The sequence below is a fragment of the Patiria miniata genome, unplaced genomic scaffold, assembly GCF_015706575.1.
Source record: "Patiria miniata isolate m_02_andy unplaced genomic scaffold, ASM1570657v1 HiC_scaffold_7, whole genome shotgun sequence".
Classification (NCBI taxonomy): domain Eukaryota; kingdom Metazoa; phylum Echinodermata; class Asteroidea; order Valvatida; family Asterinidae; genus Patiria; species Patiria miniata.
Window position 1 is genome coordinate 25,895,797 of NW_024037074.1, and position 62,950 is coordinate 25,958,746.

Below are 62,950 nucleotides of genomic sequence, written 5' to 3' on the forward strand. Positions count from 1 at the left end.
TCTGGTTCCCTGAATCTACTTCAGACGAAACTGAGCAATTTATAGACATCGGGGAATTGCCAGGTCAGGGGACCAGACTAGCTATCTTGCACCTGTTCACGGATGTGTTACCCGATTGCAAACAAAATGCGGACCAACTAAATTTGGTAAATTGGGGGCAGTATATGAAAACAATTCAGTTTTTTCAAATGGTGATTGGCCAACCATTGTTTGAAAATTGATACAAAAATTCAACTTTTCTTGAAAATGACAGCACACCAGGCGCCAAGGATATTACATGTATTCACTTACAGTCAAGTAAGGTATTTCACAATAATTTGGTAGTTTTATTTTTTGATGTTTGCAAATGTTGTATGTCACCTTTAAATGTTCTGAGTCTGAAACTATTACTTTCAGAAAAGCAACTTAAATTTGGTGAAGCAGTTACGATTTAGCACGAGTATCATCTTTGGTTGGATAAACGGCTGGATTTGATTTTCATGGATGCATGTTTAAATTTACTTTTCAAAAGATGAAAGTACAAAATGAAAATTCACGGTTTCTTGCACATCAAATGCATGGATTCTGTGGCTATTTCAGTAATGGAAATCACTTCAAAGTTGGCGGTTTCTAGCATCTTTTTACCCACCTCCCTCCCCATGAATGCTCCTAGCCCCGCCCCATCTTTATCTACCAGAGATGTGGGGAGACAGTTGAAGAGACTGTAGGTGAAATCCACGCAGATCCTGTCCTGATCCTCGAATGCCAGGTTGTCTTGGAGTTTGGAGTGGCTGTTGACCTCGATGATGGATAGGGTGCCTCCGGACTTGAGCACCCTGTGCATCTCACGGAGTGCCTTGTCAGGGTAGGTCAAGTCGTGGAGGACGAAACTTATGAATACGTAGTCAAACTTGGCGGTCCAGTCGCTTGGCAGTTGGGTTATGTCGCTTGCAAGGAATTCCACGTTGCTGAGGCCCTTCTTGGTCGCCATTTCCCTCGCCTCGAGAATCCCAGGCTTGGAGAGGTCAATGCCAGAAAACCGACTCTTGGGAAAGTGACCGGCTATGATTCGCGTGGAAAGCCCTGTACCGCAGCCAGCATCCAGAACTTCGATTCCATCGTCTGGAAAATAGAAAGATCAAGTTAAGATGTTAACCAGTTCACGTGTATAAACACAAAGGCTTTGCGGTATTCGGAACGGATGACGCTGGTAAGTTCAGGTACCGAAAAGTGGACACAGTTGCCCAAGCCAGATATTCAGGGGTTTTCGGGTCGGGTCGGTTCGGTTTCGTGTTAGTTCGGGTCGGTTTTTCTTGAATATTTGTTGGGTCAGGTCGGGTTGGTTCGGTTTGCAGGGGTGTGATTGGACAAAAATGAAAAATCCACGAACTTCGGTTGACATGTAATATACATGTACATGTACATGTATTATTGTACATGTACTTGTATAGATGTACATGTATACATATGCATGCACGTATGTCCATATATAGGCCTAGGGCATGTACATTTTATGTACTGTAATTTCTGTAATGTTAGTAAATTTTGTCGCTTCAGTAAAGAAAACAAATGGGGGAAAAATTAAGAAAAAACGTCTGGTCATTAAATAATATAATCCATATGTGATTGATTCATAAAGGCTTTTTCTGTGTGTGATGTTATTACTTTTGCATGTTGCAGAGAGAAACGATTCACACAAAACAATATGAACGGTGCTGAAAAAAGTTTAATCTTACTTTAAACTCCAGTCCCAGCCCCAGGCTTCCAAAACATTTTTGAAATTTTGTGTTGGTGGTGGCTATTTTTCAAAGCACTACTGCAGCTCAAACTGATTTCCATCCACAGTGACACTTTATTACCAGTTCTTCCAACCATACTCTTGAATTCCTTGACAAAATCGCGGCAACACCAATGTGTTTGCGAATTGCTAGCACACGATCGTCACTGCACACTACATGCACAATACACACACACATCCACACGCGAAAAGAAACACGAGGTGCTGCAAACCCATTGAAAATTATTTTTAGTCTGGTCCTCAAGTACTCCACTGCGCATACTGCAATAATGTCTATTAGGTTCTTGACCGCACTGCATTAGACTTGTCACCAGTCCATCCATTATCGTAAATTAGAGCCTATATTTCGCCAGAAGTTTTTAGGCGATATTATTACGGAAACAGAAAACGTTAAAAATCCGGAATCCTCAAAACAATTCCGCAGACGTTAGATAAAAATCCGGAAATCCGGAAAAATCCGGAAAAATCACACCCCTGGGTTTGGGTCAGTTTTTCCTGCATGTTTTGTTGGGTCAGGTCAGGTCGATTCGGGTCGGTTCGGGTCGGTTTTTCTTGAATTTTTGTTGGGCGGGTCAGTTTTAGGGATTCAGATCAGTGTCGGTTCGGTTTCGTGTTAGTGCGGGTCGGTTATTCTTGAATATTTGTTGGGTCAGGTTGGGTTGGTTCGGTTTGGGGTTGGTTTGGTTCGGTTTTCCTTGCATCTTTTGTTGGGTCAGGTCAGGTCAGGTCGATTCAGTTTCGAGTCGGTTCGGGTCGGTTTTCCTTGAATTTTTCTTGGGTCGGGTCAGTTTTAGGGATTCAGATCAGTTTCTGTTCGAATTTGGTTTATACATGAATCTATTATGTTTCGGGTCGGTTTGGCCTGGTCAGCCCGACCCGATGCACAACACTAGTGTACATGTACTTACTGAGTTGTTTCTGTATCTGAGGCATAGAGGGAATGAACTCCTGAAGGAACTTGTTGTGGAACCATGGCCCTTGAGTCAACTCCATCAACTCATCAAATTTGGGATATTGACTGTTTGAAACTCCTATAAAAAAAAATAACAATGGTGAATATTATCACATTAGCCACTGTACTACATTGTTTGGCAATGTGTTTATTCACAGATAAATCTATCAAAGTATTGAGTGCTCAGTCAGTTTGGGGCACTACAGTGACAGTTTAATAAATGATCCTTTCTATTAGGCCATCAGCCTCGGTCCAAAATTTTTGCCACCGGTATCAAATGAGGGGAATAATCGTTATCGCGATTTTTGGCAAGGTATACACCTCCAGAGTTGGAAAATATGTGATAGCATTGCAGCGGTGGCAGCTTTTTGGGTGCCATCACCCTTTTTTTCAAAATGTCTTTCAAAATGCTTGTTACCACTCTAGGGGCGGTATACCTTGCGCTAGTCCGAAAATGTGGGACTCTCAATACTGTGTATGAGAGTCCCAAAACTTAAGGTATTGAAAACATGCAAAAACAAGAAAATAGACTGGCACCTAAAACAACCAGTCCAACACAATCAACCATGCCAAAAGAATTTAAGAAACATGTGGCATGAAGCGGGAACTAGTCTCAATTTACTACACATTTCTCCATAGTCAAGCCACCAGACTATTGACACTGAATGAAGAGGTCAGTCTTTTCAAATAGTTGGACCATGGTTGGACTTGTACCAGTCTAGTATTTAGCCCCACTTTGAAATCACTTGACTTCCCTCTCATGTGCAAAATATTGAAGAAAAGTCTCAAATTGAATTGAGTCTGCAAACTTGGTTGGTGAAATATGGAGGACATTTTCTTTGCCCCAGTGGAATTTTGGAGAAATTTGCTGGCTAAACTGTGAGTAAAGTGGGCCTGATTTAGTTTTGCACGTTTCAGAGCACTCCAGAGCCCTGTCTGACCTTGCGCATGCGCACTATAATCATTTATGCCCTGATTTGATACTGACCAAACCCCAGGCTGATGGCCTGTATGGCAGACATCTTAGAGGTTCACTGTTTTTCTTCCACATGCGTCATTCTAAAAATTGAGGGTGCAAAGGTTGACGTTTTCACGTCCCTGTTACTTGGTGCTTTGTAATTTGCCATTCAATTATTATAAGCCAGTTGGGTATTTCAATGACTCGAGGTCATTCGGGATAACATCACCGACATGATGTTACGCGATGTTACGCCCATTCTGCTGGTAATTTACACGCAAGCGTTGTGCCCCCACATTTATGTGCCTTCTAAACGTTCCGTTATCCCAAATGACTCGTGATCCATATCATCGTGCACATGCGCAGTTGAAATACATTCAAAAATCATGAATGATTTCAAATGATTTTGTATTTGTTGGGTATACTATAAGTAGTCTGCTTTCTCATAACCATTCTTGGAGCGCAATTGCATTAAGGAGTGCATCAGAGTCATAACATCCTAGATGTGAGATGTAATCAGGGGCTGCAGAAAAAAAGCGGACCCCAAATTTAGCCTATAGAATGATCCACAGCATGACTAACAACAGTGTATTCATTTCCTTTTATTTACAAATCTCCAAAAACAGCTGCTGTGTGCAAAGCTGAATGTTTGATATGGCAATCAGTAATTACAAAATATGATTTACAGCTGATGCACCCACAAAAAGTTATACACAGTAGTTGGAGATCAAAATGTTTGATTTTTTCGGATACCTGGGGGGCCATTTCTTTTGAAACATTCTGCCACCTGAAGGAAGCCCCCACAAAGAATAGGTGCGCTCATAGCAAGGCCCTTCAGCTCCGTGATGTTTGATCGATGTGCAGGCAGCCAGTACTTCTCCTCCTTGGGGTCAAAGTTGACGACTCGGGCAGAGGTCATGCATCCTAACCACTCCCTGACATATCTGCATGCGGGAAAAGACTAGGTTAGGGCTAATAATAGACCCTTTAAAGGGAATATACATCATTTGCTTTTGCTGTAATTTTCAGAAATGTATGGAATTGGGGGGTTGGAAATACATGTATACATATATATAGCAAATATAGTTACACTGACTTTTTTGAGGTTTTGGGTTCGAAAATGCTATAAAAACCAAGAAAAACAATCATTTTCCTGTAGTCTGGTTCCCTGACTCCATATAAGAAGAAACAGAGCAGTTTACATACATTGGGGAATTGTAAGGACAGGGAACCAGTCTAGCTGGCTCGTACCCGTTCATAGGTTTGTAATCGATTGCAAACAAGTGCGATGGTCAATTGGGGCCAGTATTTGAAAAAAAGCCAGTTTTTTCCAACGCTGATCGGCCAATCAGCGTTGGAAATTGATACAAAAATACCACTTTTCTTGAAAATGACAGTATACCAGGTGCCATGATTTTACAGGATGCTTTACACTGTCATTCACTAACAGTCCAGCAAGGTATTTCAAAATGATTTGGTAGTTTTATTTTTTGATGTTTGCAAATGTTGTATTTTCCCTTTAATGGATAGCCACAGACCGGGATTGTGCAGTGAAGGTATATGTTATGCTGCATGCTGGAACAGTTAGTACTGCATAAAATTCACGTTCGTCGCGCAAACTATATCCCAAGATGCAACGCGCAGCATACCTTCACTGCACACTTCCGATCTGTCTATAAAAAGGTCCATGGTGCTTTCTCAACTTTAAAACCAAGTAAAAATAACAAAAACAAGTTTCTTGTCCCCGCCTGCTTCCTATATCATACATTTGCAATATATTTGGTCTTTGTAATTTTTTCGAGCAAAATTGTAACTCTTGCCTTTGTATTTACAGCTTGCAAGTTCAAAATCTGGTAGAAAAGGGTATCAGCTCCTTTGGTAACATAACAAAAAAGTCAAGAAAATCCATCCACCATCTTGGAAATTTTGCAATCTTGGGATGGAAAAGGACGCCTCCTAAGTCTTTTTTTTCTCTTTTGCTTGGCCTTAAAATTGTACACTTTGCAACCTCAACTTACATTGTGGTTTTTATGCAATAAAATAGGCCTACCCAGTACCGGGCATGCACTAGAACACAACAAATTTCAGCATTCTCCAAAAGGTTGACGATTATTTTATAGCCACAGTAATCAGTATTAAAACAAAATCAGCTGCTATTGTGCCAATCATCTGCTCATTCATTAATTCAAATCCATTGTTTCTTTACCTTTCTTTGAAGTTGCCAGCATCTGCAATCTCCTGGCTGGTCTTAGGTTCTCCTCCCAGCGAGATCATGACATCAAAGAGCCCTGTCTCCATCCCCATGGCAACCCCAAGGCCTACCATTCCACCCACAAGATTCTTCTCCATGCTTGCCAAAAACTCCTCGGCAGTTTCGCTGGATAGCTGCTCACAGTTAGCCATTTCAAGGAACAGGGCTGCTTGGCCTAAACTAAATCTAGTTGTGCAAAGTCAGACTCAGACTTAGTCAGAGCAACTGATGAAACTTCGGCCAATCTTTCGACCCCAATTTTCCTTCCTAAAAATGGGCTTTAAGTACCTCTAGATATACATATAGGCAACAATTGCTACATCCCAATTTTCCTAGGCTTGGTGCTGGGGCTGCCCGCTGGGAGAAGCTGAAACGAAGCTGAAATTTCTCACGTTCGCGGTCCATCTGTCATGTCATGCATGTCTAACATGTCTAGTCTAACGTTTCGTTAGTCTAGTCCGCTTCGGTTAAAAAGAGGGCGCTCAGCGCAGCAGAGAGCATGTTTGCTCGTACCACTGATCTAATACACCATCCACACAGTAGACTTTGCATATTGACCAATTCGCCCCCGGTCTCACGAAGATGGCCAGCGCGCGTTGTATCAGCAGTTGACGCGCATTTTGGTCACGTACACATATTATGATGTTCTAAAAAGGACACATTTCCGTAGTGATTATTATTTCCAAAATGCAGAAAAAGTGAACTGCGGCATTACAAAAGTAAACCACGACGTTAGAAATATTGTAAACCTCGGTCAGTTGTGGTGATCAAAATATAAGTTAAGTGAACCGCGATGTAACAAAAGAAATCATGCCGTCTATAAAGACGGTATACAACGCCACGTTCACGGGTCTATAAAGACGGCAGCTTGTCCTTTGTAGATCACCAGCCGGTCTCACCGGTCTCACCAATATGGCGTCAAATTCATTCATTGTGCGGCTCTTTATCGCTATCCAGTCTTTATAATAGAGATCAGTGGCTCGTGTCCCCCCCCCCCCCCTGCAAATTTGCAGGGCGCAAACAGAGGACGCTGGGAGGGGCTGACGAATTAACGCTCTGATTGGATAGATTTTGCGTGACCTGTGACCTGCAAGTCATCTCGACCACGACCCTGCCAAGGTTTCAAACGGCCGTACGGTATGGTTGAGTCATTCATCACTCTTTTATTCCCATTAATAAATGATGTGGCACCCTTTTTGGTTGAAAAGCACAATAATGTAGGAAAATCTGTTGTGTAAATTGTCAACTCCCGACAGTTGCTCAGGCTCCGTTTCGAATTCACGAAGGGTCGAAATGCATATCATTCGACGCTCAAAATTTGTCCACATGGTCCGCAATGAAAAAGAAATCACATCCGGTATGGTGTGTATGCAGTTCTATAGCAAACTTTTCGGATAGTATTTGCGCGCATTGGCTAACCGCGGTCTACAGCTGCAGCCAGATGCTTTATACATAGGTCATGATATATGACCCAGAATGCCGTCCCTACTTCCTTCACAAGATTATGTGAAGCTCATCTGCCCTTCCCAGCGCCCTGTTTGCAGGGCGGGGGGGGGGGGGGGGGGTACGAGCGAAGCCTGCAGCTAGCTGGTCGGTCAGGCGCGACGGCCGTACCGTACCGCGGTGGGCACCAAAGAAAAAGCGCCGCATATAATAGCGGCGCTATAGGATCTTTGGTCGGCACTCGGATCGGTCGGTCGGTCTGTCGGTATTTTTTTAGGTCTCACGACATCATCGTAAATAGAATGTCTGGTTGATTCGGCCCGTTTTAGTAATTATTAGCAAAGTTCTGGTTTCTTGAACTTAACACATTAAACATGTCTGGATCCTATACTCTTTATTTTTCGCTTATTTGCTAGCTTAGGCCTAGGCCAAGTAAAACTTATAGTTATACACCCGAGTTGATCGTCCGGGATTTTTCATCACTATATAATAGCATTTACCTTTCTTTGAAATTGCCAGCATCTGCAATCTCCCGATTGGTCTTGGGTTCTCCTCCCAGCGAGATCATGACGTCATGACGTTGATGCCGCCTCAAAAAAGGGAAGCGGGCGGGGACAATCAACTGGTTTTTTTTTACTTGGCCTTATAGGTTTGTAGCACTGTGCCGGGAAATCTGTTGTTCGTCCGTCACCCTCATATCTTTTCAAGATCTGAGAAGCACACGAAACACGCTCTTCACCAGAAACTCAAGACATCTTTTTATACAAGCCTGATCCCATCAACAGCTCAAACTTTAATATAGGCCACTGTTTAAAGATCTCTCCAACTATCATAACTATATATTATTTCGTAAGAAACGCATTTTAGAACCCAAGATTTTTTTAAAGGTTTGTGGCATAGGTAAAGTTCAACAAGATTTCCCAATTATTTCTTTTTTGCACAGTGAAACAAAAATAGTGCCAAAAAATAAGAAGAAAAAAGAAAAAACACGAATATGGCTATAAACCTCGAGCCCCCAAAAGGGACCTATAGGATACACAAGAAAAAGCAATGTGACCTGCAGTGATAGCAGCAAGAAGCCCCAGATATTATTTGGAACAGAAACCCATTTAGGTCATATCATCTAGTGAAGTCACGTACCCATGACATTTTCGACAGGACAGTAAGTTCGACGGTGGTCATTGGTGTAATAAACAAGAATCTTCTCAGGACGCAGAGTGTGAAGCAGTGTGGATTAAGATATCCTCTTCAGTGGAAACATCGTTTTATAGACGGACTAATGATGATCCTTCATTCCTCATAAAACTGGACGAAACCTTGAACAAGTGTGAGTGCAATAAGCTCTGGCCGTGTTGCAAGAAGTCTTGCATGAAATGATTGCATAAAAACGATCAAAATGATCCCTGCCAGAGCTGAAAATTGCGACGCCGGATGGCACATAATGGACACCATACTCATTTTGGTGAATTTTTGGGACAGACAGTATACAGACCGACCGACCACCAATAATTAAGTGTCACGGTATATATAGAAGCTCCTGCTAGAGCTTAAAAAAACTGGCTGGAAAGGCATCGTTGCTAAAATGTCATCTTAGCAGGTGAGTTTAATGTACCACATAATATTGGGACCGGAGTTAGGAGAGTGTGGCCTATATAGGGTTCGTGACTCATGATCAGAGGGTCATCGGGGGTTCGAATCCAGCTGCTGGTTATGTTCTTTGGGCAAGCCAGTTCACCCCACTTGCCTCTCTCCATCACCCAGGAGTATAAATGGGTACCAACATTAGCCGGGGAGTAACCTGTGATGGACTAGCATCCCATGGGGAGTAGAAATATTCTCAGACTGAAACCAGAGATAAACGTAACGCCGGCCTGATGGGCCACACACATGCATGGGCGTCGGGGGGGGGGGGGGGGCACTTGTAATCACTTGAAAATAGTAATCCGCCCGGGCGAAATAGAGGGCCGGAAATTCTTTTTTGGTCATGTCCTAAATACACTTCCGTAACTTTGGGCAACACCACCATATTGTACATAGACATCACTGCAGTATGCCAGACGGCTGAAATGCAGCATACTCCCTCACGGGGTGAAAACATTATCTTCACAATCATACCAGTCAGTATCAGAAAGGTGGAGACACTCTTCAGATCACGATGCGGTTGCAGTGCAGCTAGATAACACTGTGAAGTACTCCGAAAGGAGATGGAGATGTATATAAAAGGACTAATTTGAGTAATTTCTTCAGTTTAATGATTAATCCCATGGGTCTGGAAACATTAGGAAAGCTTTTAACATTATTGTGTCCACCACTTACGCGCAGGGAAATTTGCCGCCCTTGCTCGGCCGGCCCCCCGCCCGCATAGAATAACAACATCGACTTTGATATGAAAAGGCAGATTTTTTCAAAAAGTATTTTGGAGTAAACCATGTGCAGTCACAATGATACGTAGGCTACCATTATCATATGGCGTAGTTGTTACCAGCATCTGCATGTACATCGACGCAGGTTCACTCATCAATGTCCACTTCGGGATGTTGACGCTGAGCTGTTCTTCTGGATGTTGCTTAAAGCTATCCGGTTCGTAAGTGACTTCGTCATACACGCGCACGCACCACTGATTACGAGCGCCCATTGGATAAACACTCAAGTTGCGTTAACTTCCGGTTCCATTGGTGCCATGCTACACCATGTACAGTAAGTTGAGATGACGTCACACTTACGAACCGGATAGTCCATCATTTGCAGCCATCCGAAAAAGTAACTGGCGTATTATTATTGAAAAACATACCTGGTTGAAAGATAGTAAGTGGACTAAACTCCCTGTGAAATTAATCTTTCTGGCAAGCTATCATTTTGAAGTAGTCAACGAAAGAAGGCCTTTCCAACGGTGCGTCTTAAGACGCACTGTAGGAAAATTTAAATTAGTAGTTAGGGTTTTGTTATTGGGCGAAGCGCGCGCAAAGATTGGCACGACGCACGGCGCTAGGCGCGCGCGGTTGCTATAATTCGTCGGATCAGTGCGCGACATCGCGTATCATCTTGCAATTCAAAACAATTCAAAACATGATTCAGCAACTTTTGATTTGAAATTGAGATCCTAGAATGCTGTTTTTCTCGGAATATACAGCTGAAGCTGAGCTGAATCTTCATCAGGTTAGTTGTTTAGTATCCTTCATGAGGTTTTGAACACTTTTGTTGCTTCAAACGAACAAAATGGACAAATTACCAATGATGGACTATATCTTTAAAGCAGCCCAGCCAGCCCTTTTTTTTCTGTGTGTACTGGTACATTGCGTGGATTACATGGTCCATCATAGGACTAGCACGGAGGAATAAGAATAAAATAATGTCCATGATGAAAGCAGTTAAAGTTACATGTCATGGACATGTGTGATCTCCACGTGGCCGAGCTCAGATCCGCCCCGCCCCCTTTAATTAAGCGCGGTCGCCGTTGTATGAAATGTCGCCCTCTATTGACTCATTTTTGTCCTCTTTTTTTTTTTTTAATATGAAACCCAGACGTCCTTATAGGCGAAAGTACAGTGACTGTGTACAGACTGGTGCAGTTTATTTTGGTTTAACTTCAGTTTTGAGTTACGTGTATTTAATTACGCGAAGTTTACTTCCCGAAAGTCCTGCTAAATTAATGTAAGTGCAGTGGAATAAAAAGTGTAGATTAGCATGAATTGTGTTATTTAATCTCGATAAAGAAGACAGCAGGCCTACAGTGCAGCTGTTTGCAAAGACTAAGAAGTAAGATGTTGCATAGAATTTAGAAACAAAATTTGGAAATGAACTGCACGTCACATGATTTTTAATTTTATTGATATGATACTGGATATTTTGCAGAACCATTCTCTTAGTTTGAACATTTGGCAATGACACCTCTTGAATATCAGTAGTCCGAGTAACTTGGACCCAACTTATTGCCTTTTTTAACATTTGGACACTATCGCCAGACCATGTCCAAATGTTAAAAAAGGCGATAAGTTGGGTCCAAGTTAGCCCCACTAGTGTGGCCGTCGGTATGCTGCGCTGAACCTTTGGCCACACACCGTGGTACCGCGCGCTACTGAGGACGAAGTTTTCATAAAAATTCAGGGCAGTTTCTTACATTCTCAGTTTCTTACTTTCTTATGGTTGTATTCTATGATGTCTCACCTGTCACTTCTGGGATGCTTAGGTCTAATGATGTTCCATTTTCCGAGATATTCTTCAATCTTTCTGGAGCCCATATGCACTCGTGAAACGTCTGGTGGTGGCAGCCATTTTGAATGGGACAAGAGATGACCTCAAGCTGTGACGTCGCGTTTATGCAAATTGCTTGTCGAGCGCGCGAGGGCGCGAGTTGCAAATGCGACGGCTGTTTTCTGTGCCGTAGATCCTGAATAGAGATCGGTGCACGTGGCCCCCTGACGATAAATGCATGGTACAGGAAACAGCCGTCGCATTTGCAACTCGTGCCCTCGCGCGCTCGACAAGCAATTTGCATACACGCGACGTCACAGCTTGAGGTCATCTCTTGTCCCATTCAAAATGGCTGCCATCACCAGACGTTTCACGAGTGCATATGGACTCCAGAAAGATTGAAGAATATCTCGGAAAATGGAACATCATTAGACCTAAGCATCCCAGAAGTGACAGGTGAGACATCATAGAATACAACCATAAGAAAGTAAGAAACTGAGAATGTAAGAAACTGCCCTGAATTTTTATGAAAACTTCGTCCTCAGTAGCGCGCGGTACCACGGTGTGTGGCCAAAGGTTCAGCGCAGCATACCGACGGCCACACTAGTGGGGCTAGGTCCAAGTTACTCGGACTAGAATATCAGCAGGTTTGATTTTGTAGAAAGAGGGCAGGGTTTTGATTTATGAGAGGTTAAAGACGACGATGACAAACAGAAAATAAATTTAAAAAGCAAGATGGCGAACTGCAAAAAAAGGTAGGAAAGTCACATTTTCGTTGAAACATGGAGAATTTCTCCATGGTTGAAAGTGCTTTCAAAATTATAACTAACATGAGTTTGTCTGAAGAAAAAAGACTTCTTCAGCCTGCAAAAGTCACTTTGGTACTGGACAGTCATCTGCAAAAGTCAGATTTGAACAGAACTCGTACAAAATTGAGGTGTCCTAAAAGTAAGGATTACCACTAAAGGTTTGCCGGCGGCAATCTCTATCAACAGAGGGCGCTGTACTCTCTAAGATAGGGCTGAATTAGATATATTAACATGATTGTGTTACAACTGTGGTCTAAATAATGAACGCAGTGGCTATTGTTACGGCAGCCGTAACGCATTTCCCATTTTCTATCGTTACGGTAGACTGCAACTTTTATAAAAATATGACAAGAAAATATAAAATTAGAAGGAAAAAAGTGAATTTGAACGTGATGAAATTCGGACTTTATTTCCCTTTAAAAAAAAAATCCTCCAAAGCCTCAATTTAGAAAAGGGAAAAAATTCGAGTGCCAAACCGAGATTCGAACCCGCAACTTCGCGGTGCAAAATCCTACCCTCTATCGACTGAGCTGTCGCACTGCTCGCTAAAATGTGGGGAAACAAATAATTATATACCTGCGTGTGTATCAAAAAAGTATCGTAGAGGGCGCTAAAGAACGACTGCCGTACCGATAGCCACTTCGAATAATGAAAGGTTTGCGGAAACATGTGCGAATAATTTCTCAACTAAAGAACCAGAGGTATACCTCTGGTTCTTTTCAGAACCATTCTCTTAGTTGAGAAATTATTCGCACATGGTGTTTCCGCAAACCTTTCTGCTTTCATTATTTAGTATCTCCTCCATGCAATTGCAAAGCCTCAAATCTTACTTAACTGTGGTCTAGTGGATAAGCAACGGATCTCATGAGCCGGAAGACCCGGGTAAGATCCAGATCCCCGCTGGCGACATTTCTAAGGTTTTTATCCCCCCATCCCCAAAAAATAAGAATATTCTTCTTTTATTATTTTAACATGTCTCATTGCAGAGTAGGCCCTATTAGTATTACATTTTTTTTTTCAGATTTGTGGCTCTGGAGGATTTTTTAAAAGGGAAATCCGAAATTGTAAAATGGTCTGATTCCCATCTTGTGAAAACGAATTTACATCGATAATGTTGGCTTGGAGCCAGACTAAACTTTGTCACCGGAAAATGTTTAAATAGAAAAAAGAAGTAACTGCGCATGTTCAGTGCATATCCGGCAAGCTAACGTTTACTAAAGGTTTGCCGTAAATACGGAGGTACATGTAGTCCAGTCGATTGGCCACATTTATGGGGCTACCCCCTGCCATGCCGTAGGCATTGCGCTTTGTATCTCCCCCCCCCCCCCCAAAAAAAAGGCCATCCAATGTTGGCACCGCTCGAAGCTACCAGTGTGGTTGTTGACAGTGCGCGTTTGCCCTGCTGAACGCTGCGCCCGTGTGCAACGGTACAGCACGCGGAAAGAATGTTGCAACCTGATGCAGCTTTTTTCTTCATATATCATCTCAATGAAGGTCAGTCATTGCAGAAATGATGAAAAGACATGAATCTGGGACTGAGAAACATTTCCAATTTTGTTAGGAAATACTTAGAAAATGTTCTTGACTCTCCATAGACTTTGTACACAACCACTGAAGTAGCGTCAGGTTGCAACATTTTTCTACCCAGCACGCTACGCTCTGTTGACTGGTTGACAACTGAGTTTCTACGCTCTTGATTGTGCGGGAACCAGTGAAATTGGTTAAAATGCCCGGATGGGGACAATATCAACAATAACATTGTTCTCATCCGGGTTCTTTTACCGACATAATATTGCAGTCATCCGGGTACTATTTACGAAAGCATAAAATATGCTGATTTATTTTTACCACTGCAAGCCTGATATAAAGAATAATGGTTAAGTCAATATTGTCAATTAATTTTTCCTATTTGTTTTTCTCCCTTCTATTTTTGTTCTGTTTTATGCAGTTGCTACAATGATCTATGTGTAGCTTGACTCTTTCAAGTGAATGACTACATATGATGATACACCATGACTTCCGTCATAGCTCGCTCACAGGAGTACCTGAGTTTCAGAAGTACTGTATCATTAAAAAAAGTAAGTGTGATTCTCCATTAACCCTAACCCCTTGAGCACTTTTACTAGAAAGTATCCTGAATCTGCCAAAATCCACCAATTTTGTCATGCAAAAAAAATGTTGGTGTCCTGAGTCCATCAGAATCCACCAGTGAGTCCATCAGAATCCACCAGTGAGTCCATCAGAATCCACCAGTGAGTCCATCAGAATCCACCAGTGAGTCCATCAGAATCCACCAGTGAGTCCATCAGAATCCACCAGTGTAGTACATGTACAAGTACCTCGTACACACCTACTGTTGTAGCATATAACCAAGGATTGAACTGTTGAGATCCTGAATCCATCAAAGTCCTCTAACTGAGATGGAGGTCCAGTGTTGTAGTTGAGTACTTTTTTCCGAGTACCAAGTACTGCAGAGAACTTAGGTTGCCGAGTAAGAGTACAAGTACTTGTACCACCGATACAAGAAAGGGTCTCCGAGTACGAGTACTTGTACTTCCGGACGTGCACAGAGGAAAATCAGGAAATCTCGATTTCTCCACAAGCCAATCAACCATTTCAAACTGAAAGTATCGATAAAATAAGGCCATGGTAAGTGAAGCTATAACATTTTCCCCCCGAGTACTGCTATTCGAGTACGAGTACTTTAATGATCGAGTACAATTTCGACATGTCGAGTACGAGTACTTTGCTGCCCGAGTACGAGTACCGTCATTTCGAGTACGAGTACTTTGACATTTGAGTCCGAGTACGAGTACTACAACACTGGGTATCTTGAATCCATCAAAATCCTGCAGTAGCGCTAGGCTTACTGTCCTGAATCCATCTAAATCCCCCAACTTTTTCAATATGGAGGTATCCTGAATCTGCCGAAAATCCTCCAAAAAACAGGGGTGTGGATTTTGATGGATTTAGGTACATTAGAGTTAAGGCCGAGTAAAAAAAAAAGACGTAGTTTCTCATCCAAGTTTTTTTTTTATAAAATGAAGGAGGTAGGTAGTTGTTTCTTTCCTTTTTCTTCCCAAGATGTTAGATTTCCGAAGATGTCAGATTTTCCAAGATGTCAGATTTCCCAAGATGTAAGATTCTCCAAGATGGCAAAGAGATTCTTCCTTTTTCTTGACTCTTTTGTTGGTGCAACATTGTGTCCAAAGAAGCTGTAAAAAATTTTTTTGTATGTAGCCACAATGTTGTTGGAAACAAATAAAAAGAGAATATATGGACTACATGTACATGCAAAATACATGGCAATTGTATGAATAAAAAAAAAAGCGCGAGTGCACAATAAGCTCTGGCCCGGTTCCGGAATGTCTCACTTCATATTCAAAATAGATGCGCATCGATTGAAACAAAGCTGGTCTTCCGAAACCTTTGGGCAAGAGTGCATTTATGTGACCGCGGCATTGGCATCTGGTAAATTTTTGGTCAATTTTCGGGGACAGACAGACAGACAGACCGACCGACCACCAAGTGACATGTAGAAGCTCCTGCCAGAGCTTAGGCCAAAAAAAAAAATAAGTCGGTCTCTGGTCAGCGCGCGCGTCGATTTTAATCATGCGCGTCAATCTTTTTTTTTTTTCCAAAATGTTCCGCGGTAGCTCCAACAGCGCCCTCTATTTCCGCACCTCAAATTTTTTTTACCAAAGAGCACCAAGGAATGGGAAATTGCACCAAGGCAAATGATCGAAAGCACCAAGGCAAATTATGGAGGACACCAATGTACATGAGGACACCAAAAAAGCAAAATAGTACCCCACCTTGTCTGTACAATCCAAGCTTGAAGAAAAAAAGCAAAAAAGCAACAAAAAAAAAAAATCCGCGTGGCCGCGTCAATTCTGGAACTTTGGTCTGACCAGAGACCGAATATTTTTTTTTTTTGGCCTTAGTAAGTGAATGCCTTTTTCCCCCCTCAATCAGGTGGCGGTGGATGATGATGACAGCAAGTACTGGACTGTCTACGATGTTGGACCTCGCTCAGTCAAATGCCCCATCATCTTCTTCCCTCCGGTCAGTGGTAAGGCTGATGTCTTCTTCAGACAGATGCTTGGTCTGTCAGCCAAGGGCTACCGAACTATTTCTGTAAGTGAAAACAAATAAGGAAAACAAAAAAAGAAGGTCATTTCCAAAGATGAGTTAAAAGTCGCGTTTTGTGGAAGTATCCGTAGGTAGTTGGTTTGTAATTGGGCGAATCTGTGAATGGGTGTGCGCAAGCATTGACATGACGCACATACGCGCGCGGTTGCTATTATTTGTCTATTGCTATAATTCATTGATTGAACCTACATGTAGATCACAAATGCTAATGAAGGGGAACTGTGACCTGACTTCAGTTGAGTTTCCCCGCAGTTGAGTTTCCCCGCTTTTTTTATGTTTGAGGTTCACTCTACTTATTCCTTTGTTGCCTGGTCTGATCTCTCGTGACAGCTTGAATACCCCATACATTGGACAATGGAAGATTTTTGCATCAGCTTCAGGAAGCTGTTAGACCACATGCAACTGGACATGGTAATTATATCCAAGTCACTTTAAAAGAAATTTGTGGTACGATTGTTTCTTCATGTTTCTTTTGGGAGAATTGGTTGCATGTTTGCATCACACAAGCCATTTTTACCGCTCAGCCGAGAGGCTCGAGGGGTATTGTCATCGCCTAGGGCGTCCGTCCGTCCGTAAGTGAGTATGCCCGTCCGCACTGACAGACGGACGTCCGTTCCAGCCAGACGGAATTGTGGGGTGATAGCATTGTGTTCCCATTATCCCTTTTTCTAAAGATTCTCTTCTGGGGTGATGTTTTTCTATTGTGAAAATAGTGGGGTGATGTGTCCTGAAAGGAACATCACCCCACAAGGGTGGTATGGTCAGAACGGGCAGCTTAGTTTCCGGATGATAACTTGAGTTAGAAATGTTGTTTGGGGTTGTAACTTCGGTAGGGGGTTGCCCTTAGGAGTAGGCAAGTTGGGATTGGTTTTGAGGTCAACGGTCAAGTTGTTCAAATGAACTGTTTTGTTTGTGATCGTGCTTGCAAGTTGAGTTGTGATGTACTTGTGGTCATACTTGTGATGAACTTATGATGGACCCTTCTCAAGATACACATACGAGTGTGCACCGAAACTTACCCGAGTACCCGACCGCTGATGTCAGGAACCGGTTCCAGATTATGGGATTGGGTACCCGTAACCAACTTTACTTTTTAGTAACTTCTCAGACAATGAAAAAGAAAGGTTTGGAATGCCATTTCTTGGGAATTTTCATAAAGAAAACCAGGCTACACGGAAAACCAAAACAGATGTCACATCTTTGTGCATTTTAACGTGTGACAGATGTGGCTCGTGAAAGTTGCAGTTCTCACCATAAAGCTAGCCATTAAAGCTCTTTAGAACAACTTCCGGGATTTCAATTTTGGGGTTGGGTTTCATTTACGGGTAATCGGGGTACCCGTGTTTTACTTCAGTAGGGTAAGCGGTTTCCATACTACCCGTAAATGTACACCACTAGTTTCACGTGACTCTTCCAAGTTTCACGTTACAGTCTGCCCTGCACCCGATTTCACGAAGCGCTGCGACGCGTCGCAACTCGAGTTACGACGTGTAACACATCGCAACTCGCGACGCGTCGTATCATCCATTTCACGAAAGTTGCAATGTGTTGAACGCGTCGTAAGTTCCTTGACAACGGCTTAAAACACGTCGCAAGTTACGATGTGTCTAGTGGTCATCGCAAAATAAGATGAGTCCCTTTCTTAGCCAGTTTAATGCCATAAACATTACATAAACGAGATTATAATACCGAGGCAATGTGTGTAAAGTTGTAAATAGAAAATTCATTGAATAATTATGAATTAGACTGGAATATTGCAGTTGAAATTTCAAAGTAGCTTTACAGTCCACTGAGAGCTTGTTTTCCTTCAAAATTGCATCGCACGACCGCCATTTTGTTTTACGTTTTAACAAATTTCGAGCTGAGATCCAGCGACTCTTTGTTGAATATCATACGACTATTTACTGTACGCTGACTAAAGACATAAAACAGTCACCGAGTTGTGCTATAAATACACCTACGACGCGTCGCACTTACGACGTGTTTAGTGAAATGGCTCGCAGGATGCGTCGCAGCTGCGACGCATCGTAGAGATACGACTGCGATGCATCGTAAGTGACGAAGAGTTTGATGAAATCGGGTGCTGCTCTGCTATTTCCCCAGGTCCACATATTCGGCTCTTCATTGGGTGGTTTCGTAGCCCAGAAGTTTGCTGAGTACACCTACCGGAGTCCCCGCATCGTCTCCCTCATCCTCTGCAACACGTTCATCGACACAGAAGTCTTCCAGCAAACAGGCGCCGCTCAAACGTGAGTGCTTGGGTTATGTTTATGGTGTCAATTGAGGACACACATGTGCAACATCATCGATGAATGGAGGACAGGAACCAAATTGAGGACCACCTCGATTAGAAAACGTGTACAAAACCAATGAGAGCTGTTGCAAAAAAGTTACAAGCAAAGAAAGAGGGAAGAGGAACAAAAGAAAATCCTCCATTTACATCATAAACAAACGTGTCTGGGTAGCCGTGTGTGGGGTTTCTAGTTTGTCTTAAAAATACTAGAATTTATTTGGTTTCGAAAAGAAGAACCGAAGAAAAGGTTAGTTCTTCCTTTTTGCCTTCCAAATGCTTAAAAAAGTCTTGAAAAATTCAGATCATCACAAAAAATGCCGTATATTTTGCCAACCCTCTTTTCCACATGTTGACCAGCTGGCAGCTTTCATATTATGTGATTAAATAGATGCTTTGACATTTGTTAACCCTCCTGCTGTTTAAAAGGTCTCAAATGGTCAAAATTTCCTTCCACTTCCCCTGGTACCCTTTGTGCAAACCTATGGGCCACTTGACCAATATTGACCCAAGTAATAGCATGGCTCAGAATGCATGTTTTCATACATGTAGGAGGGTCAGAGTCCTTGAAATCAACAATTGTGCATCTTGCGTCTAGCACAGTTCTTAGCCAAAATGCCCCCAAGTTACAGAAAACAGGATTAAAACTGACCCCAAATCTGGGAATGTTGCTTCTAGATTTTGCATATTAATAGTAGCCTTCCGAATTTCATAGTACATTGTACGGTATGTATGATAGCAACAGACAGTGTGGACTTTTTTTGGAGATCCTTTGAAGTTTGTACACATTTATAGTGGAAAATTTCTACAATTCAAACGCTCATTTTTTTCATAATTAAAAAAAATTAGATATAAGGCCAAAAAAAAAAAAAAAGTCGGTCTCTGGTCAGCGCGCGCGTTGATTTTAATCATGCGCGTCGATCTTTTTTTTTTCCAAAATGTTCCGCAGTAGCTCCAACAGCGCCCTCTATTTCCGCACCTCAATTTTTTTTTACCAAAGAGCACCAAGGAATGGGAAATTGCACCAAGGCAAATGATCGAAAGCACCAAGGCAAATTATGGAGGACACCAATGTACATGAGGACACCAAAAAAGCAAAATAGTACCTACCTTGTCTGTACAATCCAAGCTTGAAGAAAAAAAGCAAAAAAAAAAAAAAAAGCTGCGTGGCCGCGTCAATTCAGGAACTTTGGTCTGACCAGAGACCGAATTTTTTTTTTTTTGCCTAACTGCTCTACATTGTTTCAGTTATTTTTGAAAAAAAAAAATACTGAAACATTTCATGAAACATACCTGTCTGTTTGTTATCTCGTGAAGGTTTTGGATGGTTCCGGGATTCCTCCTGAAGAGGATGGTATTAAACAACTTCAGCCGAGAGCAACACGACGCCGACATAACCAACTCAATCGACTTCATTGTAGAAAGGGTGAGATGTTTGCATCAGCATGGAGCTGTTTCATCCTTTGTTACTTTTCGCAAGTGGCAATTGAGTTTGTTTCTTTCAAAGTGTATTGCTTTTTTGGTTTTGTACCAATTGAATTCTTGAGCTACACTGACTGCTTACTTAGAATATACTGACCACTAGGTTTGCTTTAAAGGGAATATACATTATTTGCTTTTGCTGTAATTTTCAGAAATGGATGGAATTGGGGGGGTTGGAAATATATAGCAAATATAGTTACACTGACTTTTTTGAGGTTTTGGGTTCAAAAATGCTATAAAAACCAAGAAAAACAATCATTTTCCTGTAGTCTGGTTCCCTGACTCCATTTAAGAAGAAACAGAGCAGTTTACATACATTGGGGAATTGTAAGGTCAGGGAACCAGTCTAGCTGGCTCGTACCCGTTCATAGGTGTGTAATCGATTGCAAACTTGTAAGTGCGATGGTCAACTGGGGCCAGTATTTGAAAAAAAGCCAGTTTTTTCCAACGCTGATCGGCCGATCAGCGTTGGAAATTGATACAAAAATACCACTTTTCTTGAAAATGACAGTATACCAGGTGCCATGATTTTACAGGATGCTTTACACTGTCATTCACTAACAGTCCAGCAAGGTATTTCAAAATGATTTGGTAGTTTTATTTTTTGATGTTTGCAAATGTTGTATTTTCCCTTTAATGCTCATAAATATGCTTGAAATGTTATGGATTAGTAGCTTTCGTGAAGTCTGATTGCTGTTTTGGGATTTTCATTTTCTTTTCTCTAACCTGTAGCTGGAGTCTTTGAGCCGGACCGATCTTGCCAGTAGACTTACCCTGAACTGCACCAGTGCCTACGTTGAGCCTCAGAAGCTGCACGCTCTAGACATCACCCTCATTGACGTGAGTTTGTGACAAAATGAGATTGTTGATATATCCCCGTACATGTACGTCACACCTGCACATGGTTCACAAGTTATGGCTAATATCATGCTGACAGTTAAAGCTATATCATTTGCAGTTATCCGAAAAGTAGCTGGCGTAATTATTGTTCAAAAACATACTTGGTTGAAAGATAGTAAGGGGACTAAACTCCCTGTGAAATTATTCTTTCTGGCAAGCTGTCATTTTGAAGTAATCAACGAAAGAAGGCCTTTCCAACGGTGCTTCTTAAGACGCACCGTAGGAAAATTTAAATTAGTTGTTCGTTTTGTTATTCGGCGAAGCGCGCGCAAGCATTGGCACGACGCACACGCACCCCCGGTTGCTATAGTTCGTCGGATCAGTGCGCGACATCACGTAGCTGCAATCGGCTCAGCGAGAACGTGTCTCGAACGCTGAATTCAGGCGCAATTCAAAACATGATTCAGCAACTTTTGATTTGAAATTGAGATCCTATAATGCTGTTTTTCTCAGAATATACAGCTGAAGCTGAGCTGAAACTTCATCAGGTTAGTTGTTCAGTACCCTTCTTTAGATTTTGAGCACTTTTGTTGCTTCAAACGAACAAAATGCACAAATTACAAATGATGGACTATATCTTTAATTCTGGTAGAATGGACCATTTGTCATTTGTGTATTTCTTGATTGAAGCCACAATTGTGCGCAATATCTAAAGACGGGTGCTTAACAACTAACCTGATGAAACTTTAGACTAACCCCATGAAGTTTTTGCTCTGTGAATGCTGTGTATTTGGAAAAACACAATATTGAGGATTGTTGACACGTTGATAATACAAACTGTAGACGGCCATAACTTGTCAACAGAATGTCCGATTGAAGTGCAACAAACAGTATTGTAAGGAAAATTGTATTCTCTTTCCTAACACCTGCAAACCTTCATTTCGACCTCTGCCCAATTCTTTCTCATTTTGCCAGAATGACGCAAAGCCTTTTAAAAGATAAGCTTTGTTTTTTTTTACAGAAAAAAAAATTCGACATCAATCCCTCAAATACAAAGAGAATAAAAAATCTCTGATTATTTGTCACTTTGTTCAGCGTTCGGCAATGTAAACAAACAGATGTCAACCTTTTCTGATGATGCATTGCTAAAGCAGCATTTGCACCTAAATGCTAGCTTTTTGTGCCTTTGTATATTTCATTCAATTGCTTAAAGCTACAGTCCATCATTTGCAGCTATCCAAAATGTAACTGACGTAATTATTGTTGAAAAGCATACTTGGTTTAAAGATAGTAATAGGACTGAACTCGCTGTGAAATTATTCTTTCTGGCAAGCTGTCATTTTGGAGAAATCAATGACAGAAGGCCTTTCCAACGTAGGAAATGTGCGCGACATCGCGTAGCTGCAATCGGCTAAGTGAGAACGTGTCTCGGAAGCTGAATTCAGGCCCAATGACTCGGCAACTTTTGATTTGAAATCGAGATCCTAGAATATTGTTTTCTCGGAATATACAGCATTCACTGAGCTGAGTCTTCGTCAGGTTAGCTGTTCAGCACCCTTCTTTAGATTTTGAACACTTTTGTTGCTTCAAACGAACATAATGCACAAATTACAAGTGATAGACGCTACTTTGAATTTCCCCCACCCCAGGTATTTGATGACTGTGCAATCTCTCAGTCAGTCCGAGAGGAGGTCTATAAGTGCTATCCTGATGCCAAGAGAGCCCATCTCAAGAGTGGAGGCAACTTCCCCTACCTCAGCCGTACTGATGAGGTCAATCTTCACATTCAGGTCAGGTCAAACCACCCCCCCCCCCTTCATAAAGTGGTGCTATAATTGCGTTGGACACTGTTATTGTACTGCTTGGCCTAACACTGTGGCCAGCAAATTCAACAAAGCCATCCCATCAGTCAAAATCAGTCGAGTAACTGTTTTTATCCCCCTGGCTTTCAAGCTAGACAGGGGGATATTGCGATCGCGTATTCCTTCTGTGTGTCCGTATGTACGTGTTCATCTTTTCAAACCCTGGACGAAAAATACCAGAGAACAAAAGGGAATAATATCGTCCACGATTCCCACCATACGTCTGCGATTGGGTTTGTGTACAAAACCTATGGAAGTCTTCCTAAAAAGTTAGAGTACAAACAAAAGAGGGACAATAGGACGTCCATGATCGACGGTGAACACACGTTTGGGTGTCAATGTGTGTGTGTTCCAGTTAACGGTAAGGTTCAGTCATCAATCTCAACCAAACTTGAAAGGTGGTCTGTGGGGAGAAGGCCGACATCAGAAAAAGCCTTTCCAATGTGGATATTTACGAGGTCTCTGGAGAGCTCAGCTCAGTATTACTAATGACTCTAACATGTGGGCCTTTCCATGCTAAGGGGTACAAAAGTGTGACATGGGATGGGAAATGAAGCAGGATAATAACATCAAGTTGCTTGTCCTATTTTCCACTTGTACATTCCCACCCCATTGTTGAGGATTGTGCTTTTAAAGAATTAAAGACTTTCTTGACAAGATATTTATGCTCAGGCTCACAGTGCTACGTGCGTAACATGGACAGAAAGTTTGCCAGGCAGATGGCGCAAGCTTTACTTGCAGTATTTTTAACAGTTGAGTGCTCCCTGTGGAGGCAGACCGTGTGTTGACATTGAACAAGGCCGCTGTGCACGACCTAGTATTGTTCTACAATTTACGCTCCGTGAGCACACCCCGGAGTGTTGGAAAATATGAGGTTTTGGCAAGATATATCGTACAAATACTGTTGAAATGACTCTTGCGAATCAGTATTTGTGGCGTTTGGCTGTATATCAGAAGTTGCTGCTATATTTTGCATTTTTCGAAAAATAGAAATTAATAAGCGGTTTAATGGATCGGTCCATTCTTGGATCGTGTACAAGGCCTTCTTTTTAAACTTTCTTTTAATTTTGTGATTTCCAGATTCATTTGAGAAAGTACGCACAGTCCCGTTACGACGCCCGGTCCCCGCAGGACGAGATTACTGTCCCCAGCATCACCAAGGCGATGGGAAACCATGGCGACAGTCGCCAGGAGACTGAGGACAATGGAGACAGTGCAGGGGAGGTAGGAGACCATGGAGATAGTACCGGGGAAGCCACCGACCCGTTAGGCCTAGTGCGAGAAGACTCATTCTCAGAAAAGCACTCGCATGATGACACGGAAGATGATCTCTAAACAGTACGTCTAGCCTTGTTCCCGCTGCAATTTGAAATATGAAACCCTGACTATTCCAGATTCTGAAAATCCAACGTTTTTTTTCTTCAGTTTCTTGCATAACTTTGAAGGATTCAGTTAAGTGGAACCAGACAACAGAGGTGCGTTCCAGTCACGGGAACGTGTTAGCGTTTATTAGCTAGGCACTACAAACATGCCAACCCCAAATGGAATGATACAGTGCAACGCCGCTATGAGGAACATCGCGGGATCCACAGAAATTGTTCGTAATAGCGATCATTCGGTGTGGCGCTTTTAAGGTGGCGATGCGTCGGTACTCACTTTTCAATAAATAGCGCCCTTCATAACTTCACCCTGCAAACCCTGGTAGTTACTGAAAGACGACTTTGAACACGTGCCGACTATTGCATTATGTATATTACACTTTTTTTTTAGCTTACTAACATCGCCATTGTTGGAACTCACCCCAAGACATGTAGTTTGCATGGGCACGGTGTGTCACTATTTTTTTTTTTTTTGAGAATATGGATTTGTGCCAATGGTTTTGGATTTTGACTGAATTTGCAAGACGAGAGTCCAGGTTAACTAACATTCCGTTACATAAATTCAGCTTGGATTTTGTCAAAATATTTTGTGACCAACGTAACAGTGGGTTGAGTGTTTTATAAGTTTATCATACTGCATAGAGGACTATGTACATTGTACCAGTATTATTTTGTTTAATATCTAAATATCGCCATTTCATTCAGCAATGTCATGTAAGCGGATCTTTTTTGAGTACACACCTCGTTGTGGTAGCTTATCAACTCTATTTAAGAATTAAAAGTAATGGACACCATTTGCTAAAAATGTGTTTTAGCTGATTCAAGGAACATCAATACAATCAATCTGAAGGAAGTTATAAAAAAAAAAACTAACCTGTCGAAATTTCAGCTCAGTAGATATACTTTTGACGAAACTGTAAAAAAAGTCTTCATTTTTTTCCGATGCAAAGCATAGGTTTCCAATGAAAGCGCGATGGTTTGGTCCTAACCAGTGCAAGGAAATGATGTTGATTACTATTTTCTTGAAAATGACAGCTATACTAGGCGCAATGATCTCATAGGATGCTTGATCCTATTATTTACTTACAATCAAGTAGGATATTTCATGATTTTCTGACAGTTTCATTTGTTAATGTTTACACATGGCGTCCATTGTCAAAATGGTTTATTTCAATGGTATTTTCGTTGTATCACAGTCGGGTGCCTGGCTCAAAGAGTGGGCTATTACAGTTGTTCGTAACTGGGAACTCTACGGGCTTAGAGCAGCGCGGCCACATTGTGTGGTCAATCGTTATCATCACGTCACGCTGTGTGTATGTATTACATGTATGTACGTACATGTGCGCTGCGGTTTGTACAGTGCATATACTGGGTCCGCTCGCCCGCGATGTGTGCACGCTTCTGTCCGCATGCTTCTGTCCACGAAGGGAATAGGATGTATATCCCAATGAGGGTGGTGTGTTTATGTCGCCCCCCCCCCCCACCCCCTCTCCTCCCCCACCCCTCTCCCCCACCCCCTTCCCTACCCCCTGATACTTCATAAAGCAATCATTTATGATTTGCAAACAAATGTTCCTCCTCTGTTGCTATGTTTGGTGTCGGTGTAGTGTAACGAATTACTGCATGTATAGTTTATGTATAAAGTGTAAATATGAAAATCATAAAATTTGGAAAACATGATTAAATTTTATATGACTCAGTCTGTAAACCTGTATTAATATGAAATATTGGGAAAATGTGTCCATCACATTCCCTCATGCAATTTTTGTAATATTGAAGAAAATATTTAATCCCATTTGTTTTTTTTTTCATTTCTAATTGTTCTGACTGATTCGTCTGCAGAGTACATTCAGATAGGAGTGATTTCTGACTGAAAGAGGGCTGGCTTTACAGTTTTAAGATTTCTTCGCATCTTTCTTTAATTTCGCCAGTTTATATTATGTACATTTAATTTATATGTTGCCAATTTATATTATATGTGTGTAATTAGTTTGAAGAAATTGTGACCATGGCATAGACGACTCAAATTATTTTAAGCATTTGCATGTGTGCGCCAAGTGCCATCGGCAATGCATTTGAATATGACTCCGCTTAAGTAACCGTTAAGGCTGTACTTACGCACAGAATTTTGGAAGTTGGAGTTGCAAATGTTACGCTTGCCAGCTAATTATAGCAGTCTGTTTATTTATGTCGCTTTCTCTGAAAAGATAAATGTAATGGTTGGGGTGAAGAGTATAGTGCTGTCACGATTTTCGCTGCACAAAATCTGTTCCCAGTATGATGAGAAAGTTGTATTGATTTTACAATTTATCAAAAGCTAATTAACGCTTTGCGTAGGTACACATTGGCTTGGACCTCCCTTGTACTCATGGTGTACGTAATGTTAACATGTCCTCCCCCCACACACACTTTGTACGAACATACTTTATGTACAGCCCTTTACACATTAAGACTTCCACCTGTAATTTTTAACCCCAACATATGTACCTGAACCCATCAAAATCCACACCCCTGTTTTGGGAGGATTTCAGCGGATTCAGGATACCTCCATATTGGAAAAAGTTGGGGGATTTTGATGGATTCAGGGCAGTAAGCATAGCAGTACTGTAGGATTTTGATGGATTCAGGATACCTCCATATTGAGCAGTTGGGAGACTTTGATAGATTCAGGATCTCAAGTTTAACTTCTTGGCTATGTTTGGTGTGTACGAGGTATATATACACTGGTGGATTCTGATGGGTTCAGGACGCCAACATTATTTTGCATGACAAAATTGGTGGATTTTGGCGGATTCAGGTTACTTTCTTGTAAAAGTGCTCAAGGGGTTAGGGTCAATGAACTATCGTTGGACCAATTCCACAGAACTTTAGAGCAACAAATATGTTCGAGACTTACCCTTGTTTTCTGTACACCAAATGTTGAGATTGATTAATACTTTAAAGGGAATATACATCATTTGCTTTTGCTGTAATTTTCAGATATGGATGGAATAGGGGGGTTGGAAATATAAAGCAAATATAGTTACACTGACTTTTTGGAGGTTTTGGGTTTGAAAATGCTACTAAAACCAAGAAAAACGATCATTTTCCTGTAGTCTGGTTCCCTGACTCCATATAAGAAGAAACAGAGCAGTTAACATACATTGGGGAATTGTAAGGTCAGGGAACCAGTCTAGCTGGCTCGTACCCGTTCATGGGTTTGTAATCGATTGCAAACAAGTGCAATGGTCAATTGGGGCCAGTATTTGAAAAAAAGCCAGTTGTTTCCAACGCTGATCGGCCGATCAGCGTTGGAAATTGATACAAAAATACCACTTTTCTTGAAAATGACAGTATACCAGGTGCCATAATTTTACAGGATGCTTTAGACTGTCATTTACCAACATCCTATTAAGGTATTTCGCAAAAACTTGGTAGTTTTATTTTTCGATGTTTGCAAATGTTGTATATTCCCTTTAATTAAACGTATAAGTATACCAATGTTTCACATACATGTAGAGGCTGCATATTGTATATCCAAAGCAATGTTAAACTTACAAGATTATTTAAGTTCCTCTTTTTTATATGGATATATAAACCATTTTCCCGATGGCCAAATTTAACAAATGTTCATCATTAAATTACTTACAACTGTTCAAATTGTACTCTTCCTTAACAGTGTTTCTCTTTTCTATTGGGAAAATGTTCTGTGATTGTAATAAAAACAAAACGGATTATTTTGATATATACATTCTTACGGTTTGGGTTGAATTTCTAGAGTATTACAACACAAGAAATTTAAATGAAGCATAGAGGTCGCCACCATGCTGTTCTTTTATTTAGGAGGGGGGAATTTAAAAGTTAAATCTGGAATACCGTAGTGGTGCTCTACCAACCGAGCTATCCAGCCCTATGTTGACAGTTTCCCAATCAGTCCATATCTTTGTCCAGGGCCCTAGTTGGAAGCCAAAAACCCATATTTACCATGGGAAATCGCCATCATACATCTGGAAGCTCAGTTGGTAGAGCACCGGAACGGCAATCCGGAGGTCGCAGGTTCAAACCCTGCTCCTGTCAATTTCTTTGATTATTATAATGCACTGAATGGGTTTCCCTTTGCGGTTTATTTAACCATTTACAATGTACAATTACCAAGCTGAGTAATTTCCAAAACCGATCACGTCCAATGGGAGTGTTGTAATATCAGCCTATGCCCTTCTCCTGTTAGGGGGGTCCTGGTCAAACCAAAGCCATGAACAATATCAGCGGACTTGGATGTTAACTTCGGCCTACAATGACAGCACCTCGGCACACACATTCAGATTGTTGGGTGAATGTGTAAGAAACACATATTCACTTTGGGCAACCCCCAAAAAGCTTTGGACAACCCTCAAACTGGTAGTATGTTTCACCCATAGAGCTATATTAAATTACTAGAGCGCTAACTTCGTGTACAAACTAATGCCTGCTGGGCGCATCCATGTTTGTGCACAAACCTATGGAGACCTAGACATTTTGTACGGCTTTTGTACGGCTATTTGCATACGTTTGTATTCCATACCAGTGCGTTATCGAAGCCAATACGCCCAAAACCGAAACTCACGATCAGCAAATGAGCATGTCATTTTGCTCTACACTAACAGCGCAACGTGTGCGCGTATTCGCTGCAGATGCTTTTTGCCGTCACGTTTTTTTTTAATGTCAATGACGCGCTTAAGTTATTTGCGTATGTTCTACTTGCGCGTTGCATGTAGAGTACACTTTCAAAATTAAATCCTTCTAATTTCATTATGTTCTACAAACGCACATGAATTCAAAATGTCTGCCCCCAGGACGGCTTCAAAACGTCTCCGCACGCAGAATGACGAGTTAGCGCTCTAGTAATTTAATAAAGCTCTATGGTTTCAGCCAAAAACGTCTATCTATCAGCACAGAGCAAGTTCCAGTGAGGACTATGGTGCACCACAATTTGACTAACGTCACTCGAACATAGAAATGGTTGGACTAGTTTCAGCCAAGTTCGCGCAAGGACTATAGTTGACCGATGGTTAACTAACATTTGCCCGAACTCTGTCTAGTCGACGATGGTTGACTACGCTAGTCGACTATTTGGAACCAGCCTACTGGGGTTGGTTGCTTCGCTGGTAACCAATAGCCGCGCGCATTCATAACGCTAGCAGAGAGCCAGGATCCAGAAGTTTTGCGATGACATTTTGACCAGCGTTTGACTAGAGACGTTCGCACATTGCTACCAGTGCGCAGGCGTAAGGTACATCACAAATCAACCACTATTCGACTAATGGTCCTTGCCAAACTTGGCCCTAGTTGACGATTTGGAACTGGAGCTCGGGCATGGTTCCGTCGCTAGTTACTGATAATAGTCGCGTATGTCACAAAGCACAGCTGGAAGTAAGGGCCAAGAAGTTTCATGGTGACGTTTTGACCAGCGTTTAGCCATAACGCACTTTGGTTTGACTAGAGGCGTTCAAACGTTGCTATCACGATGCAGGCATAAGTTACGTCACAAATCAACCACTAGTCGACTAACGGTCCTCGCCCAAAATTGCTGACAGATGAGCACTGGCATATTGATGTCTCTAGAGGGCACTGTTTACATGATTGATAGCACCCTCATCAGTGCGTCAGCAATCGTCTCCCTTTCAGAAGCCGTCGCCAGATCAGCTGGATTCCCGACTTGCTACTCATCCGTTGGTGGAAGCCGTGCTTGCGTTTGCGTTTGACGTTGCTGGGCTGGTAGGTGTTGCCGCGGGCCTTGAAGCAGCACGGCACCAGTGACGGCGTCGGGTGATGCTGTAACAGTTGCTGTCTGGGTGTCTGGTTACCGGCTGCCAGCCACCAGTGAGGTGCTGTAGTGTTGCAGGGTCCCGTGGTCAGTGTTCTGTGCGTTGTCAATGTAGGCAGCTTGGCGGTTCTCAGACACATGAAAGCGCTGTCCAAAACAAGAATTGTAAAGGTGTAAGTACAATGTAACAAATAAAAAACGTATACACTGGAATGACTGGATGTTGATCATTAGCTTTTTGTGCACTTTTTGTTTGTTTGAAGCAACAAAATTGTTCACAATCATAAGTCAGTTTTATAACAAATAACCTGTTGAAATATTAACTATATGTGTCGAGAAAACAGTGGAAACATGGTTTCCAAAACTGAAATAGCCTCAATCCTGCAAAATCCTCCATTATACAAAGCGGATTTTGGAGTATTTGGAAAGGTTATGGTTAATGATGTTACACATACCTATTAAACTTCCTAATACCATTGTCTATTCCACCAGCACCACCAGCAGTGGCTGGCCTAAACAGACGACCAATGGCTATCCTGGTTGCAGCTAGGAATGTAGCCGCCATGTTGAACTTCTTAGAGACTCTCTATGCTCACTGCATGTAAAGAGAGAATGAAAAAAATAATTAAAGGGAATACACATCATTGGCTTTTGCTGTATTTTTCAGAAATGAACTATTTGAGAGGTTAGTATAATAGATCAAATATTGTTACACTGACATTTTTTAAGTTTGGTGTTCGAAATAGTTGGAAGAACCAAGAAAAACAAAAATGTTCAAGCAGTCTGGTTCCCTGACTTCACAAAAGACAAAATGGATCAATTTATAGATGATGGAAAATTGTAAGGCAAGGGAACCAGTCTAGCTGGCCTGCACCCGTTCATGAACATGTAACCAATAGCAAACAAAATTTGGACTGAAAAAAATGGTAAAATTGGAGCAGTAGTTGAAAACTAGTTAGGTTTTTCCAACGCTGGTCTGCCGACCACTGTTGGAAATGTTTACAAAAATACCATTTTCTTGAAAATGACTTCACACCAGGTGCCATAATTTTAAAAGATGCTTGAGACTGTCATTTACCAACATCCTAGTAAGGTATTTCGTAAAAACTTTCGTTTTATTTTTCGATGTTTGCAAATGTTGTATATTCCCTTTAACATCTCATGAATTTTTTGTACATTTATGTCAACTTGACCACTGAGTTCACAGTCTTGAGTGGAACAAATTCCAGTGTCTTGGAAAACAGAATGGGGACAAGGAATAATCATTTGTGATACCTACAATGGACAATAGAGTTTATACCTCTGGTTCTTTTCAGAACCATTCTCTTAGTTGAGAAATTATTCGCATATGGTGTTTCCGCAAACCTTCCATTATTTACAATGGATTATATGGTAATCGTGCAGTTTAGGACCTGTTCCATATCAGAGAACCAAAAAAAAAACACTTTTAAGTTTTGGGACTTAACACCGAAACATTTGCCATGTTGCTATCCGGTTCGTTAGTAAAAACGTCATACACCATGTACACGCACGCTCACCACTGATTACTAGCGCCCATTGGCTACAAACGCTCGAGCTGCGTTAACTTCCAGTTCCAATCGTGCAGAAAGTCCTGGAGGTGACGTCACACTAACGAACCAGATAGAAGCAGGAAACGTCACTCTACGTGTTTGAAATCATCTAAATAGTCACAATCATACAGTAATTTTGGAGTGTGTCTTGGGGTCAACTTTTGGCAATCGTGTTCAGGTGGATGTCTTGACAAATTCTCCCAACTCTAAAATGTATTTAAATGAAAACTAAAGTGCCAATAAAATTATATGTGGTCGACAATGCTCCACTCCGTCCAATGGTACAATTTTTGCTAATTGGGTAATTTCGGTCGCGCCCTCGTACTAGTTGGCTGGCGTACGAGTTGCTGTACGAGTTGGCCCACGTATGAGTTGTCTCGCGTACAAGTTGTCTTGCGTACGAGTTGGTTCACGTATGAGGCTGAATCGATCTCACGTACAAGTTTACCAATCTGCGAACGAGTTGTCCTGTGTACGAGATGGTTCGCCCTACGAGTTGCCCTGTTTCCGTTCAAAATCGCATTGCCATTAGACTGCAGCTGCCGTCATGACCGTCAAACGTCAATAATAGCCACTACGAACATGACGAAAATGGAATGATTGAAAGATATTCTCCGCTCTAGCCTAGGCCTATTTTATTAAATGTAATCTTAAATTCCGTAATTGACCTAGGCCTATCACGTTTCACTCTATTAATTTTTATAACCTAAAACAAAGTTGAAAAAGCGCAGTGGCTATTGTTACGGCAGCCGTAACGCATTTCCCATTTTCTATCGTTACGGTAGACTGCAACCTGGCAACTTTTATAAAAAAACATGACAAGAAAATATAAAATTAGAAGGAAAAAAGTGAATTTGAACTTTATGAAATTCGGACTTTATTTCCCTTTTAAAAAAAATCCTCCAAAGCCTCAGGTTAGAAAAGGAAAAAAATTCGAGTGCAAAACTGAGATTTGAACCCGCAACCTCACGGTGCAAAATCCTACCCTCTATCGGCTGAGTTGACGCACTGCTCGACAAAACGTGTGGAAACAAATAATTATATACCTGCGTGCGTATCAAAAAAATATCGTAGAGGGCGCTAAACAACGAGTGCCGTAACGATAGCCACTTCGTTGAAAAAGACGACGAAAACGGATGAAAAATCCACCTGCCGATAACGAGGTCTTGTTCCCTTTTCACTGTGAATGCTATTTAAACAAGACCATGTGGTACCCAACTAAAACACTTCGAACAAGGTAGCCGCGGATTTGCCCGGATGTCTGGCTGCGTATTCAGCGAGTTATTCAGCCGCGGATTCAGCCGCGCATTCACCAAGTATAGTACATGCGGCAAAAGGTGACCATTTATTCAACGAATTTCCCATAAGGCCAAAAAAAAAAAATCTCCGGTTTTTGGTATGCGCGCGCGTCGCCGTAGCCATGCGCATCGGCAAAATGAAAAAGTTTTTTTTTCAATGAAAGATGATGTCTCAAAACCGCCAAACTCACTGGTTTGACTGGAATCCTGCTGCTGCACAATTTTAACGTGTTTTTAGATTGGGTTATGGTCGAGAATAAGCTTTATTTGGCCTCTCTGGACTCCCACATATTTGCACTAAGTTTAGTCGGGCACCACTTGCAGTCATCAGCCGACATTTGAAGCAAAAAAATCAGGTAAAAAAAAAAGCCGCACCGCACCACTTTTTGGGCAAGCTCCATACCAGAAACCGGAGACTTTTTTTTTGGCCTAATAAACGACAAAATAACAATATTTTTTTCACGCCATATAAAACAACCGGCGACATAAGCAACCGTTTCATCCACTTTTTCCGAAATTTTCGATGCAATAATTACTATTAAATGAGCTGCATAAAGGGAACAATCGGACATTTCGCGTTATTTTTCTACGCTTTTTGAGACGTTTGAAAGTAAGTGCATCATTAGCTGGAGTTACCCAGCCCTAAATTTTATCATTGGGGAAATGACAACCCAATGATAAAATTTAGGGCTGGGTAACTCCAGCTAGTACATCATTTGAAACAAAGTGTACCACACGCAATATTAAAAACTCACAATTTTATTTCATAATCTACGAGATAATGTTACTGGGTACACTTCATTTTTGGTGTTGGCTTCAGCTGAACACCAATTACTACATGTTGTCACAATCTTACAATTGTATTTCGTGATCTTCGAGATCATGTTACTGGACACACTTGATTTTGGTATTGGCTTCAGCCGATTGCAGGTCAACTCGCCCCCTGGCCGACTCGACCCCTACCGACTCGCTCCTTACCGACTCGCCCCCTGACCGACTCGCCCCCTAACTGACTCGCCCCTTACCGACTCCCCCCCCCCCCCCGGCCGACTCGCCCCCTAGCCGACTCGCCAACTCGCCTCCTAGCCGACTTGTCCCCTGACCGAAAGACAGTGTGGAGAACACAGAGGGTCCAGCAAATCAGCTTCGTTATCTGAGTTTTGGGATTGAACTATAATTGCTCAATTCAAAATTTGGTTGTGAAAGTTCCATTACTGAGCCTCTTTTATAACTTTTTCACAACCATTCGGTATGTTTGATAAGAACACCACTAAGGCCCCCCCCAAAAAAAATATTCGGTCTCTGGTCAGACCAAAGTTCCGGAATTGACGCGGCGATGCGGCTTTTTTTTTTTTTTTTTCTTTTTTTCTTCAAGCTTGGATTGTACAGACAAGGTAGGGTACTATTTTGCCCCCCCCCCAAATTTTGTCTAGCCCCCCCAAAATAAATTCCGTAAAAAGAAATTGCATTAGCAAAAAGAAGGATTGTGATGTACATGTACTTGCGAAAGGTTTCCCCCTAAAGAAATAGTCGTGAGAAGGGTGCATTTGTAGTTAATATAGTGTGAATGATTTTAGGATTTTATTGGCGCTCCCCATTGAAAATATGGCATGACCCCCCCCCTCCCCCTCCCCCTCCCCCCCCCCTCCCTCCCCCCCCCCCCCCCCCCACCTATTGATGTTCGGAGGACTAAGTGTCTGGAGAAAATATCCGGTCTACATTTCAGCACGCCTCCCTGAAAAAAAATCTGGATCCACCCTGCTAGCCCCCCCCCCCAAATATTGGTTCTAGAACCGCGCCTGAGTCACCGTGAACGCAACCTCGTCCCCAGTGCTCACTTTCGCGAGCATTCGTCCACGCCTTCTCGAAAATACTAATTTCCTTTCCAGATTGCTCATATCAATATGAAATGTGATACTGCATGTTGTCTTGATATTAGATCGTTACTGTTTAATTAAAAAAATCGTGTTTTCGTATCTTACGCCATGCTCGCGCTGCGACGAATTGACTGTTTTTTTTTACCCCAGACACCGCATACAAAAACAAACGCTAATGTAACGCATATCCAGGCACCAGACTGTTCCTCATTTGCATACGTGTTCAAAAATCTTGCACATGCAAATGATCCAATACCAGGGTGAGAGAGCAGGTAGTGATGGGCGCGTACTGTTCGACACCCTGGGGACGAGGTTGCCGTGAACGCTACGCGCACAGGCCCAAGGGCGGATCCAGAACACAATTTTTTTTTGGGGGGGGCCAAACAAATTTTTGGCCCCCCCCCCCCCAAAAAAAAAAGTGGGTCCAAAAATTACGGCGTGGGGTTCGGGGCCCGCTTAACGGCCCCGAAAAATTTTTGGATTCTAGATGCTCTATGGTGCGATCTGAGGCAATTTCTGACCACTTTAACCAATGTTTTTCGAGGAAAAGATTTTTTCATTGGTATCGGAAATCCTTCAAACTGGCGTTTGAATAATTTGACTCCATTAAGTTTCACGTTGCGACCGGGCATTGTGCTCCACTGTCTTTATTTTTATATCACGATGTCCCCGTACGGTGCTTAATTTTCAAGGGGGCGAGTCGGTCAGGGGGCGAGTCGGTCAGGGGGCAAGTCGGTAAGGGGGCGAGTCGGTCAGTTGATCTGCAGTTGAATGGAACGCATTCTAATTGCAATTGCTCAGTAAAAATTGGGTCACTTTAACGGGCTAATTAGACACTAAGTAGTGTTCGGCTGGAGCCAATACCAAAATCAAGTGTGCCCAGTAACATATTCTCGTAGATTATGAAATAGAATTGTGAGTTTTTGACAACATGTGCGGTACACTTTGTGTTGAAGAGGTCTATGCAGCCTAAATAGAACCAATTAATAATAGTGCATGGAAAATGTGGTCACTTTAACGGGCTAATTAGGCACTAATTAGAGTTCCTGAAGAGTTTATTCTTTAAAATTTCCTAAAAATCAAACGTTCTTGTGTTTTCTTATAAATATACAATGGAAAGAAAGTCACGTTTTAGTTAAACCGACGTCTTGTTAAAGACGTTAAATTTAAATAAAGTTTGTTACATTTCTTCAGTTTTTAAACAATAAATTAATCCTTTGTGAAATCTTTCCAAACTCTTATGACTTAAATTGGTTTTCTTAAAAATGCACTTTCAATATCAAATTAAAATTATAGAGCAAAATTCTCCATTGTCAACTGAACAAAAAGCAAATAGAAAGCCTTAGGCGAGACCTCGTTTATAATTTACCGAGAAGATCCAATTGAATGCATTAAAGGTAAGGAGTATGAAATCATTAACTTATTGATGCAATAATTTTGGATGACCCAGGACAGATCAAAGGAACATCCCTTCTCCCAGACATGTCACTGCTAAAAAGCCAGTGACAAATCATTACCCTTACAATAATTTTTCAGCAAGTTTCCATCAGGCCAAAAAAAAATAAGTCTCCGGTTCCTGGTATGGAGCTTGCCCAAAAAGTGGTGCGGCGACGCGGCTTTTTTTTTTTTTTACCCGATTTTTTGCCTCAAAATGTAGGCTGATGACTGCAAATGGTGCCCGACTAGACTTAGTGCAAATATATGGGAGTCCAGAGAGGCCACATAAAGCTTATTCTCGATCATAACCCCATCTAAAAACACGCTAAAATTGTGCAGCAGCAGGATTCCAGTCAAACCAGTGAGTTCATTTTTTGGCGGTTTTGCGACATCATCTTTCATTGAAAAAAAAACTTTTTTATTTTGCCGACACGCATGGCTATGGCGACGTGCGCGCATACCAGAAACCGGAGACTTTTTTGGCGTTATTGTCCATTGTTAACTGTCTGTTGCAGTATCCGGTTTAAGATTATTTTAGAGGCATAAATAATTTAATGAAATCAAAATTACTTTTCATGTTATTTTAGTGTTGTTGCCTTAGTGTATAACATTAATGACGTTGCATTATGCAGTCGATATATCATTTCATATTGTGCAAGCTAGTTTTTTTAACTCAAGTTTCCGATGAGGGCATCCTTGTCCAGTAGAGCAGCTTCGTCATTGTCCAGTCTCGTCCAAGCTTGGTGGCCCCCCAGTCGCCCCCCCCCCCCCACTGAGATTTTGAGCTCCTAAAAAAATGATCATTGATCAACATGACGACCCCCCCCCCCATGAAATGTTCCAGCCCCCCCCCCCAGCGCCCCCCCCCCCTCCAACTGAACAATTCCTGGCTACGCCACTGTCTGTCGGTCCTCCTTCCTGCTTCCGGTTCCTCGAGTTTCTGTGTGATGAGGCTGTTGGAGCCTTGGAGGGTTCATTTTTGTCATAATGTGCCGACGCTGATAATGGCAGGTTGTTTTGGAAACTGCATATAACTCGCACACTATAAACAACCATTAAAAGAAATTCACGTGAAATTAAGATGACAAAATGCCATCTTAATCCTTGCCGATCCCTTCCAAATCGGACTTACATTGAACATAGTATTATACGGAGGGAGGGTTACACGTAGGCTAAAATCAACAAGGAAATAGTAGTTTTCTATGTTACTCTAAACCTGTCGCATATCTTGAAATGCTTTCTTTTGAAATTTACGTCAAGTACGGTATACTCGTAGCCCACAAAGATTTGATCGTGAAAGACTATATTAGACCGATCTCTTTAACTACTGCAACGTTTTTTTTCCGTTATGGTTTTCGTGTTCTCCCCTTCAATAAAACAGCACTGTCGACCTTATACGTTATCACAGGTCAAAGTAAGACAACCAAATGAGTAACTCAAAGGAGAAATATATACTTGAAAACATGTATCCCTGCCGATCTTTCCAAATCGGACTCACATAAATGATGTAGATTAAGTTTAAACCTTTACAAAAACAGGAAGAAATGTCGCATGCGATAGTAAATATGTCGCATGTCTTTATACAGCCATTTTCCCTATCGCTTTGTTGATTACACTTAAGTTGTACCCTTTCACATGCATAAACCTGGCTATTTCTGGCCTTTTTGAAGGCAAACTTCTTGACAATGTCACAAATTGCAGTTTTTTTCGCTGACGAATAATACTTAAAAGATGTGGTGTAGGCCTAGAACTTGGGGAATGCCTTTAACATGCTGCTTTAATTTAAATTCAGTCATTTTCTTTACATCGATATAATGGGACTTTTCCTTAAATTCCGTCATTTTAAAAACTTTTTTACCCAAATTCGCTTTCCGACTTTTTTAAGCAGTGTAGTACCGTACCGGAAGTGGCTGCCGATTATAATTTGAAATGTTTTTGTTAACATTATTTCGGTCATTTTCATTTCGGGCATAGGGCCTACAAGTTTAGAAAATTACCGATTTTCAAATATTTATTTCTTTCGCTGCCGTTGTTAATCTTTTTACCGCAATTTTCGTCTCTTTAATTTGGTTCTTCCGCAATCGAATTGTTTTTACTTTGTAGGTAATAAAAATAACACTGATATCAAGTATTATTTCTCTCACTAACGCTGTGATTTTTTAGCCGTGTAAACTATGTTTCCTCACTTCACTTATATGCCGCGTTGATTTTCGGTGTAATTTTCGTAATTTTCCCCTAGCTACCTGTGGAAACACAGTGCCGTGCTTCGAGAAGAAACTCCACGTACTATGTGATTTTCGTTGTAATTTAATTTGGACCGATTTGATTTTTGTTTCCACGTTTCGTCACACGCGTTTAGTCAAATATTTCAAGTAGGTATCGCAGTAAAGGTAAAAACAACACTGATTTCAGTTATTTTCGACGTAAATTTCATAATTTCTCAGCCACTTGTTGGAAGCGGAGAAGCATTTCTGTGAGAAGAAAATCCGCTCATGATTTGATTTTCACTGCAATGTATTTTACACACATTTGACCTTTTTTCTTCAATTTTCGTCATATTCGTTGTCACATATATTTCAGGTATAGGTTTCTCAGTACAGTTAACAAGTAACAGTGATTTAAGCTATTAATTCTTCCAATTACAGCGGTAACTTTGGCGTAAGAATTCGTATTTTCGTCGTTTTTATGTTTTATAATATTGCAAAATAATATGCAGTCTGCTTTTTGATCCAATATTCCGCAAATTGGAAAGTGTCTGATGAGGGCATCCTTGTCCAGATAGAGCAGCTTCGTAATTTTCCAGTCTCATCCAAGCTTGGCGGTCCTCATCTTCTAAAACATGACAAAAAGAGTAAACTAGCAAAATTTAGAATTAATATTTAAAGTGGAAATCAAGCATCGTAAGAGGTGACATAGTATTAAAGGAATAACAAATTTAAGAGTAGGCCTACATATCCCTGGTCTCTTTTCAAGTAAACATACCTCAAGAATTGGTAATGGTCAACCAAGCAGGCAGTGTCAGTCAACCGTCGGTCCTCCCAGCTTATGGCAGCTTGAGGCAGGCTCATCCATCATAGGGCAATTCCCTCACCAGTCAGTGGTCCTCATGTCTGTAAAAAGATTAAAATGACAAAGGAAAATATCCGAATTATTATTAAGAAATATCTGAAAGGTAGAGCAAGAGGGGGGGGGGGAGAAATGTTCGAATTAACCCCACAAAGCAGTGCCCCACTACCAGCACTCTTTATTTGTGGGAGAACATAGAAGAGCGCCAAATCACCCATTTTGATTACTTGTTTCTGCTTATTCTTTAGGTATATATAACTAAAAACTAACCTCACGAATCAGTAATGGGAAGCCCAGCAAGCAGGTCATCAGTTCATCCGACGGTCCTCCTCCCTGCTTCCGGTTCCTCGGGTTTCTGTTTGATGAGGCTGTCGGAGCCCTGACGATGTCTTGAGGCAGGCTCATCCTCATCTCAGTAGGGTAATTCCCTCATCAGTCAGTGGTCCTAACTTTGCTGAAAGGATTCAAATAACGAAAGGAAACATTTGAATTATTTAGCTGTATTCGTGCCATGGCTCGAAAGGGGAAAGAAAACATTGAATTAACCCCACAAAGCAAAGCCCTGCTACCAGAACTCGTTTGTGGACGAACATAATAACAGAGTCAGATCGCCCATTTAAATTAGTTCTGTGACTTGATTGTTCCTGTTAAGAGGAGGCCTACATGTAAACTAACCTAATAATCAGGAATGGGAAGCCCAACAAGCAGGTCATCCGTTCATCTGTCGGTCCTCCTCCCTGCTTCCGGTTCCTCGAGTTTCTGTTTGATGAGGCTGTTGGAGCCCTGACGATGTCTTGAGGCAGGCTCATCAATCTCAGTAAAGCAATTCCCTCATCAGTCAGTGGTCCTCATTTTTCTGAAAGGATACGAAAGAAAACATTTGAATTATTGAGCTGTATTCGTGCCAGGGCTAGAAAGGGGAAAGACAACATTGAATAACCCCACAAAGCAAAGGCCCGCTACCAGAATTCGTTGTTTGTGGACGAACATAGAAGAGCGCCAGATCGCCCATTTTGATTAGTTCTTAATTGTTTCTGTTTAAGTAGGCTACATGTACACAAACCTGATAGTCAGTAATGGGAAGCCCAGCAAGCAGGTCATCCGTTCATCTGTCGGTCCTCCTCCCTGCTTCCGGTTCCTCGAGTTTCTGTGTGGTAAGGCTGATGGAGCCTTGACGATGTCTTGAAGCAGGCTCATCAATCTCAGTAAAGCAATTCCCTCATCAGTCAGTGGTCCTCATTTTTCTGAAAGGATACGAAAGAAAACATTTGAATTATTGAGCTGTATTCGTGCCGGGGCTAGGAAGGGGAAAGAAAACATTGAATTAATCCCACAAAGCAAAGCCCGCTACCAAGAACTCATTCTTTGTGGAAGAACATTATAACAGAGTCAGATCGCCCATTTTGATGAGTTCTGTGACTTGATTGATCCTGCAAAGAGGAGGCCAACGTGTAAACTAACCTAATAATCAGGAATGGGAAGCCCAACAAGCAGGTCATCCGTTCATCTGTCGGTCCTCCTCCCTGCTTCCGGTTTCTCGAGTTTCTGTTTGATGAGGCTGTTGGAGCCTCAGTAGAGCAACTCCCTCATCAGTCAGTGGTCCTCATTTTTCTGAAAGGATAGGAAAGAAAACATTTGATTTATTGAGCTGTAATCGTGCCAGGGCTAGAAAGGGGAAAGACAACATTGAATAACCCCACAAAGCAAAGGCCCGCTACCAGAATTCGTTGTTTGTGGACGAACATAGAAGAGCGCCAGATCGCCCATTTTGATTAGTTCTTAATTGTTTCTGTTTAAGTAGGCTACATGTACACAAACCTGATAGTCAGTAATGGGAAGTCCAGCAAGCAGGTCATCCGTTCATCTGTCGGTCCTCCTCCCTGCTTCCGGTTCCTCGAGTTTCTGTGTGGTAAGGCTGATGGAGCCTTGACGATGTCTTGAAGCAGGCTCATCAATCTCAGTAAAGCAATTCCCTCATCAGTCAGTGGTCCTCATTTTTCTGAAAGGATACGAAAGAAAACATTTGAATTATTGAGCTGTATTCGTGCCGGGGCTAGGAAGGGGAAAGAAAACATTGAATTAATCCCACAAAGCAAAGCCCGCTACCAAGAACTCATTCTTTGTGGAAGAACATTATAACAGAGTCAGATCGCCCATTTTGATGAGTTCTGTGACTTGATTGATCCTACAAAGAGGAGGCCAACATGTAAACTAACCTCAAGAATCAGTAATGGGTAGCCCAGCAAGCAGGTCATCCGTTCATCTGTCGGTCCTCCTCCCTGCTTCCGGTTCCTCGAGTTTCTGTTTGATGAGGCTGTTGGAGCCTTGGAGGGTTGATTTTCGTCCAGACAAAGCAGCCTAGCTCATCCATGCAGTCTCAACTTTTAGATCATCAGTTTCTTTGTTGAAAGCTGCAACTCTTTCCTAAGTGAACAGGGTTACGAAAACACTGGGCCTAGCCCATTTGTTACTGAAGTGAAACATTTCAAAGCATTATGTCTATAAGCCTACCTGTAATAAGGCCACTTGTTACCAAATAAAAACTAAACGATTCTACCCATGTTTCCACTATTTACTTTTAAAAACAGACATGATCTTTTTTGTCATAATGCACACGAACATGTGCCGACGCCGATATTGGCAGGTTGCCAATAAGTTGTAACCTTTCACAGTGTACTTTTTTGGTGTGTGTGTGTGTGGGGGGGGCAATTAGGTCTTTTTGAAGGCACTTCTCGACAATGCCAACAATTTTGATGTTTTTGAAATGCCGCTGTATATAACTGAAATTCAGTCATTTTCTAAACAAATATTTTGTTCATTATGGTGTGATTTTTTTTCTCGTAATTTCGTCAATTTCATTTTCTTTTGCTGCCGTCATTTTCCCACCGTTTGCCAAAATTTGCAAGTACATGTACATGTATTTACTTCTCTCGTTGCAGATGATTAATTTCTATGCCGTTATTTTCGTCATTTTGATTTGTTTTTTCCATAACCCATTTTGTTTACTTTGTGGCAAGAAAAATAATACCGATTTCGGGTATTTTTACTCTCACTAACGCTGCGATGTTTTCCTCGCGTTATTTTCATCATTTTCCTAGCGTGTAGGCCTACACGTAGAAAGCGGAGTGATTTTTTTTCGGAAAAAAATTTGCTTACGATGTGATTTTCACTACAATTTATTTTGGACCGATTTGAATTTTGTTTTCAGTTTTCGTCATACGCGTAGTCAAGTAAATATCCGGGTAGGTATTTTTTAATTTGATTTTTAAAGTTGATTTCGTATTTTCGTCAATTAGAGGCTTGCCGCTTCAAAACCGTAACATTTTTTGCCCGACGTATTGCAGTTGAGAAAAAAATAACACTGATTTCAAGTATTATTCCTTTCGACATCTGCTTCGATTTTGCTTAACGATTTGACACTTTCGTAGCCGCAACGATTAATTTGATTTAAAAACATTTAATTTTGTCTATTGTCAGAGACAACAGACGGATACCATTAAAAAAATCACACCACACAGAGAGCAATGCACACTAAGGCAAAAAATCAAACATGCAACATTTACAATGAAACAAAATACAATCTACTTTTGAGTTTTTTTCCCCAAAAGTCATTCTCTCTGTAAGCATTTTTTTTTACTCACAGATAAGTTTATCTTTAAATAGTTACTTAATAATGAACCGAGCTTAAAATATCTTCACAGAATAAAAATGTCTTTTATATAAATTTATGCAAAGTATAATTAACCAAAGTTATGACTTTTGATTTTACTACGATCATTAAAATATGGTCAACTGTCAACTGTGCCCTCACTGCTCACAGACTAGCGAAGTATAGACAATGCGGCGCTTTTACAGACGCTGTTAATCCCAGATTTTTTTTACCTTTTAGTGTTACTATAAGAGCGTATATGTCACCTTAACAGAGAGCTCATTTAGGAATTAGCGTTAATTATTAACCAATAGTTTTCTCTGTATGGCTATTTAAGTAGTAACGTCCTTCCGTGTTTTTGTTAAATGGTCTAAGTTTTAATGTTCAAGTTCTTCTGATGGAAGGGGCCTCTTGGAAATCGGCGCTATACTAATATGCACCGAAGAGGGTATCCCTTACAAGTGGCACTGCACCAGGCATGGTCACTGTCAATGGCCTAGATTTTATGAATCTTGTTTGCTCTTAAACATTTTATACAATCATAAAGAAATTATATCGTCGTTGGTGGACAACGCACCAGGCATTGCCACTTTCTGTAGTTGTTTCACTAACTTTGTTTAATTATTGTTTTGAGTTTGGCAAAGTACCAGCCAATGTCCGTATAGAGGGCAGCATTCCAGTTGATCGATAAAACATCACAAAATGACTCTCAATCAATTACCAAATCGACTTTAAATTTGGAAGTTTCTTAATAGCGAAAATAAAATAAAATACACCAGTACTTTGAAGTTTAGGGGACAGTGTTATTCATTAGACTGATTTTCGTTTGCATTAAGTTAGTGTTATTTTTTTTTTTTTTTTTTTTAGAAAACTTCTAAAACTCCCCATGGCACTGCCTGCAGGCTCAATGTGCGCATGCTCGCAGCGGGCTATGCTTGCTCCCTAATTTTCGTTTGCTTCATTTTTTCCTAACACTGTTCATTGCACTTTGCTAAACAGTTCCCTAGATTTTATCACTTCGAAGTATGGTACACGAAATCGCGCGATTACGCAGGTACGTGGATATGCGGATATGCGGATACGCGGGTACGTGGGTACGAAGACCAAGAGGAGATGAACATATTGTTCTTATTTAGGGCCTACTACTATACATATGACAATCACAACGTACGTACGTGATGCAATTAAATTATCACATACGTACGTGTGATAATATAATATTACGTACTTACGTAATATTAGTATTATTATTGCGCACATACCTGATAAATAAGTACATATTACGTACGTACATGTATTGCATATGTAAGTGATATTACGTGTATCCTTAAACGAGTATACGTACTTAATAATTATCACGTGGGCCCTACGTACGTAATAATTATCACGTGGGCCCTACGTGATAATATTACCTACGTACGTGATAATATTCAAGTACGTGCGTGAGTTACGTACGTACGTGACAATAACACATACGTAATATTATGAAAATTAAAAAAATAAATAACTCCCAAGTCCCTTCTCGGTCTTCGTACCAAACCGTCTCCGGTCTAGCCAAACAAAACCCCAAAAAAACAAAAACACGAGTTTGCCGAACATTACGTATTAATATGCCTTATTGTCGAACGGAAAAGCGATAGAACGCGGTGCGGAGGTTTCTAAACGCGTATGAGAATATTTCGCCGAATCTAAATGCCTATAACATTATCCTAACACTCCTACAGATCCAGCAGCTGCTTTGCTTTGCGGATGCTGCATAATGCACGCCTGCAGCGTCTGCACTCCTCCCAACTTGACCTACAAAAAAACCCTAATTAATTGTTTGCATCACTTGCACCAACGTTTTGCCCAGAATGTTGATTAGGTTTTATATTGTTTCAATTTATTTTTTAGTTTCTGAGACTGAGGTGGAGAACGTCTTTTAACCTTCTCCAGAAAGGGAGTTACACAAGACCTGCAAGTCAATGTGACAATGAAGGAGACACTTGTCACAGGTTTATCATTGAAAGTACTGGTGTAAATTAGCGAGTTGAATTATTCAGGGACAACAATTTGAAAAAAAAAACTTCCACTGGAATGCTACCCTTCAACTGTTCCACGTGCGAACGCAATGTCACTGCACGTATCAAATTCCTATGCAAATTAACTCACGTGCGAACACAATGTCACTGCACGTGTCTGACGAATTTCTATGCAAATTAAGTTATACTCAACGTGCGAACGCAATGTCACTGCACGTATTTTATAAATTCCTATATGCAAATTAACACACGTGGGAACACAATGCCAATGCACGTGACAAATTCCTATTGGCATTGCATTATTATTGAATAAAATAATCATTTTCGTTCAACCTTAATTCTGCTGTAATTTACCTTCCATGTAAACTTTTTTTAACATCCAATGAAATTTAAGGAGTTCTCTGTTTCAGGTGACAAAACTCTCTTCGGAGCTTCCCCAAAAAATTAAAGCATTTTACTGCCTTGAAATGAAGTTAATTATCCGCTCAGCCAGAAAATAATTCCTGGCCGGCCAGTGGCTTCTTGCAGTCTCAAACTTTATATCTAAACTGCTTCGGATTAACGGAGCCTATAGCCACGCCCCATTTTTATTTACAAACGTGCGAACGCAATGTCACTGCACGCGTCTTCCGAATTTCTATGCATAGATATAGGAAAAAAAAGACTACATCGGCAGCGCGTCCACACGCGCCCATTCATTGTGCGATAAATCGCCGCCTTTTTTTTTTATTGTGTTTCGTGGACGCGCAACAAATTAACGTAAAGTAATGGAGCTAAATGTATCTTTCCTCTAGCACCGTGACCAAGCTCAACGCAAGCGAAGCAAGAAATACGCACCGAGTATTTACGCGATTCGCCCACGCGTTAGTGATAATGGTGCACTGTGCGCGTAAACGGCGTTGCGTTCGTCACGTTTTCGCGCATCATTTGAATCTTTCCTCCAGCACGTGACCCTCCATGCAAGTCCGCGCGTGTGGACGCGCTGCCGATCTAGTCTTTTTATTCTATATCTATGTTTCTATGCAAATTAAACGTGCGAACGCAATGTCACTGCACGTGTGAGATGGATTCTTATGCATTTTTTTATTGTACGTGCGAACACAATGTCACCGCACGTGTCTGACGAAATTTTATGCAAATTGGTTTTTATTCTACGTGCGAACGCAATGTCACTGCACGCGTGAGACAAATACCTAATCACTTATAATTGCTTATCCCAAAGTTATACTTAATACACAAATAAAGGCCTTACACTTATTTAAAGATATAGTCCATCATTTGTAATTTGTGCATTTTGTTCGTTTGAAGCAACAAAAGTGTTCAAAATCTAATGAAGGATACTGAACAACTAACCTGATGAAGTTTCAGCTCAGCTTCAGCTGTATATTCTGAGAAAAACAGCATTCTAGGATCTCAATTTCAAATCAAAAGTTGCTGAATCATGTTTTGAATTGTTTTGAATTGCAGCGATGTTGCGCACTGATCCGACGAATTATAGCAACCGCGCGCGCCTGTGCGTCGTGCCAATGCTTGCGCGCGCTGCGCCGAATAACAAAACGCACAACTAATTTAAATTTTCCTACGAAAGGCCTTCTTTCGTTGATTACTTCAAAATGATAGCTTGCCAGAAAGATTAATTTCACAGGGAGTTTAGTCCACTTATTATCTTTCAACCAAGTATGTTTTTCAACAATAATACGCCAGTTAGTCTTCGGATGGCTGCAAATGATGGACTATAGCTTTAAAGTGGCCCTAGATTTTGTAGGAGAACCTTATACACATGTTCATTAATCAGAGACATGTAACGTACCTCTTTCTACTCTTGAAGACATTGCCCCTCTTGGTGTTGATCTTGCAGTAAATGGTAACGATGTCTTTGTTAATACAATATAAATTGGACACAATGTGCACGTTCAATTAGGATAAACAATTTTATATAGAGCCAAAATGATAATTTTGAACAGTGTAATGAGTTGCATGCAGTGAGCGTGAGGAGCACAACGACAGTAATGAAGGCCTAGCCCAGCACCGAAACAACAGCTAGGTCGCTGTACCATGGTGATCAGCGAGGCATGAATGTAACAATAGGGTTGGAGTCTGAGTGGAAATCTTCTAAACACGTTATTTGCATAATGTGCATTCAGCACAAGCCTGGGTTAGAAATGAGAATCGGATAGAATGCTAATGACGTAATTCCGATGGGCGATTACATTTTGGTCACGAGCCCCTTTAGAGGGGTGGCACAGTTTCATACTGATCAACTTGAGTTGAAAACAATTGCCTGTTTAAATACATTTGTGAAGGACGAAAACAAAAGGTACTGCACTCACTTTTGGGGGTTGAAATTTTGGACTGACCGGTTACAGTCGAATCAACGGGGCACTTGCTCAATAAAAGGCATCTTCCGTTGGTGTAGCAGCAGTGGCGTAGCCACCGGGGGGGGGGGGCCTTGGGGGGCGACCGCCCCCCCCCCATGAAACATTGTCGCCCCCCCCCCCCCCACTGAAATTTTGAGTTTCAAAAAAATGTATTATTGATCTACATGACGCCATGGGCGTCAATCCTGGGGGGGGGGGGGGGGGACAGGGGGACATGTCCCCCCCCCCACCTTTTGAAGGATGGGGGACACAATATCAAATGTCCCCCCCCCCCATTTTTGAACTCGCGTCTCATTTACAGGGCCTATTATGTACTACAATGTATCTTTTGCTTAGAAAATATTGGTTAAAGTGGTCAGAAATTGCCTCAGATAGCACCACAGAGCATTTAGAATCCAAAATTTTTCGGGGCCCTTAAGCGGGCCCCGAACCCTACGCCTATAGCTCAGAATTCTGGTAGCTGATTCAATGACTCCAACCTCGAAAACAATGTTCACAAAATTTTCTTATGCCTTTAACTGAGAAAACCTCCAAAATTATGTTTAAATTATTATCTTTTGTGCTAAGATAATCATTGATAATCATTGGTTAAAGTGGTAAGAAATTGCCTCAGATCACACCACAGAGCATCGGAAATCCTATTTTTTCGGGGCCCTTAAGCGGGCCCCGAACCCCACGCCAATAGCTCAGAATACCGATAGCTGATTCAATGTCTCCAACCTCGAAAACGATGTTCAAATAGTTATCTTTTGCCAAGAAAATATTAGTTAAAGCATGGAGGAAAGTGGTAAGAAATTGCTTCAGATCACACCACAGAACATCTAGAATCCAATTTTTTCCGGGGCCCTTAAGCGGGCCCCGAACCCCACGCCGTAAGGGCTTCGCGCTTCGCGCTTGCATCAGTTATGATCAAGGTATGTCCCCCCCCCCACTTTTGAGAAGCGATTGACGCCCCTGCTTGACGCCCCCACATGAAATGTTCCAGCCCCCCAGCGCCCCCCCACTGAAAAATTCCTGGCTACGCCACTGTGTAGCAGCGTATCCAGCTTTTTTTTTGGGGGGGGGGGGGCACATCCGTGCTGAACTTAATGTCAACATGTTTTTTTCACCGGACACTTGGCCTCCGTAAAATCAAACGGGGGGGGGGGGGGTACCAAGTTTACAGAAATTGGAGCGCTCTTCGAAACCGGCCATTTTATTCTGGTTCTGTATCTGGTAGAATATGCTGCATGCATAATCTCATCACAATAATGACAGTGCGGGAACACATTGCCCGATCGCAGCATGAAACCCAATGGAGCCAAATTATTCAAACGCCACTTTTGAAGGATTTCCGGTACAAATGCAAGAAACTGTTGATCTTTTATGAAGAATTTGTGTTGGAAACACATTAGCACAGCTGTACCGATATTCGCGGAGTGCCCGGGGCCTATCACGCTTAGCAGCCGGTCTATTCGCGGTCCGTTAATGGTGACTGCGGGCGCGCGGCATGTACCGCGTTCACCGATTGTAAATCTCAACTTTAGGTCCTCATCAGTTTCATTAAAAAGTATTTTAAGAATTAAGGATGTATATTGTGAAAATAAAAAAATAGTTATTTGTTTGGTGTTCTTTAAATGTTATAGGAGGATCTGAGGCTCAACTTTGGGAATCAAAACCGAAACTCAGATAACGAAGCTTAATTTGAACGTGATTTACCCTCTTCTCTTGCGGAAAGGGATTGTTTTATTTTCATGTGTGACCTTTTTATTATTGGTTATTATTACCATTTATGATAATAATTATTATATTGTACCAGAAATCATTTCAAATGGCGTTTGAATAATTGGCTCCATTGAGATTCCCGACACGACCGGGCATGCAATGTGTTCCAGGGGACAAGTCGGTCAGGGGGCGAGTAGGTCAGGGGGCGAGTAGGTCTGGGGGCGAGTCGGCTAGGAGGCGAGGGGGCGAGTCGGCTAGGAGGCGAGTTGACCTGACACCCTTCAGATTGCCGAACACTAATTAGTGCCTATAGCCCGCCAAAGTGACGCCATTTTCCCTGCACTGTTAAAATTGATTCGGCTGCGTATAATGACTGCCTCTTTAAAGCAAAATCAGTGAGTTTTGACATTATGTGTGGTACACTTTGTTTTAAATGATGCACTAGCTGTCATGATTCCCATTATGCAGCTAATAATTTAATCGTAATTTTTGCATCAAAATTTCAAAAATAGTGGATGAAACGGTTGCTTATGTCGGTTTTTTTTTATATGGCTTGACAAAAACATTGTTATTTGTCGGTTATTATGGAAAATTCGTTGAATAAATGAAGTTATCTTTCTTGAAAATAGATCACCTTTTCCCGCATGTATTATAGATTTTTTTGTCTTTAGGTGAATGCGCGGCTGAATCTGTAGCTGACTACGCAGCCAGAAATCCGGCCAAATCCGCGGCTAAGTTGAGCCAGGTATTGTCTGGTATCTGCCGCAAAATTTGTGCACTGTTTCACGATCGTTGTGAAGTTATCCAGACTTCAATCAACAACCCTATGGAAACTGAGTAAATACTGGGTTGCACCTGTACAATAAACTCAAGTAAAATCTGCTGAAAATTTGATTAATTGATTGACAGATCCCTGTAAGTTAGTGCATTTTGTTGTTTGAAGTTCGAACATATAAACTTCATCTTGTGTTTTGATGTTGGAATCATTCTGTTGTAGAATTTGGTTGGAAAAGAATGTTTCATTTTGACGCCTAATCATTTTTATTTTAATGACATTTGATTTATTATTACTTTAGCCTAGGGCCTAATTTATATTAATTCGAACATTTTATTTGTTCACTGAAGCTTGAAGTTGAACATGAAAAGAGTAGGCCTATAACTTTACATGAAGGCAAGGGTGAAAACATAAGCTGCACAAAATTTGAAATTATTTTAAGACATTTAATTATGATTTTTGGAAGATTGCATTAGTCATGTTACTTAGTCTTACTAGAAACAAAAAATGTTCACACATAACTTGCCTGTAATACAAATATGCAACTTTTTTCCCAGCATCGTTTGTCATACATTGCATAATTCCGTACACATTATAGGCCCCCTCATTGTTTTTGGCCAAATTAAGAGTTTGGCTGGATGCCTATAAGTGATTTCTGTACTGATTAGTCATTATTTGACCAAGAGGTGCTCAGTAGTTTTTGAGTCGTACTGAAAAGTATAGGGGGACTTTCATTTTTGGTTGAGTGTTTTATGGTGAGAAAACGTGGCATCAGGATGCAACAGTCTTTCAGAAAAAGTTTCTCCTAAAGTAAAAACTGGTAGAGAAACAAATCTTTCAAAACAATATCTGTTGTAGTTAAAAACTTTCCTGTAATTATTACAAAATTAAAAATCATTACCCTTGAATCACAATATCTTGACCTATTTATGCAGTTGCATGTATGTCAAGAGTATGTTTTTTTTTATATCGTTTCGGTTTGCGGTAACACCATGTGGTAATAACTACTGCTTAGCAGATATTTAGTTCTAAAAAGAACTTGTCCTGCTTATTATCAACTTTCGCTATGTAGTTTTTGACTTTTAGTATTTTTTTACTTTTCAAACTGAACACCTTTTTTTCCTGGTCTCTTTTGCAGAGGAAGCTGAAACATTGTTCAACATGCCAGACCCTTCCTTTTGAGCTCAAAATTTTGGGGTGTACTAATGCCCATTTCTACGCACAACGCGATGAGCAATGACGACCAGGTCCAGCTCATTCGGCCCGCAGAGAAGCCATCGCGTCGCCCCCGATCCGTCATCCAACGAAACCCTCAACATCATTGAAGTACGCAAGGGAAGATGGCTGCATGTCCAACACATTCTGCCCGAACAGAGAAAGCAAACCAAGCGACAATTTGTCGCAGCCCCAGAACTCGAAGAACTTGGCGAGACTGCGGAGGAATGCAGAGAGCATGATGGGATACGCGGACCTGAGAACGATGTAAACTGTCTGGCATCCAAGCCGTGCAATGTGGATTTCAACGCCTCAACCCGGCAACAGACTACAGCGACCACTAGGCAAATTTCTCTGCGCGACCGCAACCTTGAGAAGCTTGCTAGGGACAGCGATGGTAGCATCCTAAGCAATCAATCCTATCCGGACAGTGCAAGCCAGAGCTCACTCCATTCAATCATGGAGGACGGCAACACAGCGTTCTTCTTCATCCACGGTGTCGGAGGCTGCTCAGACCTGTGGCGTCACCAGATTATGTACTTTGTCAGTCAGGGTTACGAGGTCATCGCCCCTGACCTCCTAGGTCACGGTTTCAGCCGGGCACCCCATCAGTCCAAGGCCTATTCCTTTGGCGAGCACGCTGATGACATAATGACCGTATTTGACCGCTACTGCAAAAAGAGGAATGTCCTTGTTGGCCATTCTTACGGGTGAGTCTTGTTTCCATGAAGTTGTGATCCAGTATCTTGTAAAGTATCGACACGTACACAAAATGCAAAGCATGTAATTTTTAGATACTGCATACTTTGTCATGCAAAGTTACAGGTGTTGGGCAGAATTATGTGGACTGGCAATGCAGTCACTGTGTGGACCTGCGTACAAAAGATGTCCCCACAGTGCAGGTAGTTAGGACGTTGTGTGGACTTGCCCACGTCCACACAAGGTTTCCCTATCTCTGAAAAACAGTTTTCGAGGCATTTTGGGGTTAGGGTTGTCCATCGCAAAATGAAGAGGAACACACAAGGAAATCATGATCAAAAATATGGGTTAAAAGATTGTTCACAGTGGGAGTATAATGAGTTTTTTCTTTGTTTTTCTTAATTATGCGAAAACAAAGGAATGTCCACATGCCGTGACCTCGTGGTCTGGAGCATTGAATTCACGGTCTGCGGGTAATTCTGCAGGTTGTGGGTTCGAGTCCAGCCTGGGGTTGTGGTACGTGTGCCCTTGGGCAAGGCACTTTGTCACTCATTGCTTCTCCCCACCCAGGAGTAAATGGGCACCTGTGAGGGTAGAGATGGTTATTGTAATTGATTTTAGCTGCTTTGCGCCGAATTGGCAGCATGGAGCTGTATATTCCCCAGGGAGCTGAGATGGTTTTGAGATATTAGATTGGCCCAATGATCAGGGGTAATAATAATGTAAGCGCTTTGATCTTAGTTAAAAGTGCTGTGTAAGAACCTGGTATTATTGGGTATGTAAATGTGTGAGTTTGTCTTACAGTCACTATGTGGACATGTGAACAAAAGGTGTCCACATAATGCAGGTTGTGTTGACCTTATGTGGACTAAGCTGTGTTCACATAACGTTTCGCCCTCTCGGGAAAACAGGTTTAGAGGCATTTTCGGGTTAGGGTTATTTGTCGCAGAATGAAGAGAAACATTCAAGAAAATCCAAAAAAAAGGGGAAAAAAGGGGGGGGGGGGGTTGAAAGAGTTTTCACAGTTTGAGTACAGTTATTTTTTGTACCGAGTTTTCTTAACTACACGGAAACAAAGGAATGTCCACCTAGCGTATACATGTAAAACAAACGTGTGTACGGTCAAATTCACATTTCAGTTTTTTAGCTTTCATTGTCTAGTTTTCTGTTTTCATTACAACTTATTGATCTCCCTGATATCTTTTTCCCTGTTCTGATTTCACAAGCACAGAATTTTGTTTATTTGTCTTTGTTTTTTTAGGGCCTGTTTTTGTGCCAAGATTGCCCGTGAGCGTGCCAGGAAGGTCGCCAAGGTGGTCCTTATCAGCGGTGGTGGGCCCGTCCCACTCCAACCGGAACCCTGTCAGCTGTTCTGCCTGCCCAGCTGTGTGCTGGCTTGCATCAAGCCAATCATAACCAGTTGCTTTGTCAGGTAAAGACGGATGGAAGATTCTGTACTATATTTGAAACTCCATTAGACAAGTGCACTGTTTTATGATGCCAGACCCAACCTAGGTTTTAGACAACAAAAAAGAAAGTACCTAGTGGCTTTACTAACGGTAGTGTATATCATTTGCAGCTGTCCAAAAGGTAACTGACAAATTATTGTTGAAAAGTAAATTTTTAATACTTAAAGTTTCAGGGTTCATTCACAGAAATGTTGATTTCAATGAATAAAATGGGGGAAAAAGCACAAAATTTACCACAGAGCCTGCTATTTCCAAGCCGTTTTTTTTCGGTTGTGTAATTCGAATTCCAAGGAAGTAATTATTATGCAAATGTGTCATATCTCCAGAATGGGAGGGGCTATGGAGCTCTATTATGAATGAAAGCTTACGTTGTGGGCTTTCCACCCATGTATATGACCCAATTTTTTTGTTGCATAATACCCTTTTTGTGGAGAGTGGGTCACATAGTACAAAAAAATACTGGAGAATAAATTGATATAAGCAACTAATGTAAAGTAAAATACCAGCAAGGGGGGGGGGGGAGCAAAGACGAAAAAATAACTCAAAAATGAGTTACCTTTGGTGATGTAGATTAAGTTAAAGGAAACATTCACATGCAGTGAAAATTCAGCTCATGTTGCAACAATACATATACAAGATCTTAATACTTGTTTTCAGTGACAAGAAAGTGGTAGTTTTTCAGATATTAGCAAATCCTTTTATCAATACATTTAAGAGGACGCTATTTTGCTTTTGTCACACAAGGTACTCCTTTTCAAAAGAATATGTGAACAGTACAAAAAATAGTCCAAATTACCCTCCAAAAAGTTTGGAAGAAACAGTGGCCACTACTTTTGTCCAAACAAGCTGTTTAACATGATAAACAAGTAAAAAGGGAACTTTCTCCAAGAAAATGAAAACAGTGTGATATATTTGTACACAAAGCTATGGAGACACTACTGGTCTGCCTTGATAGACATCACGCTTTTGCTCATGAATATGGAAATTGACATTAGCATAAAACTAAAATGTTGAAATATCTCCCTTTTACTGCTACAAAGGAGGTGGAAAGTCATAGTAACATGGCAAGAAAGCTGTTTTAAATGTATTTAAAGGGAAAATACAACATTTCCAAACATCGAAAAATAAAACTACCAAGTTGTTACGAAATACCTACTAGGATGTTGGTAAATGACATGCTTAAGCATCCTGTAAAATTATGGCACCTGGTGTGAAGCCATTTTCAAGAAAATGGTATATTTGTATACATTTCCAACGCTGGTCGGCCGATCACCGTTGGAAAAACCTAACTATTTTTCAATTACTGCTCCAAATTTACAATTTATTTTAGTCTAAATTTAGTTTTGCTAGCTATTGGTTCCATGTTCATGAACGGGTGCGGGCCAGCTAGACTGGTTCCCTTACCTTACAATTTTCCGGTATTTTTGATCCATTTCATCTTTAGTGGAGTCAGGGAACCAGACTACTTGAATATTTTAGTTTTTCTTGGTTTTTCCAGCATTTTCGAACACAAAACGTCAAACATGTCAGTGCAACAATATTTGATCTATTATACTAACCCCCCAAATAGTTCATTTCTGAAAATTACAGCAAAAGCCAATGATGTACATTCCCTTTAAGTCATAAATTTTGTTTCTGTAGCCAAGCCTTCCACAAAGACAGCAAGCATTCGAAAGAGGAGAAGAACCACTCCTTTGACGTTCCGGCCTACGTGCTACGTGCGACCATGCAGGGTCAGAACTGGCATGAGGGTAACGAGGAGTACCACGCAAGCCTCCGTGCTAGCGTGCTGCTCATCTACGGGATGCAAGACGACTTGGTGCTCCTCGACGACGAGATATGGATGAACGAAGTGAGTGAAGTCAAGATGATTATCGATAGAATTCCTGTCAGGGCGATGTTCATTTCAGTAGTGGGTGTTGCTCTCTACCACTGCAGCTTTATGTCGCTTAACAATTAACCCTAAAGCCCGGTTCATACTTCACGCGAATGCAAATGCGAAGCGAATTTGATGTCATAAAAGCATTTGCTGCGAAATTCGCCGGAGTTGAAATATGTTCAACTTTTACGAATTCACAGTGCGAATACTTGCCACGACACCACAAATTTGCGTTCGCTTTCGCGCCGAGTATGAACCGGGCTTAACCTTCCCAAATCCTCTTTGCAAAATGGAGGATTTGGCAAGATTAAGGTAGCATGTCAAAAGTGTGTGCTTCCCAGCCAAGAGTAATGGAATGCTCCATGGACCACCGCAGGAGGCTAGTTTTACTACACTACATTTTAAAACAGTCCATAGTTATTTTGTAAAGCCTCAACCACAATTTCTGCTGTATTTTGAGAGATCACTGATTACTTTAAACAACATCCAATCAAACTGTTCTTCTATTTCAGTCTAAATTAGTTGAAATTTTACTTACTCTTTTCTAAACTACCCCTTCATGAAATGTTTGAAGCCACTCGGTAGCTCGTGGGAACAATCGTATGCATTTCCAATCAAGATACAGAATCTGTGGGTGAGGTTTTAAAATATTCAATGTTTGTAATTTTGTGGTTTTTTTCATCTCGTTATAGACTATTTATGCATCTCAGCTTGAGACCCTTGAAAACGCAAGCCACATGGTCATGATCGAACAGCCAGACAAAGTCAATCAACTCATCCACAGTTTCGTGCTGAAGGACACCATGGTGCACCGGCGGGGCGCCCCCAAGAGGTCAATGTCCTGCAGGTCAACCAAACTAGGCTCCCACGGGAAGACCATGCCGCATGTCACCATCACGTGACATCTGGTAAATCATGTGACTATCACATGGTTAACAAAATCATCTTGTTACACAGGGTGAGTAAAAAACCCCGAAACCCCAAATGCCGAGACCATTGTTTTAGTGAATTTCTGCATGTCGCACTTTCAAAATCTAGGATATGAAAACCCAATTCATAAGCTTTCTTTTAGTACAAGAATCATTCAAATCACTCATGTACTTTTCAAGTTACGGAATTATAAACATAACCACAGTTTTTAAGTTCTGTCCGGGGATCACAAGAAGGTAAGTGCTCTTTCAGCAAAACAAAAACAAATCACAAAAGGATGTGTGTGAATTGTTTTCATTTTGCTGAAAGAACGCACACCTTTTTTGTGATCCGTGGACAGAACTTTAAAACGGTGGTTGTGTTTAAAATTGTATGACTTGAAAAGTACATGAGTGATTTGAATGATTCTTGTACTAAAAGAAAAGCTTATGAATTGGGCTTTCATATCCTAGATTTTGAAAGTGCTACATGCAGAACTTCACTAAAACAATAGTCCCAACATTTGGGTTTCGCTTTTTTTGACTCACCCTGTATGTATGAAAACATGTTGCAAACTGGGTTTGAATCCGTCAGGTAGTTATCGGTCGTCACACTGGATATTCAAAGTGTTCTACTTTTCAGTGGTTGGAACTTGTCAGAGTTGGGCACTTAAATGGTTGTGGAAGTGTCCCCCATTGAAGGCTGGCTAGAGAGTTTCAGGCGGCCGAACCAATTCAGGTTCAATTTGTTATACAGTGCCTCAGTGCAATACTGTGCCTCACCCAATGTACGTACATAGCGATTGGACGGTGACCAAGTGTCACATAATCATGATTGTTGTGATGTTTCGGTTGTGGGTTATTATTGTAAAAACAAGGATTCCTCTAAAACAACAGTGGCCCTGTAGCTTGCAAACTTGGAGAAACATGGAAGGAGAAAGAGAGCTACAGTTTTTTAGTTTTTGTTGGTTTGCTGATCCAACTCTTTTGTACATGTATTTTAATATGCATTGTTCGTAAAAATTAACTCTCAGGGAGTCTGCGTCGAGGTTATATACATGTATGGCTCTGTGTATTACTATGACCTTGGTGGCAAATACAGTGCGAGGAAAAAAAAACGAAACCCAAATGACGGGACCATTGTTTTAGGGAAGTTCTGAATGTAGCACTTTCAAAATCTAGGATATGAAAGCCCAATTCATGAGCTTTCTTTTAGTACAAGAATCATTCAAATCACTCATGTATATTTGAAGTTACGGAGTTTTAAACACAACTACCGTTTTAAAGTTCTGTCCACGAATCAAAAAAAAAGGTGTGCGTTCTTTCAGCAAAGGGAAAACAATTCACACACTGAATGAACACTTGCTGAAAGAACACTGAACTTTTTGTGATCTGTGGACAGAACCTTAAAACGGCGGTTGTGTTTAAAACTCTGTGACTTAAAAAGTACATGAGTGATTTGAATGATTCCGGTACTAGAAGAAAGCTTTTGAATTGAGCTTTCATGTCCTAGATTTTGCTAGTGCTACATGCAGAACTTCACTTAAACAATGGTCCCGACATTTGGGTTTTGTTTTTTTGACTCACCCTGTTTATCAAATATGTCTTTTAATCAAGCGTACACAAGGCCTGTTTGCTCACACTTGTTTGTGCGACAAGTGCCTTATAATTCTTAGTTAGGGATTACGTGTAGGTGCAATACTATTAATGTACAGTGATGGAATTTGTACATCCTTAAGGTGCCCTCAGGTCGACCTTGCGATGACACAGAAGAGTCGGCGACTGACTTTTCAGTATCAAGCTGCGCCTGAGCTACGACCGTCGGGAACAAACTAGTCGCCGAGTTTGTGCGACCTGAGTGTAACTGTGATGATATTAAGACGATCATCATCAGTCCGCGCTAAAGAAAAAGCAACAGTCGGTAGAAAAATTTCAACTTCTGCGATGTGTTTCTGACGAGAGGAATCAATCGCAGTCATTTTGCCAATCAGCGTTCGACGAAAATGGCTGAATAAACAGCTGGTGTGGCTGTTGAATGTCGTTTGATTATAATAAATACGCTTTGGCTATTGTTAAAGAAGTCACATGGCTGTCTATGCCTTGGAATCGTTGTCACGTCATGGGTGACATGAGCATGGTTGCGATTATTTTGTTTCGAGAAGCCGCTTGTCGAAACGAAAATCATAGGATTTTTCTGTTCTGAGACCTGAGCATTACTTTGCTGCTTGATGCTCACGGTTCCATTGTGGCGCAAGCAAATCGCGGGTTGACCTGAGGCCGGCTTTAGGCATTTTCACACACTCGTCTCCCCTACCGTGGTGAAATCAACATGGGTTCACCGTAAGCAGGACTACCCGTGTTCGATAGGACCCCATTCTGAACCCGGTCCTCGTTCTGAACCGGGTCCAATCGAACACGGGTCGGCTGTAGATTTTAAATTTCCTACCCAGATAGAGCCTCTCAACCCTTGTCCCCTCCACCAGGGTTGGATTTTACCCATGTAAAGCACCGGACCCATGTAGAAGCCACGTTGGATTCTTGCTACCCGGAAAAATCCATGTTGGACCCGGGTCCAATGTGGACATTGTAGACAGTGTGACAGGCCCTATGGCGAAGTCTTTTTGTTTCACCAATGTAAATTTATAAAACTCTGTATACTCATTGCTCTCGGAGAGCTTTCAAATTTACTAGTCTGCTCGGCAGGTTCAGCTGTTGAATGGTTACGATGTCGCCGCTAGTACGCAGAATGTCTTGGGTTCGAGTCCCACCCCTGCAGACTTGTGAATTTGTTTTTGCAAGTGCTCAGACAGCATGGGAATATACAACATTTGCACACATGAAAAAAACAAAACTACCAAATTATTATGAAATACCTTACTGGACTGTTATGGATGACAGTGTAAAGCATCCTGTAAAATCTTGGCATCTGTGCTGACATTTTCAAGAAAAGTGGTAGTTTTATATCAATTTCCAACGCTGGTAAAAAAACTGGCCTTTTTTCAGATACTGCTCCCAATTTATCATATTTAGTTAGTCTGCATTTTCTTTGCAATCGATTACACACCTGTGAATGGGTACAACCCAGCTAGACTTGTTCCCCAACCTTACAATTCACCGACGTCTATAAATTGCTCCGTTTCATCTTAAGTGGGGTCAGGGAACCAGACTACAAGTACATTATTGTTTTTCCTGGTTTTGCCAGCATCTACGAACCCAAAACGTCAAACAAGTCAGTTTAACAATATTTGCTATAAAATACTACCCCCCCCCACATCCATCTATTTCTGAAAATTACAGCAAAAGTAAATCTTGTATATTCCCTTTAAGGATACAGTGAAAATTGAATTATGCCTGTGAAGGGCCAACAAAAAACCACCAATTGATGTAGATGCTTTCCTGTCATCAACAGGTTTTTTTTATTTGTGGGTTTTTGTGTGAATCATTGTTATTAAAGGGAAAATACATCATTTGCAAACATCAAAAAATAAAACTACCAAATCATTTTGAAATACCTTGCTGGACTGTTAGTGAATGACAGTGTAAAGCATCCTGTAAAATCATGGCACCTGGTATACTGCCATTTTCAAGAAAAGTGGTATTTTTGTATCAATTTCCAACGCTGATCGGCCGATCAGCGTTGGAAATAACTGGCTTTTTTTCAAATACTGGCCCCAATTGACCATCGCACTTGTTTGCAATCGATTACAAACCTATGAACGGGTACGAGCCAGCTAGACTGGTTCCCTGACCTTACAATTCCCCAATGTATGTAAACTGCTCTGTTTCTTCTTATATGGAGTCAGGGAACCAGACTACAGGAAAATGATCGTTTTTCTTGGTTTTTATAGCTTTTTCGAACCCAAAACCTCAAAAAAGTCAGTGTAACTATATTTGCTATATATTTCCAACCCCCCAATTCCATCCATTTCTGAAAATTACAGCAAAAGCAAATGATGTATATTCCCTTTAAAAAAAGAAAGAGTTATATATTTTAAAATTTACATTTGCACAAAACTATAAGTAGTGGGCAGCTGTGTTAGTCAGGCAGAAACACATGGGAAAAGTAAGGTAGCACTTAAAATGACTTCCAAGAATAGAAGTTTACATAAGCTTCGTAGCTACAACTACTTGATCAGATGCAATGAAGAGGGGCATCATGTATAAAGCTTGTATGATGATGCCCGTCTTCATTGCATCTGATGAAATAGTTGTAGCCACGAAAACTTATGCAAATGTTTTATTCTTATTAGTCATTTTAAGTGCTATCTTAATTGTCCATTTATTTGCACAAAAGTCTTTCAAAATTTTAACTTTTTGTAAACCTCTAAATAGTTTATTTTTCCAAATCCTACCTTTGTAACATGTTAGATAACTTTTGTCCTTTTATAGCATCACTTGTACTGCACCTTGTTTTCACACACTGCGAACTTTCAACCATTCTGATTTCAACCTTTAATTAAATAAAATCATGCGTCTCTCATCAAGGTTATGAACGATTAATTGAACCTGTAACATATTGTATGATTGTAGCACAAAAGTTAATCAAACGTTTGCAAAAGAAATATTCCAAAACTCAATATTAGAAATTAATTTGAATTTTTGTTTTCCGGATGTTAGTTTTTCTTTGTTCCTAATAAAAATGCATTGCGGTTTACTAGCTCAGGCTGCAAAACCCATAGTTGGGCAGATAGGGAATATCTGGGGGAATTGTGCCTTTGATGATACAAGTATAGCATTTGACACCTAACGTGGCAGTTCATGTGAATTACCTTTGCCTTATTTGTGTCGTACATTTTTCCCTCTTTTTGATGAACACTCAACATTTTGTAACATGTATTTTTGTAAATAAATCTTTTTTTCAGGGACGTGTGTGTGGAAAATATTTGAAACATTTCCAGCGAACAGTTTTGCAACTATTAATTGTATGAATGTGATAATTAATAGAGTGTTTTTTTTTTCAATCTGAAATCATGGTAAATTCATAGAGTTGTAGTAAATGTAAAAAGAAATTCAGTCCTGATGAGGAGCGTTTTTTAGTGGTAAGTATATGAAATAGAATTTGAATACAGTTTTAACACAGACTATTTGAAGAAAGTTATTTTGTGTGGATGTAAAATTTTCGATTCCAAATTTTAAAACTTATCAAACGATGTCTGTAACAGCACAGGAATATTTAGCAGAAGTAACTAGCACATTAATATACAGCCAGTGTAATTGTCACATTTTGTCTGCCCTACATTCACCGCACAATTTCACCTTTATACTAATTTTTTTTTCATCTCCTATATTTTACAGGTTATTTATCTTTCTGTGCATTTCAAATAAATGAGTCCATTATTCAGGCAGGTACTGAGAATTTCATTCATTTGGCACGATCAGTAACATTAAATCCCCCCAAATTTTGCAATTTCTGCCACTTAGGCCAAAAAAAAAGTCTCCGGTTTCTGGTATGCGCGCGCGTCGCCGTAGCCATGCGCATCGGCAAAATGAAAACGTTTTTTTTTCAATGAAAGATGATGTCTCAAAACCACCAAACTCACTGGTTTGACTGGAATCCTGCTGCTGCACAATTTTAACGTGTTTTTAGATTGGGTTATGGTCGAGAATAAGCTTTATGTGGCCTCTCTGGACTCCCATATATTTACACTTAGTTTAGTCGGGCACCATTTGCAGTCATCAGCCGACATTTGAAGCAAAAAAATCAGGTGAAAAAAAAAAAAAAAGCCGCGTCGCCGCACCACTTTTTGGGCAAGCTCCATACCAGAAACCGGAGACTTATTTTTTTTTGGCCTGAAGTACTGATCCTGTTTACAAAGTCAGTTTTGTAGTGCATGTTCTTGTAACAGGATTTTGTATTCATAATATTTTTTAATGTAAATCATAAAATAATTTTACCACAGGATACAAGTATTCTACTTTGACATGAATATTTTTCCATGTACATGTATATTTTACAAGAAGAGAGTATTTTGAGGTCTTTAATTGTGTTATATTCAACATTAAAGTTTTGGTATGAAAAAAAAAGGTCTTGAATTTGAAATAAAATATGCAACAAGGTTATTTGAAAGTAATCTCTGTATTTCATTGTTTGTTTTCTGGGATTGGTCAATGATATTAGGCCAAGTAAAAAAAAAAATGTTTAGCGTCCTGCCTTTTGAAAAAAGGAAGGCGGCCCTTTTTTTCTTCAAAAATGGCCACCCGACCTTTCAAAACGACCGGCCGTGCTATTTTTCAAGATGGCCGCCAGCTTTTTGGTAAATGGCTGCCACTTGGACTCAGGAAATGACATTCCAGCTTTATATGGGCTAGGTGCAACAGACAAAGAGATGTCACTGTTTAAAAGTTACCATTTTTGGTTGTTTTTTTTTATAAAAAAAAAAGGAGGTGGCCTCCAAAAAGGAAGCGGGTGGGGCTAAACATTTTTTTTTATGTTGCTGTGATGTCATTTCAGGAAGACTGCTAACTTTGGGGGGGGGGGGGTCAAAATTGTTCAAATTGTGAACCCAACATTTGCTCATTGTAAACATTTGTGAGAAAGGATTGCTCATTGGCTTACTGCCATGTACTTAAAAAAGAAAAGAAGATTTATGACAGCAATACATACACAATTCTAGCAACTTTGAAATAGCTGTAACGTTGATGTTTCTGCCCAGAATGACATCACAGTTTTGCTCATGAATATGTAAATTTGTACTAGCATAAAAATAAAAAAGGCACCACAATACCCTTGAAAATGGCAAACAAAATTTTAAAATAGATTTAAATGGGTCACAAACGTGCATTTCCAAGGATTGCTTTAAAACAAATTTGATTAATTGCATGGGCCCTAATTAACA

The 62,950-nt window shown here is 41.0% G+C and overlaps 4 protein-coding genes and 2 long non-coding RNA genes across 12 annotated transcripts; 2 read left to right on the forward strand and 4 right to left on the reverse strand.

Moving 5' to 3' along the window:
• Positions 1-283: 283 nt before the first annotated feature.
• Positions 284-6,416, reverse strand: LOC119746313 (ubiquinone/menaquinone biosynthesis C-methyltransferase UbiE-like). The gene is made up of 4 exons (XM_038223191.1): positions 5,894-6,416; positions 4,441-4,631; positions 2,686-2,808; positions 284-1,101 (listed from the first exon to the last, which is right to left on the reverse strand). Exons 1-4 carry the CDS (start codon positions 6,088-6,090, stop codon positions 533-535), a joined length of 1,080 nt encoding a protein of 359 aa, XP_038079119.1. The 5' UTR covers positions 6,091-6,416; the 3' UTR covers positions 284-532.
• Positions 6,417-10,926: 4,510 nt separating this feature from the next.
• LOC119746153 (maspardin-like) lies at positions 10,927-24,664 on the forward strand. 2 transcript variants are annotated; one of them, XM_038222958.1, is made up of 9 exons: positions 10,927-11,032; positions 14,330-14,459; positions 16,357-16,518; positions 16,864-16,944; positions 18,637-18,782; positions 20,141-20,249; positions 21,038-21,145; positions 22,795-22,935; positions 24,088-24,664. In XM_038222958.1, exons 2-9 carry the CDS (start codon positions 14,394-14,396, stop codon positions 24,340-24,342), a joined length of 1,068 nt encoding a protein of 355 aa, XP_038078886.1. In that variant the 5' UTR covers positions 10,927-11,032; positions 14,330-14,393; the 3' UTR covers positions 24,343-24,664. The 2 variants fall into 2 exon arrangements, with proteins under 2 accessions (XP_038078886.1, XP_038078887.1); XM_038222959.1 differs by having other exon boundaries at positions 10,929-11,137.
• Positions 24,665-29,564: 4,900 nt separating this feature from the next.
• Positions 29,565-33,047, reverse strand: LOC119745677. 4 transcript variants are annotated; one of them, XM_038222210.1, is made up of 3 exons: positions 32,893-33,047; positions 30,624-30,763; positions 29,565-30,315 (listed from the first exon to the last, which is right to left on the reverse strand). In XM_038222210.1, exons 2-3 carry the CDS (start codon positions 30,731-30,733, stop codon positions 30,000-30,002), a joined length of 426 nt encoding a protein of 141 aa, XP_038078138.1. In that variant the 5' UTR covers positions 30,734-30,763; positions 32,893-33,047; the 3' UTR covers positions 29,565-29,999. The 4 variants fall into 4 exon arrangements, with proteins under 4 accessions (XP_038078138.1, XP_038078137.1, XP_038078136.1 ...); XM_038222209.1 differs by lacking the exon at positions 32,893-33,047 and adding an exon at positions 32,446-32,465; XM_038222208.1 differs by lacking the exon at positions 32,893-33,047 and adding an exon at positions 32,180-32,418.
• Positions 33,048-37,534: 4,487 nt separating this feature from the next.
• On the reverse strand, positions 37,535-39,749 carry LOC119745679. The gene is made up of 3 exons (XR_005273648.1): positions 39,688-39,749; positions 39,334-39,461; positions 37,535-39,183 (listed from the first exon to the last, which is right to left on the reverse strand). It is a non-coding gene; the product is annotated as an uncharacterized LOC119745679 (long non-coding RNA).
• Positions 39,750-39,859: 110 nt separating this feature from the next.
• Positions 39,860-47,135, reverse strand: LOC119745678. 3 transcript variants are annotated; one of them, XR_005273646.1, is made up of 6 exons: positions 46,898-47,135; positions 41,634-41,872; positions 41,236-41,416; positions 40,879-41,028; positions 40,481-40,661; positions 40,233-40,273 (listed from the first exon to the last, which is right to left on the reverse strand). It is a non-coding gene; the product is annotated as an uncharacterized LOC119745678 (long non-coding RNA). The 3 variants fall into 3 exon arrangements; XR_005273645.1 differs by lacking the exon at positions 46,898-47,135 and having other exon boundaries at positions 41,634-42,549; XR_005273647.1 differs by lacking the exons at positions 40,233-40,273; positions 40,481-40,661; positions 46,898-47,135 and adding an exon at positions 39,860-39,871 and having other exon boundaries at positions 41,634-42,548.
• A 2,282-nt stretch (positions 47,136-49,417) lies between these two features.
• On the forward strand, positions 49,418-56,176 carry LOC119746320 (protein ABHD8-like). The gene is made up of 5 exons (XM_038223201.1): positions 49,418-49,564; positions 51,083-51,869; positions 53,120-53,290; positions 54,969-55,179; positions 55,899-56,176. The coding sequence occupies exons 2-5, from the start codon at positions 51,181-51,183 to the stop codon at positions 56,106-56,108; spliced, it is 1,281 nt and encodes a 426-aa protein (XP_038079129.1). The 5' UTR covers positions 49,418-49,564; positions 51,083-51,180; the 3' UTR covers positions 56,109-56,176.
• Positions 56,177-62,950: the final 6,774 nt, after the last annotated feature.

Bases quoted from the DNA above. Each gene is read 5' to 3' on its own strand.
- LOC119746313 (XM_038223191.1), bottom strand. From the start codon at position 6,090: ATGGCTAACTGTGAGCAGCTATCCAGCGAAACTGCCGAGGAGTTTTTG. The intron at 4,632-5,893 runs GTAAAGAAACAA...TCCCGCATGCAG, and splicing joins GCTGGCAACTTCAAAGAAAG to ATATGTCAGGGAGTGGTTAG. The intron at 1,102-2,685 runs GTAAGTACATGT...TCTATTTTCCAG, and splicing joins TCAGATACAGAAACAACTCA to ACGATGGAATCGAAGTTCTG.
- LOC119746153 (XM_038222958.1), top strand. From the start codon at position 14,394: ATGACTTCCGTCATAGCTCGCTCACAGGAGTACCTGAGTTTCAGAAGT. The intron at 14,460-16,356 runs GTAAGTGTGATT...CCCCTCAATCAG, and splicing joins GTACTGTATCATTAAAAAAA to GTGGCGGTGGATGATGATGA. The intron at 20,250-21,037 runs GTGAGATGTTTG...TCTAACCTGTAG, and splicing joins TCGACTTCATTGTAGAAAGG to CTGGAGTCTTTGAGCCGGAC.
- LOC119745677 (XM_038222210.1), bottom strand. From the start codon at position 30,733: ATGGCGGCTACATTCCTAGCTGCAACCAGGATAGCCATTGGTCGTCTG. The intron at 30,316-30,623 runs GTATGTGTAACA...TGTTTTGGACAG, and splicing joins GGTATTAGGAAGTTTAATAG to CGCTTTCATGTGTCTGAGAA.
- LOC119746320 (XM_038223201.1), top strand. From the start codon at position 51,181: ATGACGACCAGGTCCAGCTCATTCGGCCCGCAGAGAAGCCATCGCGTC. The intron at 51,870-53,119 runs GTGAGTCTTGTT...TTGTTTTTTTAG, and splicing joins CTTGTTGGCCATTCTTACGG to GGCCTGTTTTTGTGCCAAGA. The intron at 53,291-54,968 runs GTAAAGACGGAT...TTGTTTCTGTAG, and splicing joins ATAACCAGTTGCTTTGTCAG to CCAAGCCTTCCACAAAGACA.